This window comes from Choloepus didactylus, chromosome 16 (genome assembly GCF_015220235.1).
Source record: "Choloepus didactylus isolate mChoDid1 chromosome 16, mChoDid1.pri, whole genome shotgun sequence".
Taxonomy (NCBI): domain Eukaryota; kingdom Metazoa; phylum Chordata; class Mammalia; order Pilosa; family Megalonychidae; genus Choloepus; species Choloepus didactylus.
Genome location: NC_051322.1, coordinates 34,801,933 through 34,873,848, shown reverse-complemented (window position 1 = coordinate 34,873,848; position 71,916 = coordinate 34,801,933). Strand labels below are relative to the sequence as shown.

At 44.2% G+C, this 71,916-nt stretch overlaps 1 protein-coding gene, 1 long non-coding RNA gene and 1 pseudogene across 9 annotated transcripts; 2 read left to right on the top strand and 1 right to left on the bottom strand.

The window, feature by feature from the left end:
- Nucleotides 1-4,447: 4,447 nt before the first annotated feature.
- LOC119511103 lies at nucleotides 4,448-8,422 on the top strand. Its single transcript, XR_005212150.1, has 3 exons — nucleotides 4,448-4,499; nucleotides 6,852-6,954; nucleotides 7,558-8,422. It is a non-coding gene; the product is annotated as an uncharacterized LOC119511103 (long non-coding RNA).
- Nucleotides 8,423-24,082: 15,660 nt separating this feature from the next.
- Nucleotides 24,083-53,392, top strand: SLC14A1 (solute carrier family 14 member 1 (Kidd blood group)). Of its 8 annotated transcripts, none has more exons than XM_037805523.1 (12): nucleotides 24,083-24,257; nucleotides 24,960-25,023; nucleotides 25,440-25,672; nucleotides 26,977-27,128; nucleotides 34,161-34,317; nucleotides 34,875-35,064; nucleotides 37,477-37,605; nucleotides 39,225-39,417; nucleotides 41,999-42,146; nucleotides 42,339-42,473; nucleotides 49,493-49,542; nucleotides 51,241-53,392. In XM_037805523.1, exons 4-12 carry the CDS (start codon nucleotides 26,982-26,984, stop codon nucleotides 51,412-51,414), a joined length of 1,323 nt encoding a protein of 440 aa, XP_037661451.1. In that variant the 5' UTR covers nucleotides 24,083-24,257; nucleotides 24,960-25,023; nucleotides 25,440-25,672; nucleotides 26,977-26,981; the 3' UTR covers nucleotides 51,415-53,392. The 8 variants fall into 8 exon arrangements, with proteins under 8 accessions (XP_037661451.1, XP_037661450.1, XP_037661447.1 ...); XM_037805522.1 differs by having other exon boundaries at nucleotides 26,973-27,128; XM_037805519.1 differs by having other exon boundaries at nucleotides 26,578-27,128.
- Nucleotides 31,278-32,352, bottom strand: LOC119511098 (annotated as a pseudogene).
- Nucleotides 53,393-71,916: the final 18,524 nt, after the last annotated feature.

Below are 71,916 nucleotides of genomic sequence, written 5' to 3'. Positions count from 1 at the left end.
GGAAATATTAAACTTCCCCACCTGGGGAATTACCGATATTCTCACAAGCATTGGGGACTACCAGTTGAGTCCTTGATCTTGGGGTTTGCCCTTATGAAGCTTGTTACTGCAAAGGAGAGGCTAAGCCTACTTATAATTACGCTTGACAATTGCCCCCAGAGAACCTCTTTTGTTGGTCAGATGCATACTCTCTCTCTAAACCAACTCGGCAGGTAAACTCACTGTCCTCCACCCTACATGGGACATGACTCCCAGGGTTGTAAATCTTCCTGGCAACATTGGATGTGACACCCAGGGATGAGCCTGGACCTAGCATTGTGTGATTGAGAAAGTCTTCTGGACCAAAAGGGGAAAGAGAAATGAACCAAAATAAAGTTTCAGTGGCTGACAGATTTCAAATGAAGTCAAGAGATCATTCTGGAGGTAACTTTTATGCAATGCATTATATAGATATCCCTTTTTTGTTTTTAGTTTATTAGAATAGCTAGAAGGAAATACCTGAAACTGTCAAACTGCAATCCAGTATCCTCAATTCTTGAAGACATTTATAGCTTATATGATGTGACATTCCCCTTACCCAGTATATGGACAAATGAGTAGTAAAATGGGAACAAAAAGTAAATGAATAATGGGTGGAAGGGTATTGAATATTTTGGGTGTTCTTTTTTTTTACTTTTATTCTTATTTTTATTTTTATTTTTTGAGTAATGAAAATGTTAAAAAATTGATTGTAGTGATGAATGCACAACTGTATGATGATACCGTGAACAACTATTGTACACTTTGGATGATTACATGGTATGTGAATACATTTCAATAAAATTGCATTAAAAAATAATGGAAAATTACAAGTGTTGGAGGGAATGTGAAGAAATAGGAACACTCATTCATTGCTGGTGGCAATGTAAAATGGTGCAGCTGCTGTGGAAGGCAGTATAGCAGTTCTTCAAAAGAGCTAAGTATAGAACTACCACATAACCCAGCAATCCCACTTCTAGCTATATACCTGTGCTGGTTTGAATGTTTATGTATCCCAGAAAAACCATGTTCTTTTAATCCAATCTTGTGGCAGCAGACCTTCTGTGGGTGGTACCCTTTGATTAGATTGTTTCCATGGAGATGTGACTCTGCCCATTCAAGTTGGGTCTTAATCCTTTACTGGAGGGAGCTCAGAGAAGCTAAGATATGCAATTCAGAGTTTGTCCCTAGAAGAAGCTAAGAGAGAAGATAAGACAGAAGCCCAGAGACATTCTGAAGAAAGCCACAAAAACCAGAAGCCAAACCCAAGAGAGGGCCAGCAGAATCCAGCCATATGCCTTCCCATGTGACAGAGGAACCCCAAATGCCATCGACCTTTCTTCAGAGAAGTTATCATCCTGTTGATGCTTTAATTGGGACATTTTCAAGGCCTTAGAACTATAAATTTGTGAACTAATAAACCTCCATTGTAAAAGCCAGTCCATTTTTGGTATATTGCATTCTAGCAGCTTTAGCGAACTGAAACAATACCCAAGAGAAATGAAAGCAGGGAATCAAACTGTTATTTGTACACTGATGTTATAATATTATTCACAGTTGCCAAAGGATGGAAGCAACCCACATGCCCATCAGCCAATGAATGGATAAATAAAATGTGGTATAAACATAAGAATATTATTCAGCCATAAAAGGAATGAAATTCTGATACATGTGACAACACAGATGGACCTTGGAGAAGTCATGATGAGTGAAATAAGCCAGACACAAAAGGACAAATATTTTAAGACCTCATTTATATGAAATAATTAGAATAAGCAAACATAGAGTCAGAATCTAGAATATATGTTACCAATGGATGATGGAGTTAATGCTGAAATTTTACAGGGTTTCTGTTTGGGTTGATCGTGAGGTTTTGATAATGGCTGGTGGTGATGGTAGCACGTCATGAACATAATTGACAGCACTGAATTATGTAGCTGAGTGTGGTTAAAAAGGGGAAATGAATGAGTGTTCCTATTTCTCCATATCCCCTCCAACACTAGAATAGAATTTTTAAAAAGAAAGGACTGTGCAGTAGAAACAGCAAACCCTATTGTAAATGATGGGCTATAATTAATAGTACAATTATGAGACTGTTCTTTCATGAATTGTAACAAATGTACCGCACTGATGCAAGGTGTTAATAATAGGGTGGTATAAGGAAACTCTGCATTTTATGCATGATTCTTCTGTAAACACACAACTTCTCTAAGAAAAGCAAAAAAGACTAAATGAGACCACCTGGAAGGTAAAGCACATTCTTGGGCCTGTGGGCCTGTGGCATTGGGGTTGGAGTGGGGGAGGAGTCTACCCTCGGAGCCCCAATTCCCAGAGGCTCCCTGTAACCAGAAACTCCCAGCAGAGCTTAGGTGCCATCTCATGGGTTTTAAAATGTGGTCATCCAGGGCCTGAATGGCCATATCAGGACCTCTGCTTTGCTTTGAGATGCTAAGGAAAGGTCTGGCTGGTCATAGCTTAGGGGTAAAGGAAGAGGGGAGTGAGCTAGTTTTCCCTCATCCCACCATTTGGACCATTCCTCCTCCTTCCTCTCCCTATCCCACCAGAGTGGAGAACCATCTCCTCAAGGAAAATGAAATCCCTGGAGGCTGCCTGTTCTCTTAGCCCCTCAGAGTGATAATCATGGAGTGTCTGTACAATTCTTCTCTATTTTATTACTTATGTCTTTTCTCTCCAACTAGATTGTAAATCTTGTGCGGTTAAGGATTGTGATAAACACACCCATACATATGCATACACATATGCATAAACACAGCCATACATATGCATACACATATGCATAAACACATCCATATATATGCATACATACACACACATAAGCATATACCCAGGAGAATGTACACATAAATATCCATGTACACAAAATATGCACATATGTGCACATACACATGTACACATGTGTAGATGCACATACATACACACATACACATATACCTACATTTCTATACACATATAGTTGTTTTGTTGTTTGCCTCCTTCTTTCACAGAACTAATTCACTGAGGGGCATATGGTAACCCAAGAAAGAGTCGATTATTTAACTGAACTGCCCTCCCACCCCTACCCTCTCTCTCTACATAGTCCATTGATTCACATTGGCTGTCAGTTATGTTCATGATGTGCTACCATCACCACCATTTGAAACCTGTTGCACACACACAACCACATACACATAACAGACACACAGAATCTCAGGCAGGCCAGCTGGTTGTATTTTGCCTCCAAACTTACTGCATGTAACCTCTTCTCAACTTATGTGAATGGTTCCCAGGGAAAGAACACTTCAGAATGGTACACAAAATCTAATCTCAAACATTTGACCATTTTATAGGCAATGACTTCACACCTCTGCAAACAGTCTTTTGCAAACATCCTTACAGGGCCTCCACAGTTTAGACCCCCAAACCATGTAATATCTCATATAGATGATAGACCAGTGGTTCTCAAATCAGAATCACCTAGGGAGCCTGTTAAAACACAGACTGCTGGGTCCCATCCCGAGTTTCTGAATCAGTAGGTCTAATGGGTGCCTGAGAATATGCATTTCCAACAAGCTCCAGGGTGATGCTGATGGTCCAAGGTCACACTTTGAGAACAATAGTATAGGCTTAGAAATAGGGATTCTGCTTCCAATCATCCCCTCCCACTTCATTGCATATTGTAATGCCCTGATTTGCAGTCTCTTGGGTATATAAAGCACAACCCCCTGGGCCGCAACCCCAAAGATTTTGATTCAGCAGATCTAGGGTGGAGTCAAGAATCCTCTAACAAACCCCCAGGTTATCTGGATGCTGCTGTCTCAAGGTCCACATGTTGAGGTCATTGCATGGTTCTTAATCTTGGCTAGATTCGTGCATCACTTGGGAAGTTCTTAAAGCTACTGATCCCAGGCCTCACCCCAGACCAATGAAATCAACAATGGGATTGGGCACAGGGATATTTTTAAAGCCCCTGAGGGGCCTAATGTACAGTCATGGTTGCAAAAACGGCATTGATTCTGTTTCCTGGGCCCCGAGCCGTCCCCAGTAAGTCACTGTGAAGAAGCCCTCACCCTCCTCGAGAGGTGCAGGGAGAAGCGCTGGGCGCCTGCAGGCAGGAAGGACAGAGGCAGGCGGCACAGGGACTCCTCAGAAGCGAAGTTTGCCTCTTTCTCAGCATTGTCGGGAGGTAGCACTACACCCCAAAGGAGACCAGATAAAGAAAAACAAAAGCCACTAACCAGAAGCCTCCAGCACTGTAGGCCTAGTTGACACACAAGGTTCTGCGTCAGCCAGAAAGCCTGCCGAAGAGCGGCCTGGCCCAGGAAGGAAGCAGGCAGTGTGGCTGTCTGCAGCGTGACCGTCCGCAGCGTCTCTGCTCATGTGGCTCCGTGAGGCGTAGGCTCCCGGGTCTGCGTGCACGGGTGCAGTGGCCCACTGAGAAGCGTGGCTGGAGGTGAGAAGCAGCAGGTGTGCTGTGTAAACAGGTGAGGGCTGGGGTAGAAGGCTGCCCCGGGCACGGGGATGGGAGGGGAAAGGGGTGGGAGGCGGTACCGCTAGCTGCTGCTGCAGGTGGACAGATGGTGCTATTAGAGAGGGAGCTCCATCCAGACTGCAGGAAGCCCTGACAAGGCGGCCATCTGAGGGAAGATGGAAAGGAGGTGGAGAAAAGCAGGACACAGGAGAAATGAGAGAGCACGAGGGCTGGTGGCCCAGATGGAACAACAACAGGAAGAGAGCAAAAAGCAGGCTGCTTTAGGTTGGCAGGGCGAGTCTCCACCCCTCTGCAAGGGGCGTCCTGGGGGTCCAGGGCAGGGCCAGGGGGTGAGTCTCACTCCTTTCCCCAGCACGTGCTTCTTGAGAGTCTGAGCCATGAGGAGCCACTGTAATGTTGGGGAGAGAGTATCCATGAGCCAACATGGCATGGAGGGTCACAGGATGGGTGATGGGAACACTAGGCAGGTGACAGCCCAACCCATCAAAGTCTCAGGGGAGGATGCAGGATGCTGTTTCAGAGTTCCCAGGGGATGCCGATGTGCAACCATGGCTGGAACCCCACACAGTAGAGGGTGTGGAGAGGTGCTTGGTGCCTCTGGGCCCAGGCTGAGGACCCAGTGCCCCTGGAAATTGATAGGCAACAGGGAGAAGATTTTCTAAAGTGATGGGGTAGGAGGAGCCCCAGGCAGCAGCATGTGTGTGTCATCTTCTTCTTCTACTCTCTGTCTCTTGGCCTATTTCCTGATCTCCTCTTTCTGTGCTGTCATCTGAATAGATTCTTCCCTCTTCTGGCTCACAAATTCTCTTTCCAGTTATGTCTGTTCCACTCTTTAACTTGCCCACTTAATTTTTAATATCAACGATTACATACTATTCTGAGTTATACTTTGTTAATTTTTGTATCTAGCTATTCATATTCTTTTCCCAATTAGCTTCATTGAGGTATAATTTATATATAATGACAGAATTTTAAGCATGCAATATGATGTGTTCTGACAAATGTATAGTCATGAAACATTTCTATCACCCCAAAATGTTCCATCATCATCTTTCCAGCCCCCAACACCCAGTGACCTGCTTTCTCTCACTACAATCTTATATTTTCTAGAATTTCTTATAAATAGAATCATAAAGTATGTAGTCTTTGTGTTTGGCTTCTTTTGTTGAACATGTTTTTCATATTCATCCCTACATTACCATACAATCAGCAATCCCACCTTAGGTATATATCCAAGGGAAATGAAGACATATGTCTACACAAAATCTGTTCCTGAAAGTTCATAGCAGCTTTATACATAATAGCTGAGTGCCAGAAACAATCCAAATGTGAATCTATCAGTGAATGGATTATATATATATATATGTATGTGTATATCAGCAAATTTAAAAAGCATGAACTACTGATGTATTGATGTGTGCCTGTTGATTTTTATTCCTTGTTTAAATTTTCAATATCCTCCTTTATTTCTGTGAATAGTTAAGTATATTTATAAACATTCTATATCTGAAAATTCTAATGTCTAAAGCCTTTGGGGGTCTTAAAACTGTTGCTCATTGTTTCTGCTGAATCTCTTTCATGGTGACTTGCTTCCTCAGATATTTTTGTAAATTCATATGTTAAGCTCATTTTGGCTTATTTAGATATAGTAGGAATGCTGAGGATTGGGTTTGAGGATGCAACTCTCCAAAGAGGATGTGATTCCCATGCTGGGAATGCAGTGAGTCCAATACTTTGTAGCCTTAATTTCTCAGTCTAGGGTTTTTCTGGACCATTAGGTAGTGTAAATTCAAACTCCAAACCTATATTACTGTAGAGTTTGGGAATGAATTCTCAAGAGATTTTATTTTTCCACCTCAAGCGATGGCTGAAACAGACAAATTGCCTTATGGCAATCTTTCTTTGCTAGTAGTCAGATATTTTCCTATACCATTCATTCCTTAAGGCTGTGTGTGTGTGTGTGTGTGTGTGTGTGTGTGTGTGTGTGTGTGTGTGTATAGATATATATATATATACAGAGAGAGAGAGAGAGAGAGAGAGAGAGAGAGAGATGGAGAGAGAGAGAAAGAGAGACCTTATTGGGTCTGGTTTAATGCTGTGTTCTCGAGTCCCATCCCTCACCTTGCCTAGACCCAGAGCCTTGTCTCCTGTCCACTGTGTGGCCCTTAGCCCATGGCTCTCGGTTTCTGGGACCAGCCATGTGCCTCTCCAGGTAGGGAGGGCTCCAGCACAAGCTTAACATTCTGATTCCCGCTGTATCTTCATCTCTGGTCCCTCTGATTTTCTTTACTTTCTAATGCGTACGCCTATTCACTTAAAAAGATTTGTTTTTATTTTTTTCCAGCATTTTTGGTATTTTGTGGTGGGAAGATTTTAAACTCTGGTTCACAGCAGCACCAGTGAGGAAGTCCTTTGTCCTTGTCACCACAATGAGACACAAGTTTCAGGTAACCAAGAGACCTGTTTTGGTTTTTTATTTGTTTTTCCTTTCCCTTTATTTCCTGTGTAAGACAATCTGAAGACATACTCCATCACTGCAAGCCCTGCTTCTAGCCCTGGGCAAGGGGAGGGTTTCTGACAAAACCCAACAGCTGAGAACCCACGGGCTGTCCTGACTCCTTGGACTTGAGGTCAGCCTTTGAGATTTGCCCACAGCCCATAGTTGCACTTTGGGCTCAACCAGGTGACCTCTTTGGGAGGAAATCTTCAGATCTCCTTTATAATTCTCCTCAGAAAGAAGTGCTTGCATCTGTGGGGTCATCCCACCATAACATCCTTACCTCGGAGAGGCAACTCTCTCTCCATTCTCTATGGAAACATCAAAAGCAAACCCACTCACAGTTGGGCTGAGAGCAAGAAATTCTGCAAGTATTGCAATTTTCCCTCCCTCGATGCATTTACACTTTGGGAAAGAGCACAGTCTCTTATCTGTGTCTCTTCCTGGGAGAAGGAATAATTGTCACCTGATGAAGAGGAACTTCAGAGCCATTAGTGGCTTTCCAGTGTGAATGACTTTCTTTTTCATGCAGCCTCTTGTTCTTCCTATTTAGGTAGAGTAATTGCAAACCAAGCATTCAGGGGCAGAATTTTGGAGAGCCACCGTTCCAGAAGGAGCCACTGAGAGAGAAGTTGGAGAGCCCTCAGGACCCCAAAATGAGCACCACTGCTAGGCTGGGTGGGAACGGATTTGCTCACACTTTGGGTTCTGTTCCACACATTGCACTTTGATGCATAGATCAGTCACACTTCTTTGGGAGTACAAGATATTAAAACTCCAACTTTCCAATTACCAAATGTGGTAGAGGTATTACCTACTCCATATCCATCCTCTCCTTCTTCCTGACAAATAGAATCTCAATTTGGTTTGGGCAACATTGGATTCAGTTAAACAAAACAAAGCAAGCTTCCATTTCCCAGCCTCCCTTGCATACAAGGATGCCCATGTGACTAAATTCCACAATTGAGAAAAAAGCAGAAGTTCCTGGGTGAGGCTTCTGGGGAAACTGCTCAAAGGCAATGATTCAGGTGATAGGTTCCTTCTCTCCTTCACTTTATTTAACTTCTTGCCTGAACACAGATGTGATGGTTTCTACTCCTGCAGCCATTCTGAGAGCTTGAGGATGAGGCTTACACCCTAAAAGCAGCAGAGAAAAAAAACTAGAAGGGACCTTGAATACCTGACAACCTTGGAAGTTGCCATAGCAGCCCAGAACTGCCTAGTTGTACTGTCTTTTTCTGTGAGAGAAAAATAGACCTCTGCCTTGTTGAAACTCTGGTGTTTCATTTCTCTGTGACTAATGCCAAACCCAATTCCTTACTTATACCATTAAGTGTATGCTAAGTATATGATTAAGTATATGATGTCATATCTAAGAAACCATTGTCTAATTCAACATCATGAAGATTTACACCTATGCCAGGGTAGGAGTTCACCTTCGTTCTTTCACATGCAGAAATCCAATTGTCCCAGCACCATTTGTTGAAAAGACTATTCTTTCCCATTCGTAGGAATTTATTTCAGAACCCAGGAAAATCTTCAGTTGACATTCCTATTGCTCAGGAATGTATTTCCCAAACAGCTGTATCATGGAACACTGGTATACAGGATCCTAAATGTGTAACAAAAATAAAAATAAGAAAAAAGTCACATGGTCCTACAAGACCCAGGCACATTAAGCTAAATAAAGTTAAGCATCTTTCTTTACTGTAGGTTTCTCAAAGACTTGAGTGCCAGTGTGCCCTGTTGAATCTCTCATCCTTACCTTATCACAAAAGGCTTTTCTGTGACTACTTATTAACATCTCTAGGAACACTCTTCCAAGGAACTCAAGCTTCAGATCCACCCTTTTGGGGGACAGGCTTATTAACTGGAAAACTATTGAATTGTTTTGAATTTGCTTTTAGAAAACTTAGGCCACCAGAATGGTTGGAGTTTGTGGGTTTTATAGAGTTGTATCTTTTATCTTTTGCCAAATCAGAGCAGAAATAAGACAGTAACCTGAGAATTCTTCTGGGTTGCTTTGGGCCACTGGATGTAGACCCACATTTTTAGTTTACTGCTGAAGTTTCGAAAATTTAAAGCTAAACATTAAATACCAATTTTTTGAAAGTGTGGTCCAAGAACCACCTGCATCAGAATCACTAGGACCTGGTTAAAATAGAGCCACTGGGACCCCTTCAGACCTAATAATCAGGAACTCTGGGGCTGGAGCCCAGACTCTGCATTCTCAAGCTCCCCAAAGATTTTTAGGCACATCGAAGTTTGAGAACGGCTGTTCATCCCTGGATTAAGAGAGAGAGCCCAGCTGTCCGAGGAGAAACGGGGAGCAGAGGCTGGCAGTTCCCTAGGATCAAATGGCTCTTCCTGCATATCCTTTCCCTTCCTTCCCCATCTCCACTGCCCACCTCTTCGCCCTTCCGCAAGTTAACACACACTGAACTCGGGCACTGTGCTCCCCTTGGCTTGCAACACCTGCAAACTATCACTAGAGGGAGCCAGAGCATCTCTAAATCCCGAGCCTGCGGCTCCCCTTCCTCCTTGCTCTCTGTTTCCATCACAAGCTCTCCACTCAGTGGTCTGGTCCCCCAGTCTCCCTCCTGTCCCCATCTCACTGAGTCTCAAAAAGACATCAGGTCATGGGGAATGGCACAACTGCTCAGAAAAGCACTTAGTGAGACCCAGTTTTTCTAATGCCTCTGAGGCCCACGTTTCTCATCTTAACAAGGAAATAGTAAGGACCTGCTATTATGGTTCTTTCGAGGGTTAAGTTAGATAATAGAGATAAGGCTCTATTATCCTGGCCTTTGTTCTATCATAAGGCAAAAATTGGCATTGCCAGGAAACTGGAAAGCTTGAATTACAAAAGGAAGTGTTTTATCAACTTTATTACTAAAAAATTATTAATAAATCTAAATTCATCCTTGGCTGTCTTTGATCCATATACTCAGAAATCTTTCCAACACCTCTATAATTTTTGGTGCAGACCTTGTAATTTTGCTTGCAGCCCAGTTCACAACAGCCAATGGTGAGCAGAGGAGCACATGTTAGCAGAGGAGCCTCCCTCCAACAAAGCAGCTCAACCTTCCTTCTCTAAGCTATGCTAGTTATTAAAGAAAAATAGACGTAATTCCAAGTTTACCCCTAATTAACTGTGTTATCATTATTCGCATTATGATAATTCATGCTGTGAGAACAATTACTGTAATGGGTACTTTGGTAAGTGGAGATGAAGTAGAGATGGAGGTGGTGGTGGTGGACTCCCCTCCTTAGCACCCTTCAATAATTCCACCTGCCGGAAGGACAAAGCTCAAACTCCTGAACTTGGCAGGAAGTCAAGGCACCCCACGACCCAGCTGCTGCACCTCTCACCAGCCACCCACCTGCCCCCTCACTCATTCACTCCTCTCCTCTCCCACATGAGAATATTTTCTGAGCCTCAAACACAATGCACCTTAATTTTCTTTTGTCTTTGTTCATGCTATTCGTGTCATCTCTTTTTTCCAATACCCACCGGAGACACTCCTATTCAGTCTTCAATACCCACTTCAAATGTTCCCTAGCATCTTCTGTGAAGAGTTCTCTGATTCTCAAGGCAAAGCTGTTTCCTCCCTCTAACTCCCTGTGTGTTTTCTATTCAGCTCAGTTCCAGCCCTTCTGATCTGACTTTCTAACAGGCTGATGGCATGTCCTTGCCCATCAGCAGTGTCCTTTCGATGGACCTCTCAAGGGTCCCTTTAGACTGATCCCTAGAACTCTGGCCTGATGCCCTCGGGTCGATCCAGCAGCCATTCCAGTAACAGATCGCCCACAGTGAGCACTCCTGAACCTTTAGCTGAGCCATGTTCAGGAGAGGAGGTAAACTGGCAAATTGAGGGAAACAGGTAGTGAAGCTTGGAGAACAAGGCCGTGCTGACTACCAAGATGTTCCAGCAGGGCTTAATGGGAGTGAGATGGAGAACAACTCTTACTTGCTGCCGCCCCTCTGTGCTGGTCTCTGTTAGGGACTTCACAGATACACCCCAGTGGTGCCCCTGAGAGGGGCGTTCATTGTAAACAGGAAACTGAGGAGAGGTAACGGGACTTTACCCAAAGAAGTATATCATGATGCTAAGAAGGCCCAGACCAGGATTTCAGTCCCAATCCATCTGGCTCCCAACAGGCACTCGGGACCAGACAGAACAGTATAAGCAAAGTCACTGGGGTAGGAGTGAGGGCAGTTTGTTCCGGAACACTTCCACTCTGGGGAATGGTGAGAGATAAAAGTGGATGGGGGTAGCACCCCACTGAGGAGAGAGGGTCCTGAAAACAGGTTTTAATGGAGGGCTTTAATGGAGGGCTTCCTCCACCTTGATGGTTAAGAGTTCATAGTGAAGAACTTGCTCTGTGTGTGTGTGACAGAGACAGAGAGAAATATCTCTTGAATGTATTACATTGTTTTCTGCATTTCTGCAGAGCCCTTGGTGCTTGGTGTGGGTGTGTTTGGTTATCTCTCCCACCCTGGTATTTTCCATTAGAGGAAAACTCTGTTATTGACACATCACCATGGTCACTACTTGCTACAGGTGTTTGGGTTGGCAATCTGACCTGCTGACCCAATGTGCCCATGGCCGGCAGTCCACGCTCTGTGTCTCAGCACATTCCTCCTTTACCTCCAGAAACACCAGACTCAAGGGAGGTGAAATGGGCAGCACAGGGTCCACTGCCCCTCAGGCTGACCTTCAGGGCCCTTCCGAGTGGCCAGGCCACTGCCCTGCTCCCTGCTCTCGGCAGCTGCAGTGCTTCAGAGGCCTATGCACCTGGAGGTGGAAGGGGCAGGAGGCCATTTCCTCCACTCACCAGCCCACGGCCTTGGACAGTGCACCCCACAACCCTCTGTTTCTTCACCTCTTAAAAGGAAGATGCCACCTGAAGGACTTGGGGAGCGCAAGAGGAGCCTATTGCCAGAAAGTGAGGGGCACTGCCCAGCCGCCTCCCGCTTGCTCACAGGGCCTGATGTGGGTTCACTGACCCCCTATCTCTCCCAGGAAACCCACCCATGCACACATCTTCCTGTCACTTCCTCGTCTACATCCCCAGCCCTGGGCTCTTCCCGGGACCAGAGTCTCACATCTCCAACCGTATCCCGGGCATTTCCACATTCCCTGGGACACCTCAAACTCGATGCCCCAAAAAGCACTCCCAGTCACCTTCACTCCACTGCAGCATCTCTCAGGAAGTCATAGGGTCATTTTTAAGAATTTTATTAAAGCCTAGGTGACCCATATTCAAGTGCAGATATTGTAAGGGAGCAACTTGAATTTTCACAAACTGACTCCCCCTCAGTGCTTGCATCCTGATCAAAAAAACAGTGTCCCCAGCACTCCAGAAGCTCCCTTTGGCCCCATCCAAAGGTGACCATTACCCTGTGTGACTATATCATTGTCGATCCATCCTACCTTCAATAATTGGGTGGTTTCCCAATAGTGCTGCACTAAACTTTGCTGTGCACAACTTTGGGTGTGAACGACCCCATTTCTATTGTGTACATCCTAGGAGGGAATTGCTGGGTCACGGGGCAGCGCAGATAGCCGCTGCAGTAGACGTGGCCAGGCAGCTTTCCAAAGCGCATGTATTGCTCTGCATTTCTACCAGCAGCATATGGGAGTCCCGGTGCCCTCACATCCTCACCGATGCCATTTTTGATTCATCCTTCTATCCTTTTCATAGTCCCAACCTGTCGATCTCTCTTTTTCCTTCCAAATTTTCTCATGTGTGCAGCCCTTTCTCCTGGCTCCCGCCCTGTTGCAGGTGCTGTGCAGTCCCAGCATGTGACCCCAGCTGCCTTCAGCCCCCACCGCGTCCGCCATCCACCTGCACGCTGCTCCCAGGTAACCTCCCTAAATGTTGCTTTCATCATCTCACTGTTCCGTACAGAACCTTAATGGCTCTGATGTCCAATTACTTTAGAGCTACATTCATTTGTCTGGTTTTTATCACCCTCCACTGACCTAGTCAATCAGCAAGCAGAGCCCGTCTTCCCTTCAGGCTTCGGCGCTGCTGTGCAATCCCCACGAGTCATTTCCCAGCGGCGCCTTAATCCCGCTTCCTGTAAGTCTCAGACAGCAGCCCATCTGGTGGGAAAACTGCCTTCTCTGTTGACAGTTCTGGAAGAAACCACCCTGCTGGAGAGGGTTAGCGCTGACAAAGCCTCCCAGAGCCTCTTCCAACACCCTTGTTTTCCAAAAAGCCCCAAGTTGTAAGGAACCTTCAAAAAATCCTAATGACTCAGCAGGTGTTTTTGTGACTTTTTAAAGGTGACAGTGGTCACATCTTATTTGTTGGTAGCCTTTATTTGATCTGGAAGCAGGCAGAGTTAGAATATTAACGGGGCCTTGGGTGGGGGTGGAGGGACTACAACAAAGAGAAATCTCAAGACAGCCTTGCTTTTAAAGCTGTTTCTCAGGGAGAAAAACAGCCTCATCTGCTACAGTTTATAAAAAGCATCCACCACATTTAAGGAGGTTTTCGACCAGCAGAAAGTTTTTGAAACCTCCCGTAATTGCAGAGAATATAGAAATGGGTAGAAAATAGGCAGCAGCATAAATCTCACTTATTTTTTAGGAAGCAAAATAAAACTTCTGTGTGTTTCATATTTACTTGCAGCTTGTTATAGTTATTACCTGAACGTGCACTTGATGCAAGGGACCCCAATGCACTCAAATCTGGGTGTTCCATCTTATGGAACTTGGGGTAGAAATTTGCTATTTTAAATGGTCCAAGAGGTTCATAGTTCTATCTTTCCTTCTGTACTGTAGTGTTGTTCTTATTTATACTTTAGTTGTTGCTGAATCCTTTGGTAGGGGATCAATGCCTGGTTATCATATTGTATCACACGAGGAAGCAAATGTCAGAGTACAAATTCTGGTGCCTTGTGCAAACATAAATGGGCATTGCTCTCCTGGGGACCAAGTGGGGCTCAGGGCCCACAAAACACCACCTCCTCTCCAGTCTGATCACGCAGCTATTCGCAGTCCCACAAACAGGCTGTGCTTCTCTCTGCTTCTACTCAGACCTCTGCATGAACTTCCAATTCCTCTTTTCCTGCCATCACTAAATTTTTCTCAAATGTTAAGGGCCTAACTAGGCCTGCATCTTCAGTAAAGCTTCCTATGGCAACTCTAGGCACCACTGATATTACTCAAATTTTTATAGCCCTATAATCTAGAGTAATTTATAATCTAGTGTAATTTATAAGACCTTAAAACTTGTCAGTTCTTGATCAAACTTGGTAGGCATTCTGTCCCTCCCTTGGAAGCTGTGTGATGGGCTCCTCTTTAGGCTGACAGTGATGCAAATCCCTTCTGTGCTGAGGAAAAAGCAGGTAACCATTGAGTATATATAACCTTGCCTTTGATGCAAATGGTCCTTTGTGTCTTGTTGCTGCACCAGGATGCGAGAACTGTCTTACATCCCATCTGTCCCTGGAGTCCTGAGGACTTACCCAGTTCATAGAAGGATGGGAAACAGGATTGACAAATGGCAGCTCACTGAAGGGAGGCCCTCACAGCATGACCAACAGCCGTAGTCCACACCCAAGCCTTGGGGACCCCAGGCCTCCCTGAGTTTGGGCTAAGCCTGTGTTTGGCAGCCTGGGATTAGGACACTCATGTGTCATCCACAGTGGTCTCCTCCAAGGAGGCTTCCTTCCTGCCCGGCCCACCCTCAGAATGGTTCAGGCACCCCCAGAACTGGTCAACCTGTGCACCTGGAGCTGGGGGCTCAAGCCTCCCCAATTTGGGGGCAATGCTAGAGGCAAGCCAAGAGCCTCTGACCCTGGGGACAGCACTGCAAGGCTGGTGGGCTGCCTGCTTTGTGTCTACAGCAGATTAGCCTGTGGCAGGAGTTGATAGGCAAGGGCCATCCATGTGTGTTCCAGATAGCAGGGGCCTCTCCCCTGCACTGAGCGCCCCAGGCGGGTACTGTACCCCTGCCCCGGGGGCTACATTTGCAGAAAATCTACCCCCACCCACTTGCCACATCAAAGACACATACCCTTATCAGAGTACCGTGCAAAGACTCGTCCTAGCCCTTTAAGTCCCCAGATTCACAGAGACATCCTTTCATTTATTCATCCATATACTCAGCAAATATTGAGGGACTCCTGTGAGCCAGACACTGAGCCAGAAACTGGAGCTACAGCAGCTAACAAGACCAGCCCAGGCCCTGCCCTCAGGAGGCTTGCAATCTAGTGGGCAAATTCAAGGAAGCAAATACTTATGCAATTATGTACTCACAAACACTAATAAATGCTCTGAGAAAGGGGAGATAATCTGGGAGATGTGTCCCAATAACTGTGACCCTAGCCTGCAGTTTCATCCTTCCCTAAACAGTGAGTCTCAATGGGACACTTACCCACCCCTGCCCTGGGGTGAGAGGGACAGCAAATGGGGTGGCAGGGGTAATCTGAAGAATAGATTCAACATGTTTATTGTTGTAATGTAAGCTATAGAAAGTATAATTCTACACAGGGTTTCGGTCAAAGGAGTTGTATGCAGGATAGAAAGAGAGAAAGAGAGAAGGAAAGGGAGAGGGAGGGACAGAAAGAGAGAGAAATGGAGAAAGAGAGAGACAGAGAGAGAAAGGGAGAAAGGGAGAGAGAAAAAAGAAGGGAGAGGGAGAGAAAAGGAATGAGAGGGAGACAGAGAAAGGAGGAGAGAGGGAGGAGGGCAGGGTTTAGACTGAGATAACTCCAGGAATCCTGGCCCAAGAGCAAGGTGGAGAGTCAAGGGATGGGGGCCACCAGGAAAAGGCTTAGGGAAGGTCCCCGAACCCCCAAGGCTTGCTCCTGAATTGCTGGGGGTGTCGGTCCTGTGGGCAGGGAGGATGCAGAGGCCTCTGGAGGAAGCTCTGCCCCTGTGCGGGTGAGCACCACCAGTGATGCTACCCCACGGCAACTGGTGGAGGGGAGGCACCAAGCCTGGGTGAAGCAGTTAGCAGCAGGCAGAGTGCGGGGCCTGAAGGATCGCCTCAATGGAGTCTAACGGAATAGACCTCTGCCTAGAGCGCTGCTTTCGACTGGCTTGGCCCAGCGGGTGCCAGCGTGCTCCATGCTGCCAGCTGGAATGCAGTCAGGACTGTTTGGGCTCACCATGGCGTCTCCAACCAAGACATTGGAATTTGTAAGCTGCTGACACCCCAGGGGCCTGAATTCATCTCTTTTCACCAAGTCTCACGGACAGGGAGGCTTTAGAGTGGTGCTTCCCCAATTTTAATGTGCACACAAATCCCCCAACATCTTAAAATGCAGATTCTGATTCAGAAGGTCTGGGTGGAGCTGAGATTCTGCATTTCTAAACAAGCTCCTGGAGATGTCAATACTGCTGGTCTGCAGGCCATACTTTTAAGTAGCAAAACTTAAGAACATTAAAAGGAGTAGATATAATTAAACCTTCTTTCCTCTGAGTGAGGATGGTCAGATCCACCATATCACTCAAGTAAACATTTGTTGAGCCTAAAACTGAGGTAATAATGGCACTAATGACAAAAAATAAGGAAGTCAGGTAAACAGTTCTCTGTTTTAGAGGAGAATAATAATAAAAGTTATCATTGTTTGAATGCCTGTCACGTGCCATGATCTTTTTTAATCCTTACATTTGGCAAGGTAGGTATTTTTAGTCCCTATTTCAAAATGAAATTAAGGCTCAGAGAGGTGAAGTCATTTTCCCCGGGGTGCTGTAGCTGACTGGAATTCTGATCCCAGTATGATATACTTCCTTGTTTTGGAAGTTGAAGAATTAAGGTTAGATTCAGTCCAGTGGTTCTCAACCTCGCTTGCACGACAGAATCACAATGCACAGCCACACTCAGCCACACCCCAGTCACCTCAGATACCCTAGGAGAGGGACCCATGATTGGCATTTTTTTTAAAGCTCCCCAGGGAATTGCAAAGTGCAGACAGGACTGAGAACCCCTGATTTTGTCTGACTCTTCTACAAGTGAGACAATTGATAGGTTGATGGGGAAAGTGCCAATATCATCAGAGTCAGACCAGTGCCTCTTGAATCCTAGTCCGGGGCTCTTTTTTTCTGATCTATTTCTATTTTATTAAATTCAGGAAATGACGAAACTGATGTACGGTGATAGAAATCAGGACAGAGGCTGCTTAGTGTGAGGAGTATTGATGGAAAGGAAACAGAGGGTTACCTACTAGGAGTCGAGGGCTCATTACAATATACCCAATAAAAAAGAAAATGAGGTAGCAGGATGAAATAGAGTGCAGGTAAAGTAGGATGGAGGAGCTTGTCAAAGGAAAATGCATATAGAGAGAGAAGAGCCAAGAATTAAGCCAATACTACAGGAGATGAGGGGAAGATTCAGAAAGATAGAAAAGTTCATCAAACTGAGATCCTTAAATTAGCAATATCTTCTTCCTCTATGAATCCAACTGTGCTCGGCATATATTAGACAATGGATGGATGAGTGAGTAGATGGAAAAAGCAAGACAGTGTGTGTCCAATGGACTTTCAAGCTTAGAAGCTGAATTGAGTAAAGAAATAGGGAGTCATAATGGGATTTTTTTTTCTTGATTAGAGAAGTTGTGGGTTTACAGAACAATCATGCATGAAATACAGGATTCCCATATACCACCCTATTGTTAACACCGTGCATTGGCATGGAACATTTGTTACAATTGATGAAGACAATTGTACTATTAACTATAGTCCATGGTTTAACTTAGGGTTCACTGTTTGTGTAGGGCAGTTCCATGGATTTTTTTTTTTAATTTTTATTCTGTTACCATATATACAACCTAACACATTGGGATGTGAGGAGAGGGATAATGACAGAGGAAAGGACCTTATCTAGGATGAGTCTACCAATGGAGCAGGGAAGTGAATGGTCACCATTAGGAAACCATGTTTGAGGATTTTACTTTTAGGATTGGAATTGTTTTTTAATAGTAGAATGGAATGCACCAAGTAGAAAAATAAGTGGAGCAATTGGTTTGAGGCAAAAAAGACTTCAAGCTCTTCCAGAGACTTCAGTGTGCTATCTTTTGCCATAATCAAGACAAAACACTCAAGCTGTCCATGGTCTCCTCAGATAGAAATCTCAGACTACAAACCAAGCAAAGCTCTGGGCCTCTTCACCCACCACTTAGGTTGACCTTAGATAACTTTTTTCCTCCCTTCAAGGCTGTAATAGATTTTAATTTAAAAACTTTTAAAATGTTGGCAATAAAAAGCTATTGAGCAATTGATTGTCAGGCTTACACGGCAGTCAAGTCTCTATCTGAGATCCTGTCAACCTCAGATTCTGCAAAATCGTGAGTCAGGAGAAGCCAAAACCCTGATGATGTTAATCTTTAAGAGTCCACACAGAAATATTATTTTTGCTCATGACTTATCAGAATGTTTGTTTAAATTTCTTACTGGCTTTTCCCCTCACTCAATGGCGTTACTCATTGCCAATGTCATGTGTGTCTTTAATTATGGGACAACAGATCCTTGTCTTGGAAGATGACATCTCCTGAGCAGTGTCTCAGGCATTCTGTAAGGAGGAAGGGCTTGTCCCCACGGCCCTCGTGACCTCGGCTGACACTGGGGGGATGGCGGGTCAGTGTCAGGGTGTCACACAGAGAGCTAATGCACAAACTCAGGAATCAACTCTGACTTTGCTGTCATCAGCACACCCTGAACACCACAGGCCATGTGATGTCACTAAATATTAACCTACTATTTAAATATGCCATTCGATCCAGGTGTTGGGAGAAAATAACCTGGGCTGAATGAGAAAAGGCCTACAGGTAGGGAAAACAGATAAAGCAATGGGAAGGCTTCCTTCCCTGTCTACACCCTACTTTTTCCCACATTTCCTTATCTCCAAGGTCCCAAATTGACACATCAGTTGGGAAAAGGCAGCATTGGTCCCAGAACTGGCTTCTTCCATGACAAGAGACAAAGTCAAATGTAGGTATATCTCCAACTCAGGATTAAAACAATGTTGAAAACATCCATCTTTTATTTAAAAGCATGGGCTAGTAATTATTTAGAAAACCTTTTCCTAGCTCTACACCATTTTCTACATCTTAATTTTAAATAAGGAACTGAATAATTTTCATTTAAAAATAGCTATAAAGACAGGACAATAGTACTACAATGCCTAGTTGACTTTTTAAGTTCTATAATATTGCATTTTTTTTTAAAGTGTTTTCCACTGGGTTTAATTTTGGTTTTGAATAAAGCATGGAGTCAGGTTTATTCTTTAACAACTGAACACAGTGTAAGAGATGCCCATAGATTCTGCTCCTTGTCTGCACAGCAGCATCCCCACGCACTAATAAAGGAAGGATTGCTAAGGTTCTGACATGAATCTGTAGTCGGTTACGTCACAGTACCCCAGTTTACCAACTCAAGAGGTTGAGGAAGCAATACGCTCCGGCTTCGAGCTGGTTCATCTGGCGGGTGGTTGCAGTGGAGGCCCCTCTGGCTTTGGGCCCCCACCCCAGCCTTAGCAGATGCCAGCAGGAAGGAGAGACGAGGCAAGGGGCCTAGGAGGAGGTGTGAGTGCTAGGAGACCTTGAATCCCTTGCTTAGCTCTTGGCTATCAACTGGTAAAGGGTGGGGGATGGTAAAAGGAAGTATTTCTGATAACCAAACGGGGTCCAATATCAAACCCCCTTTTGGGACAACTGTGAGGAATCTGGGCTAACTGCCGCCTTCCCGGCACAGGAGAGCAGCGTCCCTTTCGCCCATCCACTCCAGCCCTTGCAGCTTCTTGGCTACATTCGTGCCCACTCTCTCCACGGAGCCCCTTGCTGAACAGGGACCCCCGGCCCCAGCTGGGCGTGGCCTCTGCCCATCCCCCTCAGCCTCTGGTGACTGAGGTCTCTGCCGGGAGCCTGCAACCCTCGGTCAGCCCCAGAAAAGCCCATCGGCAATGGTGGAACCTGACCATCCACCTTCTCTTCCCTGCCCGATGATGGGATAAAGCTCCAATCCTAAATTTGGGCCAGCACCACAATGTGTTTAACAGGAAGGAAACAGTCCAATGAGCTGTGGATTACCCTCAGGAGATGGTCCAGGGAAATGTGGCCATGCCAGCCCCTCACCCTCATTTGCCCCAACATGTCAACCCCTTCCTCAGTCTCACCTAAAGAGACTGAAAAGACTCTCCTCATACCGCTTTCACAATTGCTCCACACGGGGAAATGATTTGTCTTTTAATACTGAAGAAACAAAAACACCAGCAGGACCTTTGCTTGCCAGTTATGGACCCTTTGTGAAAAGGCATCCTCAAGACATTTTAGTTCCATCTGCAGAAATTATTGTAATAAATGTCAAGGATGTTAATGGGATGCCCCATTAGACAACATGCATTTGTGCAGTGCACAACCCGCACACACTTACGCACTGGTCTGGATGCCACGGATCTCATTATGGGTCTTATGCTGGCCTAAGTTTACTTTAAAAGCTGGAACGCAGGTAATCAAGTGTGGGCATCTGATAAAAATTATAGGTAGGGATGGAGATTTCCTCACCCCTCTGCTATGAGCAGGAGAACCAAATTCTCTTTGGGTACTCCCAGCTCTTCCATTTCTTTTGCACCTTAAATGGAGGTGACTTGTTACATGAATGCATTTAGAGCTAAAGCCTCCTGCTGCCACTCACCCCAATTCCCCTGGCAAAGGCAGGTGGTGGAGGGTTGGGTAAGAAGCTCATACTGTTTGCCCGCTGGCCTCTTGGCTCCACACCTAAAGAATGCCTACCACAAAGAGTACCCCGCAAGCTGCGTTCTGGGTCATTGGAGCTCTGGCCCTCATCTGGTGCCTTTTTGTCTGACTGTTTACCAAACCAAAACGATGCAGTTTCAGAACACATTGCCGAGAAACATTCTGTTTCATACTTGCCATCTTTGCTGCTCTCTTTGTGGAGGGTGGGGAATTGGAAGAGAAGAATGAGAATGTTTTCTCAATGTTCTTCCATTTAGAAAAGCCCTGCTCAGGATGCAGAGGAGTTCTCCGTGGAGCTGTCTCTTCCAGAAATCCAGGGTGTGGGCACTGCCTGAGGGCATGCACTTGAGGTGCACTTATTTGTAAAGTTAAATTGCCTATGGATAGATTAATATTAAGCAGCAATCAAAATGCAACAGCATTGTAATAATTCCTGAGTCAAACAGTGCATATTAAGAAATACCTACAAATGCAAGACACTGTAGAGAAAAACATTAAAATCACGTCTCATCCATAGTTTCATTTGCACTCCTTCCCCATTTCTTCACCTAGTCCTTATCTCCTCTTATACGTATTGGATGAACTTGCGTCAATATACTTCTGAAGGAAAGAAGTCTGTTAAGAATAAAGAGAACTATTGGATCCCTGTTTTCTAGTAACTTCAGCCCATGTGGGGCTGTGCGGCATAAAATATTTTTAAAATATTTTTAAGACAACACCAGCCTATTGAGCTGTTGTAGGGCCATGGGGTACAATCACTTTTTATAGACATAATTGTCTTAAGTTCCAAGGAGGGTCTTATGGACAGCAGTCAGCTGGGAAATCCAAACAGAGGAGGAAATAAAGCTGGGTATGAAAGTTCGGGCAAAGGGTGGGTAGGGAGAGAGGAGGGAGAGGACTTTCCAGGGGCAGACTCCATGGAGAGAGCTGAAGAGAAGGGTAAACTCTGTGCTCAGTTGTGATTTGCAGCCAGACTGAGGGGTGGGAGGTGAGTTCACCAAGAGGAGGGAGAGGGAGCAGGATGCCCAGAGAGGGCAGAGGGGGTCAAGGAGGTGGAAGACACTCGAGGAAAGACACAGGAGAGGTGTGGAAAGGAAAAACACGTTAAAGTCTAAACACTCAGCAAATGATACTCCACGAATGACACCAAAGGTACTATAGAAAGAACTGAGAAAAATGTGCAGTTAGAGCTGTTTAAAAATATCCAAGAACACATGTGTACTCTCCTTATTGGATACCCAGCTGTCTCTCTGAACTCCAGCTCCAGGGTTCTTGCCGAAGCCACAGCAACTGAAGGGCAGCAGACCCTATCTGGGAAGGGCCACGGCACCTCAAGGCCATGCAGCACGAGAACTTGGCAAGCCCCAGGTCTGCCACTTCCTGGTTCAAGGTTTTTGCCAAAGGGTCATCTCCATGATCATAATTGCACCCCTTCTGATGTCCGAGTCAGGAAGAAGCTTTCTCCCTGGTTCAAGCTGGGAGAAGGACCCATTCAGGAATCCTCAGGGACAAACCAACCCTGATTGAGAGGAGCAGGCATCAGAATGGTGACACCTCTACCTGTTAGGCAGTGCTTTATGTACATCATCAACCTCATCACAACCCTAAAAACAAAGTAACCTTGCCCCACTTTACTATGAGGAATCTGGAGGTTCAGAGAGGGTGAGTCACATAAAGGTCACACAGATAGGAAGGGACAAAACCAGCATTCAAACTGGTCTGACTCAGAAACCCACATGCTCTGCGCTATCTTGTGCATATCATATTGCAAGGCTGCATTTTGTGACCAACACATAAGTGTGGTTTCACAGGGACCGAGGGGGAGGCCAAGGAGGAAGGGTAAGGGAGGAAGTCGTTCTGTCGAGAAGACCCAAAACTCAATACATGCCGTCAAGCCCTGACCTCAGCCACTGAGGCAGGAGACTGCATGGGTGCCAGGTGGAGGCAGCTCTGCGATGAGTCAGGACTAGTGGTGATGGTTGAGTTAATTGATTAATTAAAGGCAAACAATAAGCAGGGTTAGAAAGACTGGATAGCACTAGAGTGGCTAAAAGTACAAACTTTGATGATAGACTTTGGACACAGTATTTAAGCCCTCTGAGCCTCAGTTTCCTAATCTGCAAAATGGGGATGACAGCATTTCCCTCATAGGATTGTCATGTCATGCGTCCAGCACAGTGCCGGCACACCAAGCAACGCTCCCCCATGCGAGGCAATTATCATCATCGTGATTCTTGCATAAGGAGCTCATCAAAACACGTGTGACTTTCATCCCCTACAAGGCCCTCAGGCTGTCCCTTTGTGACTCAAGTTTTCTCCTTCAGGGTAAACCTAGGAGTTTGTTATCTCCTTATTTTACCAGGAAGAAAATGTTGGAGGGAGATTTGCCTGAACCTCAAAACTCTAATCATGAACCTGGACGCTCAGGTCTCTCTCCCAGGCCCCACAAGTGCACCCCCTATGCCCTGGGGCACCTGGAGGGAGGGAGTCCCAGACCTCAGAGCACTCCTGCAGGACTGGGAGCCCTGCGGTCTGGCGGGTGTCCAGAGGGTGGAGCCAGAGAGTCCCCAGGCCACCTTGCTGAAGGCCGACAAGGACTATCTCGCCTTCCAGGCAGGAAGCAAACTGGGGAAAGAAACATCTGCATGCTTTATGCAGAAAAAAAAGAACACATTTTTTTAAATTCTGTACTCATAGTAGTGCACCTCAGATTTCTGCCATAACAGAACAAGTCACAAAACTGAAATTTAAGAAGAATGGGGAACGAAGAGATTTTTCACTTCAATGTTGGATTCTCCTGCTATAAGAATGTTTGTTTCCTGGCTTTTAAAAGGCAGCAGTTTTTCCTGGGATTCTCACCTGGAAAGAGGGATGTTTCTGGGAAACATCTGTATTTTCATTTTCTCCTCACTGGTAAAAACAGCAGGTTGGTTTACAGAAAACTAACGGTACACATCTCCCCTTCCCCACCTTACCCTCCCTCCGACTCCCCTCAGGACCCTGCTGGATTCTTACACGTGGGGAAAAGCTGTGTCAAGTCGAGGAGAAAACTCTACCCCATGAGCAGTCACTGAGCTCCGGAGGCCACTCTGTAGCACCCTGCCCCACAGTTTCTAATTTAAATGACACTACTTGATCCTTTTTAGTCACAAAGGTCTTTCCAAAAAATATTTCAGGGTGAAGGTAGGGGCTAGAGGAAACAGCATGAAAAAGAAAAAGATGAACTTGAGTAGGAATAGTGCTGGGAAAAGACCTTGGAGCACCGTGGAAACGATGGCAAAGCAGCTGGCGCCGTATCAAGCGCACAGAGAGGCGTCAGGCAAGGGAAGGAGCCCGGGGCCAGGTCCCTGGCATTGCTGTGGAGCTGGTGCCTGAAGTGGGAGGAGAAAACCCTGTCCGTGCCTATGCAGTGGGGTTCCTGTATAAAACTGTTCGTTGCCTCCCTCCCAGCACTATCTCCTCTTAAACACTCTCCCTTTTAATAGAGCCCAACAGGTTTTATCAGCCACTGCCTTCTGTCCCCCGGGGAAGACAGCCACGTAAGTACCCTCCTCATTCCTGTTAATTTCCAACTGTTCATGGTTTGGGGACTAGTCTTACTAGCCCTCTCTAATTTTTGGTCTTTGTTTTTTTTTTTAAATGGGGGAAACAATGTTTCAAATTGTTGAGACTAAGTAGAAACAGTTCCAGCAAAGTCAGCGTTCTGGTAGACTAAAAAGCAATTTACCAAAGCCGTTAAGTTTCTCTCCAGAAGCTTCAGTGCAGTGTCTTTCGCATGATTTCTGAAGCAGAGCAGAAGGAGCACTTTAGCCCAATGTGGAAGGGGGTTTAATATAGCAAGGTGTCCACTTGACCTGCTAAACGACTGCTAAACAACTGTTGAGTTCATCAGTGCTGTACAGGAATTCCAGACTGTGCTCCTGAAATAACTGTGTAAAGTTGGAAATGTGTATCTAGATGACTCAAAAGAAAAAGGTGACTGGGTATGGTCTTCTCCAATTATGATTCTAAGGACCTTCTGCCGGTGCTGTCACGCATAAGGGAATTTGTAGAGAATGCCCATCAGGGAAACCAGGCAATCACAACTGAAGTCTGGAATTGGCCAGCTTCTTTGCAGCTGCCCTTTCTGGAATGTAGGATTCCCATCCCAAGGCTTCTAGGAGCTGTGTGTTCCAAGGAGGGACCTGCTTTAATCAGGAGATGGGAATACCTGACAGTAGTGTCTTTGTTTCTGATTACAGCTTTAAAGAAAACTGAGCACCTCCCACCACTTAACATCAAAAACTACTTAAAATAAAGATTATTGTAAGTATCAAATACATGTCAATACTGAAAATCTCTTTATTATGATGGAGCATGAATGTTTAAATACTTTCTTCTACATCTATGTCTAAAGCTTTGTGTTATTTTTTAAAATATTTGAAGCATAGAAAGTTGAAGACTTTTGGGGTCTCTCCAATTTCTAAAATATACTGACAATAGAATGAATTTTATTTCCTGTAATAAAATAGGGAATGTGAGTTCAATTGAAATCCTGATATTATAAGTGCTTTCTGACTCCTTCTGAAAGACTCATCAGGTGCAACTTCCAGAATATGCACAGGATGTTACTTTCAGCATACACGGGCCTTTCTGGGGGCATGTCTGATGCTGGAGGAGGCTCACTGTGAGGCCCCCAGAAATGTTTGTCAAAAGAGTCAATGCTTCTGGCAAATGCATAGGTGAAATTTGGGGACAGCAGAGCCCACCCCAAGACTGTTTCAAGGAGACCACGAGGACAGGCGGTGTACTGCCTCATCGAGCCCTAACGCCTACAGCACACGCTGGCACACAGAAGCTGTTCCCCGCACTGCTTGTTGACTTGAACAGAATCTTGGGCGGTACTAACATGCCTGAGCCCAGGCTGGAAGACAAAGAAACTCCACTTCCACGAGTCTGACTCTGCCTCCCCTTGGTAAGTGAACTTGGATGGGCCCCACTCTGGGCCTCAGTTTTCTCTTCTATAAAAGGAAGGATTGAACTATGTGGTCTCCAAAATCCCTTCTCTCTCTCAATCGTTTCCAACTTTGGACTCTAAGAAAATACTGATGTTGAGCTCAAGGATGTGGTTTTCCAAGACATGTGTGTGATTTTATTGGGGGGAGGGCAGCTAAGGGGAGGGGGGGGGAGGCAGACCCAGGGTGGGGGAAAGGCAGGCATGGGGGGAGGGTAGGCATCTCCACCAAGTGACTATGATGGTCAGCTTTTGTCCCTTTCCTTTTTTCTCTCATTCCCCTTTCACTCTCTCTCTCTCTTTCTTTTTTTAACACCGTATGAGAGCCCACCATTGGGTTTTTAAATGTTCTTTATCGAACGAAAGTATACATTATCCAACCCCCAGGCACAAACCAGGCAGATAGTTTACATGCATACACATGTGCACACAATTTTTTTTCCATAACATATCAGAAATATTTTCCACAATTGTGGCTTTCTCTAAGTCACATTAGTAGAGTGTTAAGTTTTCAAATTTCAGACCAAGCCAGTAGAAGAAGGTAAAAATAAATAAAATAAAATAAAAGGAGGGAGGGAGGGAAAAAGGAAATACCACACATACAACTTTTCTGGCATTTCTGAAGGAAGAATGATATCCTTAGATATCAAATTTTGAAACAACTGCCAGACTTGTTGACTTCAACTAAGAATTGTTTGTCATAAACAGTTGATTCCCAATATTTAATAATTCTTATTCAGATATAAGAAAAATGCCATTTAGCAGTCTCTCAGACTAGGTTTTTGCCATGCATAAAGTGTGGCTAGTATCTCATTACAGAGAAATAGAGCCTATGCCTTTCCCTCTTCTTCTCACATTTCATAAAGAACCACAAAGGCTGGGCCAACTTGAGTTGGTGTTGGTACCCAAGACGGAGCTCTCGTAGTTTGCCTGAAGCGTTTCTGAACCTGAATCCCATCCTCTTCCTCTGGAGCATGATCTGCTAACCTCCTGCCAGTGGAGAAACACAGCAGAACAAAATCTATGTCTGGTCTCTGAGCAGGATGGTTTGCCACCACTTTTCTCCAGCAAAGTAAAACCAACAGGTACTCGCCGTTCCCCCTGCCATCGGCAAACTCTTGGCTGACGGAGACGTCTGCAAGCCCTGCTAGAGGCTGCATCGCCTCTCCTGCCTCCCTCCATCTTTCATTCACCTGCTCATCCGTGCCAGGGCGCACACCTGTTGATTCACATATTTTTGCCCTTTGTCATGTACGGAGAGAAAGGAAGGATGAATGGACGGTCTTTGACTGGCGGTGCTGGTGACGCCCCTCATGGGCCTCTTTGGACGGACCGTTTTGGAAATAAAGCTGGGGAGGCAGCGCACAGAGGCTTCGCCTGGGGCAGCTCGGCCCTTCCCGACGGGCCGGAAGAACAGGTATGCTGCTTTCGAGCCTCTTCTGCCTCTGGGGAGCCTCGGCACCTGCACTCCAGCTGCTGGGCCTTTTCTGACTCGTGCCTGGGAGCGGGGGCAGCAAGCTCTGCTGAGTGGCGTGGCTGTGGGCTGGTAGGATGCACCGAGTCTGGGAGGTCACATGGCCCTCATCCTGAGGGTTTAGAGTCCACACTGCTGAGTTGTGGAGTGTTGACAGCTGTGGAAGAGTTAAGGAAAAAGCAGTCTAGGGTTAAAACTTACCCTGCTTCTGTTTTATTAGAATTTCTTCCTTTTATTTTATTGCCCACTCCTCTTAGTTGGGATTAAGTGTCCTACTTGTTCAGGATTGAGAAGTTTGAGCATCAGTGGAAGATTCTTGCTCCATATCCTTGTGACATCTTCTAGTTAGGATGTGTAGGTTCTAAAGTTCTCTAAAGAAACGCAAATATTCTAGCACGATAAAATTCTAAGAGATTACTGGTCTCTTGTAACTCGTTCTCATAACTAAAAGATGGAATAAGTGGCCAGAGCCCCAAGGAGCTCCAAGGGTTCTGCAGGGCAGATAAGAGTTCCTGGGGTCTCTGTGACAGCAGCAACCAACTGCAGAAGTCATTAGGAGACCCCTCTCTCTGGGGCATCTAACCCTAAAACCTATCCCAAGATGTGAATATTGGAGACACACATTACAATAAGCCTTCTCTATGTTGGGCTGTGGATTTAGACAAAAGTAGCTTAACTTTTATTTAACTTTTGGTGGTTGAGCCATTCAGGTTCCTAATCACGTCTGACCAGTTATATTATCTGGTTTCGTATCTGTATCTCCAAAATCTCTGAGGTGACGGAGTACTTAAAACCCTCTAAATAAATATATGCTGGAAATTTTGAGAATATGAATTTGTTTATTCTGGAATAGCCTTTAACCTAGTTGTTTCTGTGGTTGATAGGAAATGCCACTTTAATGCTTTCATTCGAAGCTGCCTCTTTAGAACTTGATGCCTTCACTTACAGAAACTCTAGGTGGTTATATCTTCAAGCTTTTTGTCATTGCCTGGGCTGAAGCCTGATGCCTCTCATAATTTGATGGCTTTGAAAGTGGATCACTGTAGCTGAGGAAGGGCCTTACCAAAGCAATATTTTCAGTTATGAGATTGAAAGAGAGAGATATCTGGAAATAAATGATAGCCATAATTTAGACAGATTATGAAATAAAAAGGCAAATTTTCATAATTGCTTACTTATTCAAACAATTTTACATGCTTAACTATGGGATCAGCTGAGCTCCATACGGACTTCATGTTGGTTCCTGACTGCCAACAATTTTCAATTTAAGAATTTCTTAATGCAAACATTCACTGGAAGACTCACAAATGATGACATCTAAACTTTTGCTGAGACAAAACGAATTTGGTTTGAAATACCTCCTATAAATAGCTTATACTTTGTGGAATGATTAATGGTTGACCATTGTTTAAAAAGGAGGATGGTTAGTTGGAAAGCAAAGTATTACAACTGAAGTGCAATTGTTACTCAATCAAAAAAATAGTTACCCACACTTAATTCCCATTTTGGGATTAACAGCTGCCAAAACGAGGGTCAGGATTGAAAGAAACATTGCTTAACTTTATTATCTGATAGTAGCTCTTTGTCAGCTGTGGTAAACGAAATAACGATGAAGCTAAAAGTAGCAGTGAGGAACCTGTGTTCACAGCCTGGCCACAGAGAGAAGATAAGCTGATTTATCTTTGTGGGCTTTGGGGATTTTCTTGGTCATGTCTCACGTAGCTGTGGTCTCAACATTCCCCAGTTGTGCCTTCTGGGTCTGATGGTTTTGGGGTTTCCTACTTCACACTTACCTACCTGTGCTCTGGGCTTTTCCTGCACATTCAACGTGGTTCTGCCAGTGTCCTTCTCCCATACCTACCTCTGGGATTACGCCATTGGAGTTCTTCCTCTGTGCTTGTCATCAGCACTCTGAAACATGCATTCTTTGTCTACAGGGTACTAGATTCCGGTGACGTTGGTGCTTCCCTGTTGCACACCTATCTTAAGAAGTGAATAGTCTCCCAGTAAACCCAAGGCACAGTTATGGCAATAGTATTTTCTTGAGGCACACTAACCATAATTATGCCCTGTACATTCTTGTATCATACGATCCTTATGATTGTTCGATATTCCAGGGCTCTGCCCAATTCCACCATCCTCAGTTTCAATGCTTTTGTGGAACGTCATTCTTGTCTGTTTAAGTACAATTTAAATAACAAATTCCAAAAATGATGTTTTTTACAACAGAATCTCAGATAGCATGTATTGTTAAAATTTTTCAAATATATCAAGATCTATTTCATAATATTTCAGAATAAATATAAATTTTTAATGCACAAATACCTTAATTGGCAAAAACATTTTTGGTTAATGTATTACAAAAATCAATAGGGCTCACTGGTCACCTAAGCATGTCCATTTTCTGATGGTTGTGGCTGAAAAATAATTCCATGGGGACCACTTAAAATGTATAATTTTAGATTGGCATTCCAGATTAAAAGACAGTAAGGCATTTGCTTGAAGGTATTAGCTATGCCTTCTCTTTTCTCTATAGAATTCATAGTATTTAATACAGGCCATGTGTAAATTAGGCACTCAAGAAGCATTTGATATAATACCTGATAAATATGCTACTTCAGAGTATTTTATATCATCCTCAAATTAACTGTATTAAAAATATTACATTATATAACAATGCTTTTTTCCTGTTAAGTAAAAAATTACCAGGACTAAGTAGCTCATCCACTGAAGTGCCACCAGCAAATATTCAAGTCATTAAAAGCACTGGGATACTTTGAACAAACATGTTACATGAGGGAAAAAATTGATGTAATATTTAAGTTCATTAAATGAAATGTTCCATTGACATTGAATTTAAAAATTTAGTAGTGTTTTTTACATATGACATATTGTCCTCCTAACATGTAAGCCATTAAAACATAGCATGTTTCAAATCAATACAGTAGTTAAAGATTCAGATTTTAGTAGTTTTCAATCTTCAAGACCAATAGCTTTAAACTATTTTGATTGGTTTTCTAAATTTTTCACAATATCTTTCAGATAATCTTCTTCTTTTAAAAAATACACATATAATTCTCTTTCCATCTGATGCAGATTATTAGCTGTCCAAATTTTTCTTTTTGCCTTCACATCAGCAAGAGTATCAGTAAAGAGATGATTCAGCTTACTCAGTTGAGATTGAACCTGATGAAACTGCTCTGTTAGCTCCTGATGACTAAGGAAAAGCTGATTTCCTCCTTGATACAAAGCATCACAAAGCATGTCCACACCATCATTCAGTTTGGACAGAATGTTCTTGAAGAGATGCTGCCAACTGGTCTTGTACTAAAGAAACATCCTGTTTCAATTTCTCAGCCCCTTCCTCGAAGTTACCATGGGTTCTAAATAATTCTTTTTTATTCTCTCCTTCAAAAAGTTGATAAAGCCTCTGAGTAGAATAATCCTTGATACCAACAGTATTTCTGCAGTTTATCTGCTGAGTTACTGATGGGTCTCTCTTAGCATTTTTAATTGCTGGGCTAGCACCATATTACTTTCACTAAGTTCTTTAACCAAATTTTCAGGTTGATGATAAAGGTCCCAAGGCTTTCTCAATTCAATTTCATATGATATCTGTACCGGTTTGTATATATTATGTCCCCCAGAAAAAGCCATATTATTGATGCAATCTTGTGGGGGCAGATGTATTAGTGTTGATTAGGTTGGAACATATTGATTGAGTGTTTCCATGGAGATGTGACTCAAACAACTGTGGGCAAGACCTTTGGATAATTTCCATGGAGGTGCTACTCACCCATTCAGGGTGGGTCTGAATTAAATCACTGGAGCCATATAAAAGAGCTGACAAACAGAAGGAACTCAGAGCAGCTTAGAGAGACATTTTGAAGACAGCTGTTGAGAGCTCACGCTAACATTTCGGGGAATGCCATTTTGAAACACAACCTGGGAGCAAGCAGACGCCAGCCACGTGCCTTCCCAGCTAACAGAGGTTTTCGGACACCATCGGCCATCCTCCAGTGAAGGTACCCTTCCCTTGAACACCTCATGGCCTTAAGACTGTAACTTTGTAACCAAATAAACCCCCTTTATGAAAGCCAATCCATTTCTGGCATTTTGCATAACAGCAGCATTAGCAAACTGGAACAATTTCTGTAACAATCAAATGATGCCTTTTACTTGATTAACTGATTTAAAACTAACTCTTGTCTTGGTGTATAACGGTCTTGTTTAGCAATGTGCAGATCAAAGTTTCCCTTTACAACTGGCATGTTCAACAATTGAGCATTCTCTTTTACCACAGCAGGCAAATTTTTGTCTTTTATATGAGTGATTTGTTCAAGTTGTAGAATCTCACATTCAAGCTAGAAGTTTTAGCATCCAAATTTTCTTTGCCAACAGCCTTGTTGGTTAGGCTATGAAGATTCTCCTCTGCCCATCTTATTCTTTGACTTCATACTCAAATTACTTGCTTTCAGTTGAATTAACTGATGTTGCACAGAAATGTAAGCAAACACCAGCCTGGCCATCAGTAGCTGCATCTTCTCAAGGATTTTTTGATTATCACAAATGGATGGTGTTTGTATATCTAATAGTTGAACGTTTTCTTCATTTGAACTTTCCACTACTTCATGCATACCTTGAAAGAACTGATTTTATGGTTATCACTTCTGTGCTTTGCTCTTTTGTCTTAGATATTTTTCCAAGGCAAATTGAGATTAAAAAACAAACAAACAAAACCAGTGGATTTGTCCCTTGCCCTAAATTAGAGTATGTGAAGAACATCATCAATTTTGCAGCCATCAGCCAGAGCCTGAAATTCATTACTGATTTTAGTATTCACACCATTTAGAAATTTTTGATTCTCCTTCAGCTTATTAGTGGCTGCTGATGCTTTACAATTTAACTCAGAGATTTGTGGCTAGCTACTGAAGCCATCAACTGGCATTTATTACACCACTGAAGTTTTAAGTTCTTGAATTTCTGCAGAGTTTGAATTTCATCCTCTAATTTCTCTAGCTCTTTGTCATCCAGGCTAGGTGTCCTCAAATCAGAAGCTTTACAGGTTTTAAGAACTGCATCCAGTGCTGCTTCTAGGATGGGCTTGCCTGATTTTTGAAGCGTGCTAAAAGCTTACAATTCTTTTACAGACAACACATTCCGTTCATTCACAGTCCCACAAAACCACTTGAAAAATGATGCATCTTCAATAGTCTCAAATAACCACTCAAAATCTCCATTAAGGATAAAAATATTGGTTATCCCAAGGCTGATAATGTTTCCACAAATTCATTTCCACAACTTATTTCTTGAACTAATTTTTGTAAGTTATACGGATTTACAATACTGACTTTAGAAAATAAATGTAAATATAAATAAAACTAATTTTATTAATCCATAGAGAAGGGAAAAAGTATTTTTAGAATCTATAATGATTTCTCCTGTGGGGAAAACAAGCAAGTATTGCACCACAAATAAATAAGATGATTGTATTTTTAAAAGAAAGACAGATAAAAATCACGTGATATTTGGGAACTAGCTAACTGAAAGGTGATTGTAGCTGAAATGTTTGATGAAGAGAAGGGAAAACATAATAAACAATTAGAATATTACTCAGTACACTGCAACAGTAATGAATACCTGCTTGACAAGGAAATTTTAATTTTTCCAAAAATAAATTGGTTTAAAATACATTCTGTTTTACAGAGCAGCAATTCAGTTTTTTTGTTTTGTTTTTGTTTTGTTTTTTAAATCCAGTTTTTAATTCAAGTAAATGGATCCAAACAAATCCAAGCCATCATATGGCTAAGCAGCCACTTTTGCTTGCTCATCTTATTTAAGAAAACAGAAATAAATATGACAAATTTTTTGAGGAAAAGAAAGTGGAGAGAGTCCACTTAATATTTACCTCGACTCCATTATCATCCACCTTACACATCGAGATACCATCAACATAGTACAGAGAAAACCAGGTTTCAGGTTCAAAAACTACCCTCAACTTTCTAAGTACCAAGGAACTAAGCAGTTATTAAGAACACACAATCAGAATTTACTGTTTTCAATAAACGCACTAGTGGATCCCCATGCTGACATAACTAAGTGATCATCTGTGACACTAGATTCATCTCAATGGACTCACCATACCCGGAACACACTTGGGACAGAATCTTAGGGAGGGGGATGGTGATTCCTTTATAACACCTACACACATTAATAAACACACATGCACAAAAAGCACCGCAGCAGCATTAAAACAAACTGCGCAAACACCAGAGCATGATCGGCTCGTGCCATTGCCTCCAGCCCTCTGTGGCTGTTTTTTTGTGCAAGTCTGACTTGGAGAGTATGAGTGAGGGGGGTAGAGGGGTCTTATTGGGCCGCCTCTACATACACAAACTGATTTTAAAAATGTCTTTTCTTTCAAACTTTTAAAAACAAAGAACCTCTTCTGTAAAATAAAAATTTGATTTAAAAAAGGCTGCTTGTCTTGCAAAGTACCTATTTGGTCAGCATTAGTGAGCAGGTCACTAATTTTGTAACCTGACTTCTCCCTCCTTCAATTAAGAGCATGAGGATGAAGCCCTTGATTGCAGCTCTTTCTAGATTATTTGATTCCATGTTCAAATAAACTTTCAGTCTTTTCCACTAGACTGAGCTTGTTGAGTGCAGCAATTTTATAGTTGCTCAATAAATGTTTATTGAACTAGAAAGTGAACTTTCTAAAATAAAGAGCAGAGCTCTCTCACTGTAGCATTAGATAACAATGACAAAAGTAAGGTAGGATTTGGGTTCAGGTAACAATCTTCATGATAGTATTTCAAGAGGAAAATGGGATCTTCTTAGTCTCGTGGGACATCGTGGTCCAGGTGAAGAGCCTTTAAACTCACCTTCTCTGGCTGCTGGGCACCAGGCTCAAGGTGGCCCAGTTGGAGTGTCCTGCATCAGGGGTTTTATGAGCTCTGTTCTCTCCTCAAGGAGCCAGAGGACGAGATGGCCATGGAGGACAGCCCCAGTGTTGTTAAAGTGGACCAGGGTGAAAACCAGGCTTCACTGTGTCGAGGGAAAAGGTGCTTCCCCAGGGCACTTGGCTACTTCACAGGCGATATGAAGGAATTTGCCGACTGGCTAAAAGGTATCTGTGCTTCCATCCTTTGGAGAGATGGGAGAAGCGGCTTTGGGGAGAACAGTTTGCTGGTCTTTCTATTTGTGTCTATAGTTACATCCCTCTAGCTTTTATCTATCTCTTTACTCCCCATTTTTCTCCTTTCCACCACCTAGTCTCCTACAAACCTCCAGTATTTTACTGGAGATAGTGTCAGGGCCAGGGAACTGCTCGTATTATAGGAAGGCACCGGGCTCTGCACTGTCATTTCAGTACTTAGTAACTGAAATTTTACTGTTGATTATTCATTCCTTTGGCTTAAGAGTGTGTACATAGATGCTTTCTGGAGCTTAGGTTCTAGTAGGGGCTGTGCAGTTTCAACATAAAGAAACTGGATGCTTCCAGGGAGCTGGGTGCCACTGAGGGGGGACAAAGAGTTCCCCCTCTTTGAGAAAAGCATAAAGGAACATCAAAGAGAAGTTTCACCTTCCTCACAGGTGACTTTACTCACGGTGGGCCTTGGGGCTGGGGAGGAGCATCATTTGCCTTGACCGCTTCCTTCACTCTGCCCATCTCGTTTCTTCCAGACAAACCTGTGGTGCTTCAGTTCATCAACTGGGTTTTCCGGGGCATATCCCAAGTGGTTTTCGTCAACAACCCCATCAGTGGAATCATGATTCTGGCGGGGCTTCTGGTCCAGAACCCCTGGTGGGCTCTCACTGGCTGTGTGGGCACCGTGTTCTCCACGCTGACCGCCCTGCTGCTCGGTCAGGACAGGTGAGTGTGCCCAGCCTGCTTGTCTCCCTCCTGAGATCCCGGGAGGCTCAGCACTGTTGCCGGCAGCAGTGATAAAGCCGCACCCTTCCCAGAGGAAACACCCTTTATTTTATAAAACTCTTTCTGTTTGCTTGAGTCAGAGGTCAGGGAATCATTTATAGTCTTTTGTTCATTGTGCCTGAATAAGCGGCCAGCCTGGATGATGCCAGATTCTCATGGCAGTGCACGGTAACCAGACAGTGCCAGATTTTCTTTAATGATTGATAAAGTTATGTGTCAGCAGCATTTTGTTTATTTGGTCAAGAATTCATATGAGCCCATGAAAAGTCTTAGCGGCTTAACAACCCTATTATCTTGCTTGCATGATTAGTTTAGCAAACTCATTCTTCCTCCAGTGCCAGGGTTAGCTCAGCTTCTACCGAGATGAATGAACATCAGTTCCAAGTCAGGGGGCTCTGATTAAGAAGCTTTGGTGTGTCGTCTGAAATATGGGTCGGGTTAAAAATCACACGTATTTCATAAGTTGATCTATCGTTGAATAACTAATGAGTTGAAAACTCCCACCAGGTAAGTAGATAGCTCTTGACTTACCAATTCCTTTGGGGAGGCTGTTGGTCTTTCAGGTGTCCAGAATCAAGGCATAATCACCAGTGGATGGACATTACCCACTGTGCTCTTGTAACACTTCCTGAAAATTGCCTGGGGGCGATGAGGACTGGGAGGAGAGTCAGCAAAGCTACCCTTTCCCATCAAGTCCAAGGACCCTTATTTGCTCCTATTTCATATCATTAGTTAAACTTTATTCTAATACACACCAAGAAATGTTCTTTCCAGTTTGGAGGTGTAGACTAGAATTGTGCCATATTGCCTATTCCTGCATCATTTTGCTCCAATGAAATTTGATCCCATTTTCCTTATCGGGTATTGCTTAGGAGACAAGTCACATTTACATGTGTTAGTTTTCAAATCTCTTTTTCCTCTCCTCAGTCTTAAAGGACCACATTAAAATGACAATATTCTATTTTAAGTGAATGCACATCTTCCAGTTGCTTTAACTGTGGCATTTCACACAGTGTGCAAGTTGCCTTTAAGTTGCAATGGAGCCAACTCAAGCTTTAAATCTCCAACACTGTTGTTGAGAGGACTGGTCTTTGAACAGCTCTTCAATGTCATCAGACACAGCCCTAATTTCTGGAAGACATTGCCACTATCTAGGTTAAACCAAAACAAAGTACATGTCGGGAAGGATTATTTAAGGGAGGCCAAGTATGTCTGACAGGGATTCCCACCTCATGCTCTTCCCCATTACACTGTTTTCTCCTGTCCCTAGTGAAAAGCAAGCCAAGAAGAAACTCTTCCACCCCACACTATCTCGTGGAAGTGTGCCTCCCTGCTGCCTTCACCTCCCTATCAGGACGCAACTCCCCCTCAGGGCTTGCCTTCGTCCTCACCCACACACTTCCCCATCTTCACACCCCCAGGGCCCCACAGAGATCATCCTCAAGTGCCAAGCTCTTGGGAAGCTGACTTGTGCCCTTCATGGCTGCCAGAGCTTGCCAGCTCCCAGAGCACTGGGGGGCTGCTTGGGGCTGAGTGTCCAGACCTGGCTGGTCAGCCTTGCGGCTTCCTCTACAGCAATCACTCCATTTCTCATCAGGGCTTCTAGCTCTCAATTATGAAATGGGAACCACGTGGGCCACGAGTAGACCCCTACCCATAGGAAAACCTTCAGAAGTGAGGTTCAATGCCGAGAAGCAAAAAGGGACCTAAGAAAGAAATAGATGTTAAATATGCACTAACTTAAAATAGAGTACCTTCGCCATGTAAAAGAAAAGCAATTTGTTTTCCTTTGGAAATGAAAATACATTTCCTTGGAAATGTATGTTTGGAGAAACCAAAATAGAACAACAGGGAGATGGGGTGTGTGCTAAGTTGGAAGATGAGTGTTTATAGGGTCAAAGACACTATGAAAGTGAATTTATATTTTAGGAGTGTTAGATCTCTTGCCAAGAAATTAGACTTAGGAAACAGTTTCATATGCTAAAAGCTCTATTCAAGTCAGAGATCCTTAATGCTTTAAAAGAAATAATAATAACATTTGGAAGGAAAGGCCAAAAGGAAGCCAAACACATTGCCTTGCTAATGGAGGCGGGCATTCTACCTTTTGGTATGATACCTCTGAGGATGGGGTGTGGGGAGGTTGTTATATATACACATTTGTATTTGTCTATGTATATTTTATTTTTTCATGTTGTATTAGTGTTTGTATGATGCTTATATAGACTTTGAAACAAATTTCCAAATATAATCTTGTTTTCTAATGTGAAAATGATCTGGAAGTTATGGTCTCATTTATATGCAAGGCTATTCAAAGTCCACCCAGGAAATGTGCACGTGGTCCTCTTCCCACAGGTCAGCAATAGCAGCGGGGCTCCACGGCTACAATGCCACCCTGCTGGGGATACTCATGGCTGTCTTTTCAGACAAGGGAAACTACTTCTGGTGGCTCTTACTCCCTGTATCTGCCATGTCCATGACTTGGTAAGTTGTACCTGGTTTTCAAAACGTCTTTTAAAAATTTTAGATTAGGGTTACAGCTACAGGAAACAGAAATAACCACTTAAAATGTGTAATTTCCTTACAACCAGCTATTGGCCTTCCATCTGATCCCCCTACCATGTCCACCAAGACCTGCCCTTCCAGGAGAGGTTCTCAACCAGGGCTGCTCCTTGATATCTCCTGAGGAGCACAGAGACACACTCATGCCTGTGGTCCCTGAAGCCTCCCAAGATTCTGGTCTCTGGGGTGTTGCCAGGACACTGGGATTTGTTAAAAATACTCCCTAAGTGATTCTAAGTACAGGCAAAGTTGAGTGTCACACCCTACATCAATGGTTTTCAAACTTGGACTTGTATCGGATCACCTGAAGGGCTTGTTCAACTGCAGTTCGCTGGGCCCCACCCTCCAGAGTCTCTGATTTAGTGGGACTGGGGTGGGGAGTGCCTAGCATTTGTATTTCTAACAAATTCCCAGGTGTTCCTGGTGCTGCTGATCCAGGGACCCCACTTTAAGAACCACTGTGCCTGTGGGAACTCCCCTTACCCTCCTGCCCCCTTCAAAAAACAAAACTTTTATTGACTTCAATTCCTTTTTTAAAAAACCTGAATCCTTCCAACTAGTTCCTATTTGTTGACACAGTCTTAAGTCCTTTTTCTGGAAGCAAACATTCCTTTCTTACCATAGTACATTGAGAATATAAGATAATAGTAGCCACAATAATAAGTACAACCCAGCGTGGACAGTGTGGGAGGGAGGGCACCCACCCTAGCCACACCCACAGGTGTGTGGAGGAGGAGCCCTCTCCTCAGGGGGAGACTTCGCACCTGCTCAAAGAACAGACCCCCTGCAGGCAGCCTGGGCCAGAGGCCCTTGCTCCCCACACCTCCCACTATCCAGGAGCTCAGGTGTTCTGATCTGAAAATGATGGCTGCTTGGTGGGGTCAACAGGTGAGAGCCACATGAGGGGCCCAGGGACCACATGACCCAGTGCCCCCAGCATACAGATAAGGAAACTGAGGGCAGGTGCCTTGCCCAAGGGCCCACCATCAATCAACAGCTCCTGGATTTAAACACCTCCCCCCACGCCCCAGTTGAACCAGTTTAAGGTTTTTCCTCCAACCCATGCCACCCGCACCCTCCCTTGGACGATTGTTTCTCTTTTCCAAAATTAGATAAAACCCATGGAAATGATATGGCCAAATCCAGGTTACCTCAGGTGGGGAGTATGATCAATTAGTGTTACATAGGGGTCTTTAACTGGGTAGATAATATTTTCATGTCTTAAATATTTCAAAAACATTTTTAAAAACTAGATTCATAACTCACTCTGAGCAACCCCAGAGTAAAATTTTTCAAAAGCCAAATAAGCTGAGAGTTGACTTTTTACTTTATATAAGAACTATTCTCTCTATCCCATGACTTAAGAATTATTCTCTCTAGAACAGGATTTATCCCAGGTGTTTTGCTGTGGCACATTTCCCTGCACACAGCACTTTAGGGACATAGGTGTAGATGAGAAAAAGTCTCTCCATCGCACAGAGATTTGGTTTGACTCTCTGGCTTGTCACCTGCCTGTTCTGTTCTGTTTTTTTTTTTTTAAGCCCGGTTTTCTCGAGTGCCCTGAGCTCCATGTTCAGCAATTGGGACCTCCCTGTCTTCACCCTGCCTTTCAACATGGCGTTGTCAATGTACCTCTCTGCCACCGGACATTACAATCCATTTTTTCCAAGCAAACTGGTCACACCTGTAGCTTTTGTTTCCAATGTCACCTGGTATGACCTCAGTGCTCCGGAGGTAAGGGTCACACCCACTCTGACTGGGGTTGTGGAAGACGCTTAAAGTCCTCTTGGTTAATTGTTCATGGGTATTCGACTCTCACAGACACTCAGCTCTAGGTCTACTCAGTTTCTTCCTTTCTTCCTTCATCTTGCCATCTAAAGATAAAACATTTATTCTGTTCCAAGGCTTTGGGGTCTGAGGGATTTTTTAATGACAGCTGGGTTAAAGCTAACTTTCCCCCCATCTTTACCTAGAAACCTTCAGTGCTAACCCGAGAGGGTAGCTCTGCTGGAAGTCGGGCCCTCTATTGGAAACTTGGCGCAGGCCTGGTGGATGTGATAGGGCCAGCCCTCGAGGCAGAAGGCTTCCTGCCTGGGGTCGAGTCTTCCATGATCTGCAGCCACCAATTAAAAAAAAACAGCTGCTTCCTCTTTGCGCCCATTAGAGACCTTCTCTCTCCTGCTTTTTCTTTTGGTGGATCTCATACACCATACATGTACAATCCATTCAGGGTTCTCAGGCTTTGGTAAACATTGGAATCACCTGGGAGGCTTAAAAATGCCACTACAGGTTCCACCTCAGAACTCCCACATCATAATATCTGGGTGTGGGTTCTAAGGACCTATATTAACAAGCCCCCCAAATAATTCTGATGTGGGTCAGAGTTTGAGAACCACCGTACCGTTAGACACCGTGCATCTTTTTTATAGATGTGCATAGGGAGAGCACATAAGAAACTGGGTAGCCCAAATCAAATTCCAACTGTTCCTGTTGGTATTTATTTAATGAATCTGTTTAAGTTTTTTTGATTATTGAGAACAAGAGAACACTTGAAATCAGAAGAAAACTGAAGAAACCTTACGTTTTTAGTATGCACAAGACTGGCTCTCCCACTATCAGGTTGTGAAATACCCTTTGCTGTCCTCTTTGCTGAGTGATCAAAATACATGAGGAGCTCAAGTAGCCTTTTCTTTGGTTTCTTGCCAAGAAAATGAATGGGGGCATTTGGAAAGAACACCAAAGAAAAATCAAAGATTTATTAGAACTACCCATAAAAAGTAATATTATAAAGTCATGTTATATCAATCTAGAACTGCACTGTCTAATTTAGTAGCCACTAGCCCCATGTGACATTTAAATGTAAATTAACTAAATTTAAATAAAATGTAAAATTCAGTTTCTCAGTTGTACTAGCCACATTTCAGGTGCTCAGTAGCCACATATGCACAGATAGAGAACATTCCATCGTCACAGAAAGCTCTATTGGATAGCGCTGATCTGGGGAAGAGGCATGTCCTTCTCTTCCCTCTGAACTACCAGCCCCCGAGAGGCACACTTATTTCGCATCTCACCTTCCTCCCTACCTTCAGGGCTACCTGGGAGATAGTTCTGCAGTCTAGTTCTTCTGTTCTCTAGTTGTAAGATAAAAGCCCTGCAGTTTTTGCCTATTTCAAGTTTCCCGGTCCAGTGGAAGCAGGAAATGTACCGAGGACATGAAGATCCAGCAGAGGCTGAATTCTTAGGGTTAATGCAAACTCCCGGGATGATCCTGTGAGCTGAACAGGGACCAAGCCAGCATTTGGAAACCAAGGCTACATCCAGTCTAATGCTTGAAGGGAGAGGACCCTCATATGAAAGCTGGGACCCCTCTATTAGGGGCATTGCCTCTAGAAGGTCCTTGTCAAAAGATACACATATGACATAGAAAAGGTATTGGGAGCGGGATGGGAACCTGGGGAAGGCATTGTTAAGTAAATGGCCTTGGTCAGAAAGGAACTGTCCTGGCCCTATCAGAGATTTTATTATTATAAAGAATTATCATTTGTTAGTTTGAGTCAAACCCTGTGTTTTCCTGAGAGCTGCCATTCTGTGAGCACACTAGCTGAAATCAGACCTCAGCCAGATAACGAAGTGTGACATTCACATGCATTTTTGGGTTTTGAAGCCTGATTGACCATTAATGTCTGGAATAAGCTAAGGATATCTTGACTTAAATCAATACATGTTCTAGTCAACAGCAGAAGCGTAAATATAGACCTAATCCATGAAGTTGTCAGTAATTGCTTTTGAATTGTGGGCAAAATGACCCAGTTTTGGATCTCTGGCCTCAGCATTAACAACTGAATTGCATGATAGTGATATTTCTATTGAACATAGGGATGCACTGATTTAATGACCTGGGCATTGATAGTTGAAAGCAAAAGGAAGTGTAGGATGCAGTCCCTACCATCCTCACTGAGGCACACGGTAAATCCCAAAGATACCACAAGACCAACACAAGTATCGGAGCAAGCAGTAGAGCCAGTGAGTGCAGGAGTCTCGAGAAGGCAAGCTGAGTGTGCAACAGGGAAGGGCTGCTGTATCTCTGGGGATAAAGGAGATGAATGACTGGGGTTTTTCTGTGGTTAGAGAGAAAGGATTAAAAAAATCAGTACCACTGATCTTGAAAGATACACAAAATCTAAAATTACATTTATGTGTCTGTGGGCGTCCTGTGGGTTTCAGTTTTTTAGTGTTTGTTTAAGTAATCTTTTTTTTTTTTAATGTAACCTTGTTTAGTAACCTTGTTTTTTTTTTTTTTTAATTGCTTCGACAGTTGTTAAAATCTCTGCCAGTGGGTGTTAGTCAGATTTTTGGCTGTGACAACCCGTGGACAGGGGGCATTTTCCTGTGCGCCATTCTCCTCTCCTCCCCCATCATGTGCCTGCACGCTGCCATCGGGTCGCTGGTGGGGATAGCAGCAGGTAAGCATGAGACGCATTATGTAATGTTGAGCACCCCCTTCGTCCTGTGCATTGTCTTGGGTACTTTTTAACACTCCAAACCTTTCTTGAGGTCTCTGCTTCCAAAGGACTCTTGGGGTGCTTTTCCAGGGACCCCTTCAGAACATCCTGCTGTCAGTCCCCAGCTCTGACCCCTCCTGTCTCACCTAACAGGGCTTAGTCTTTCTGCTCCGTTTGAGGACATCTACTCTGGACTTTGGGGTTTTAACAGCTCCCTGGCCTGCATTGCAGTTGGAGGAATGTTCATGGCACTGACTTGGCAAACCCACCTCCTGGCTCTTGCCTGCGGTGAGTAACTCGTGCAAGGGCATGGGTATGGGGTGTGAGGAGGGGTTGTGAGGGAATAGAAGGGGCAATGCTCATGACCGTGGGTCAAGGACAAATTGTAAAAAGGGCAGCGTGAGAACTTATGCTGGGGCTCTAGTTTGGACCACCCTCCTCCTCCAACCCCTGCTATCTAAGTGTGTGACAGGCAGGTGACTTCCCCTCTCTGGGAGTACTGAAGTCTTCTCTGCGTATCTCACTAGTTATTGTGAAGACAAGAGAACCTGTTGAATTGTACTGAACATTCTACAGTATGTATTGGTGGTAGGGTGGGTGGAAACTTGGATTTGTCCTGTGTCCTTCATACTGATTATTTGCATTGGGTGGGATGACATGTGGTCCTTTGCGAGCAGCAGAATCACCTGGAGGGATTGTTAAAACACAGATCCCCAGCCAGGCCACACTTTCTGGTTCAGTGGGATGGAGGTGTGGATGGAGGAAGGAATTTGCATCTCTAAGAAGCTCCCAGGTGGTGCTGACACTGCTGCTCCAGGGACCACACTTTGAGAACAGCTGCAGTAATCCTTTCTAGCCCCCAGTATTCTAGTCAGACCCAGCCCCTGAGATCCCTACTCCATCCCTCTCATTTTCCTGTTAGGTTACTGAGGCCAGAGCAGTTACACCCTGTGCTAAAGGGCATTCAGAAAGTGAAGGGTAAATCCAAACTGAGAACTCACCTTTGCCAACGCCCTCCAGCCGCTTACAGAAGGGGAGGCTGATTCACCTGTAGCCTCTGGCTGTCCCTAAATCACAACTGTAAAAGGATTTGCCAGAATGAAAGGAAGGACACTCCATACAGGACAAAGCAGGGGAAGGGATGGGGGAATAGAAGAATGTGGAGAATTATTTCTAATCTGATGGAGATATTTATCTAGAGTCCTTTTATCACCAGATTAATCACGGGTCAAGCAGGATTTAAAGTGGATTTTAAGTGGATTCCTACATTGGACAGGAGGTGGGATGGGACCAAGGATTTCTAAGGCCTTGTTCCATTTCGATTTTCTGATGCTATAGCAAAGATTTCAAGACTTGGGTTGCTGTGACGTTGCCATTTACATGTCATTTTGTCAAATTACTCATGTGACTCAGCTATTTCATCTGATTACCCTGCTCATTCTCCCATATTTGTTCACAAGCTTAGGGCAAAGAGAAGGCTATGAACAGATTATGTGGCCAACTAACCTCAGCTGAGTTAGAATCTTTTATCCTACAACCTACCAGTTTTATTCTGAGATGGGTTTTGGGTGTCACCACTTGTGCAAACCTTCATTTTTCTATGTTGGCATATAGAAGCAAATATGTATTAAACACTCACGATTCAAACTGACAGTACTAGGAGGAGCTAGATGTCTAGAAGCTTTAGCTCTGATATGGTTCCTGTGTACAGAGAGCATTAGAATGCAGGGCAGAAGCCAGGTAAGTAAGAAAGGGAAACCATGCAATGTTTGGGGCAAAACAAGGAGAAATCTATAGTACAAGATTCTGTGGGGGAACGTTACAGGTCAGAATCATCAAGAAGCATGTCTTGGAGAAAACGGCTTTTCTATAACCCCTAAAAATTGAGAGGAGGAATTCTGTGTGGTAGAGAGGGTGGTATGGGCCAAGGTAGGGACCGCCTGAGCAAATCCTTAAAGAAAAGCAAGGTTTTGTTACAAGAGTTGTTAAATGAGGATTTGAGAGGGATGAAGCCAAACATGTTTGCAGATGTGTTCCCCCAAAGAGGGAATATCTTTGTTCTTTTATTAGAGCAATAGTACAGGCTTATTGTGGGAAAAAAATTTCAATCAATGTGGAAGATACAAAGCAGACAGTGAAAAATACTCCATCCAACTTCCTAGCTATAACATTTCTAAAAACATAAATGGAATCTGTCATGGCCCAAGAGGGTGTTTGTAGCCAAAGGACTAAAGAAAGTACCGGACATGTTCTGAGACATGAGCTTTTATTTTGGGGCTTACCTACAGGGTAGGAAGTCGGTCACGTTGCCCTGAATTCAGGAGCTTCTCTGAATGGATTCAGGAGCTGCTCTGAATAGTGGTGGATTCAGAGCTCAACGTGAAGACACTCTGCACTTTGGGGGAGCTGAACAAGCTGGTTATAAGGGCTCCACATTCCAATGGATATGAGAGCATAAGGCGGGAGCGGGGGGAGGGTCTTGCAACGTAGGGAGGAATTGATTGTAATCAACAGGGAAGAGAGGAGGATTATAGGTTATCTTGTAGATAACAGTATCTCAGGGAGTTTCAGTGAGGAGGTAGTTATAGATTACATTTAGCACTGGAGGCCTGATTTTACAAGAATAGGTCAAACATTAACTGTCCTAGGTCAAGCAAGATGCTCTGTGCAGTCTTCAAGGCACTTGGGGAATGCCCTGGGCCCAGGGCTCCCACAGAATCAGATTACATACCCAGCATCCTGGTATCTGCTTCTCTCAGGTTCAAGCATTGAGTTAATCCTGTTCCACAGTTCATGATACACTGCCCCCTCAGTCTGTGCAAGGCTATTCTCTGGTTTTTCTTTTAGTCCCCTGTATCTCCTGTCACCACTTCCATTATCCTTGACCCAAAACAGCCACTTTAACATGCTAACTATATGCCCCTAGATGTGTGTGTACCCTTAGGGAAAATAAAGTATTTTATATGTGAGGATTCACTACTTTTCATGAAAACTCTTAAATATATAAAAAAGTGATAGTTTAATAAGCAACCAAATCATCATTTGGATTTAATCATTGCTTACATTTTGCCTAATTGCCTTCATTTTTCTTTTGCTCAAGTATTTTAAAGTCAATTAGAAACATCATAACATTTCATCTCCTAAATATCTATACCTTAAAAAATAAGGATTTTTGCCTAAATAACCACAATACCCTTACTACACTGATCTAAATTAAAAACACTTTGTGAATATCATCTAAAAACAGTCTATATTTAAATGTCCCCACCTGCCCAAACATGTCTTTTATACTCTTTGCTCAAACCAGGATTCATTAAAAACTGCCAGTTTCATTTGATGGCTATGTCTTTCAAATCTTTTTAATCTAGAAGAGGTCCCTGCCTCGCCATGACACTGATTTATTAAAGACACAAAGCCACTTATAATATATAAATGTCTTACTTTATGGATTCATCTGATTGATCCCTCTTGATATCATTTGACTTTGACTGCGAGTTAGCTCTAAAGGCTTGATTGAAATTAAGCACTTTTGGCAAGGATCTGCCTAGATAGATAGTGCTGTGTTCCAGAGGGTGTAGAACCTCTGCTGGTGAAGGCAGTGGCGATAGCCAGTTGTAGGTCCTTTATTTAACCAGCCCTCTCTTGCTGGGGAAATTTAAATTGCTTCCAATTAGGAGCTTTTACAAACAATGCTGCAGGGAACACTTTTATAGAAACATCCCTGTGTACTTTGTACAAATACTTCTATAAGATCAGTTTCTAGAAACAGAATTGATGGGTCAAAGGTAATGCCAATTCTAATTTTAATGGATGCCAACATTCATCTGCAAATATGCCATACCCATTTCCACTGCCACCAAGAGTGTGTGAGGGTACCTGTTTCATTCACTCTATCAGTCTGTACCCACTATCAGTCTTTTTCACCTTTGGGCATGAATTTTTTTAATTAAATTCAGTTTTATAGGAATATATTCACATACCATACAATCTTCAATAGTATGCAATCAGCTGTTCACAGTATGATCATATAGTTATACATTCATCACCACAATCTATTTCTGAACATTTTCCTTGCATCAGAAAGAATCAGAATAAGAATAAAAAATAAAAGTAAAAAAGAACACCTAAACCATCCCCCCATCCCACCCTATTTTTCATTTAGTTTTTGTCCCCATTTTTCTACTCATCCATCCATACACTAGATAAAGGGAGTGTGATCCACAAGGTTTTCACAATCACACTGTCACCCCTTGTAATCTACATTATTATACAATTGTCTTCAGGGGTCCAGATTACTGGGTTGGAGTTTGATAGTTTCAAGTATTTACTTCTAACTATTCCAGTACATTAAAACCTAAGAGGTGTTATCTACATAGTGCATAAGAATGTCCACCAGAGTGACCTCTCGACTCCATTTGAATTCTCTCAGCCACTGAAACTATTTAGTCTCATTTTGCATCCCCCTTTTGGTGAAGAAGATATTCTCAATCCCACGATGCCAGGTCCAGACTCATCCCCGGGAGTCATATCCTGTGTTGCCAGGAAGACTTACACCCCTGGGAGTCAGGTCCCATGTAAGGGGGAGGGCAGTGAGATCACCTGCTGAGGTGGCTCAGTTAGAGAGACAGAGAGAGGGCCACATCTGAGCAACAAAGAGGTACTCAGAGGGAGACTCTTAGGCACAATTACATGCAAGTTTAGCCTCTCCTTTGCAGTAACAAGCTTCATAAGAGCAAGTCCATGATAGAGGGCTCAGCACATCAAACTGCCAGTCCCAATGTTTGTGACGACATCAACACCAGTCCAGGTGAGGAAGTCCAACACTTCTGCACCTTCCCCTAGCTCCTCAGGGGAGGGGGCTGTAAACATATTTTTTATTCTCTTGGGCATGAATTTTTGAGACAGACCTTTAACCCCTCTTGCAAAGCAAATAAATTGTAAACTGCTATGGCAGGTTTCAGCATGCCCACATCACCCTGATACTGCCAAACAAAAGACCAACCTTGTCAGCCAAAGAAAATAAATAACAGGCGTTTATTAAAGAGCTGCTCTTTTATTTATTCCCAGTGTGCTTATCAGGAAGAGGACTTAGGAAACTCTGATAGAACCTACCAGTGCTGCCCTCCCTGTACCCTCAACCAGAAACTGCATGATCAGGGGCTTCCTCAAGTTTGTTTTTTTATCAGTGCAAACCGTAAACACATTTTGTATCTCCTTTTAATGGTTGGGTTATTGTAATAGGACTGGTTCTTGGCAGTCTGTTGGAAGGGGCTTTATCCGTGAAGAGCTGAAATCCAGTCCTCCTTTCAGTATTCAAGGGCCTTTTCACTCCCTCGGTCACCCAGAGAGCCATCAGGCTCATCGCCTACAAACTGCAGTGTGCAGGATTTTGCCTCTAATGTAAAGCTTTCCCAGTCCAACTCAGCAAGTCTTAACTGATGAGCATCTACCATTCAATGATCTGACACTGTAACCATGGAGAGAAAAGCAACTTACAACTGGAGATCACTTCAAAACAGCATAACAGTAATAAAGTGTAAAAGTGCCCTAAATGTGCTTTATGAGAGCAATAGGTATTAAAATAAGGGAGATGTCAGTAAGGTCTTAGGGGCTCCAAGGAGGTGTCGTGGAAGATCTGAAGCCCAAGAGACAGGGACAGAGTATCTCCAGGGTTTAGCAGAGGACCAGTAAAAATTGGCCGAATGAGTGAATGAATTTTTTTTTAAATGAATGAAATTGGCAAAACAAAGGAGAGAAACACTTCCACCCAAGCCATCAGTATCCCTCTGTTCAGAGCAGCATCTCAATCCCGTGGGAAAGGGGTGAGTTCACAGCTGCTGTTCATGGAAATACAGGCTCTCCTCTGAGAGTCATCACCTCCCTGTAAGCAGGTCTCCAGTGTGCCATTTTACAGCCCCTGAGACTGGGATTCAGAGGAATTCCGTGACTTGCTATACAACGGAGTGTCAGAACTGGGATTTGAAGCGTGGACTGTTTCCAAAGACCAGCTCTTACTGTGAGATAATTAATATATGAAAGAGTTCACAACTATGGAATAAGAAATACTAGGATAAAAAGCCAAAGTATTGATAAAAGCCGAGAAGTCTATATTAAAGCAAATAAGGCTGACAAGAATCCTCCTGCCACTCCCTGCCCCTCACCCAAAGCAGGTGCTGCGGCTTCTCACGGCACTGAAGACGAGTGGCGAGCGGACCTGACGGTGAGGGCTGGGGGCCCGAGAGGTTGTGTGTGCTTCCCCGAGCCTTCCTGAACTCCCCTCCACCCAAACCAGGGAGTTGATGATTAACTGGTTGAGATCTTTGTTTTTCTTGTTTTGTATTCAAAGTCACACACATGCTCTAAATTATCCACTCTGCCATTTTTGCTCAAAGTAGGTAAAAACATCGTATATTTATTCATTGACCTCTAGACCAACCTTAATGATATTTGGGAAAATGTTACTATCATGGTGAGCAAGCCAGGTTTGTGTCCAGTTTCTACCATGATTTTACGGGGGGGACTGAATTCTGACCATTACAAAAAGAATCCTAGATGCATTGAGATTATACAGAAAGCATGCTATCTTGAGAAAACTCGTAAGTTGTTTTAATTCCACTCTGCTTGGATATAATAACCAGAAAGGTTTTCTGCCATACAGTGCCATTTCCCTTAAGTATTAGCAACAGCAACAACAAAATAGCAACCATGGAAGAATTATTTTTATTGAGTATTTACTGTGTGCGTCACACAGGCATTGCCTCCTTGAATGCTCACGCCAGCCCCTTGTGGGAGACAGTCCTGTCTTCTCCATTTTATAGGTGAGGAAACGGGCTTAGAACAGTAACTTGCCAGATGGTGCCACCCTCCTAAGTGGTGGAGCCAGGATTTGAACCCAGGGCTGAGTTCATATTTGTAACCACAATGCTAGGCTACCTGGTGAAAGGTGAAAGCATACATTCCAGACGATTCAGATTGGAAAAACATCATTCCGGTGATTAAAAGTACAATCTATTGTCACCACCAATAATTAATGCCACTAATCTGTACATTTAAAAATGGTTAAAATGGCAAATTGTATGATATATCTATGTATATATATGTAGATATATATATATATATATATAAACATTTTTTAAAAGAATATATTTTGGTAGAAGAGAAAGTGTATTTCTGTTTGTTGTGGTTTTATGTGGTTGTTTTTTGTGGTTTCCATTGGTAGTCAAAGCTTGAGAGAGTGAAAATAGTTGAAGTTAAAAAAAAAAAAAAAAAGTGCATCTGCCAAGCATCATTCTTCACTTTTTTTGCAGCCCTGTTCACTGCCTACCTGGGAATCAGCATGACACACATGATGGCGGTGGTGAGTTTGCTTTACTCTTTCTGGATCAGCAGCGTGGTTGATTAGCTTTCAGTTATATGGGAAATCCTCCTGAACTCCATCTTCCTGGTGTCCAATGCCAGGGCCCATGACTGTGGTGACCACTACTTTCCCTTCTTCTGGGCCTGTGCATGCTCTCGCACCCTCCAGCATCACAGCAAACTTTAGTTAAAACCACAGTTGCCAGGCTCATTAAAAATACTCGATTGCTTGGATTATAGAAGTGAAACTTAGTTGTGTAACATGTCAAGTTCATAGTCCAACTCTGAGTGTCAGGAAGTTGACTTTAGAGTATGTTTTTATTTAAACAGAAATCCAGGACTTTGTAATATCTGAGAAATCAGGAAAGGGAGAAAAAGGATAATCAGCTAAAGACCCAGATGCGTGCAAAAAAGCAAAACACAACAAAACAAAAACAGTCAATAGCCTCTCAGCCTCCTGACTTTTAAAATTCGCAGTCATCAATAGTACTTATTCAGACCCAGGTCATGGCTGAATTATTTAACAGGCAAAATCATTGTCCATTAATTGCCTCCTGCTATGCCTTCTCCTTCCTTTGCAGCACTGTCCTGTCCTTTGACCTTTACCTTACCCTCCTGAGGGTTCTAGTGTCCCTTGACTGTTCCAGGATCCCTCAGCTCCCACACAGGTCTGAGGCTCCATCCCCTGAACTTTGCCCACCCACTACTGCTTTTGCTAGGGCAGCTTCTGAGAACTCAGTCCATGTGGATGTGGTCATGGCTGCCCATGGGAAAGGGCTGGCCCAGCCTTCTCTATGGCTGCACAGAGATCTTACCTGGGAGGGTCCTCCCAGAGATACAATGTCTTATGGTGGAAAGTCAAAGCCCTATCACAGGCATCACTGGGAGATACATTTAGAGCATTTTAGGGCCTTCACATCCCAACAAAGGTTCATACACATCTGTCCATGGACCAGAACCCAGCAGGCTGCATAGCAGAGTTAGCTGGGAAGATTTTGAAAATTACAGATCTTGGGGACCCCATTCCTTGGCGTTTCTGAAAAGGCTTGGGCATCTGTAATTTTTTAACTTCCCCCAGATAATTCTGATGTTCAGTCAGGTTTGAGGGCCCCCATACTCCATCACATCCCAGGGAGTCCATGCATACTGAGCGCCACACCTGACGAAGGGCACAGTGCATGCTTAGAATCATATAAGCTGTCTTGGATGGCACAGAAGAAGGACCTGCCCTCCAGGAACTTTTAGAGTCTATCTGGGGACAGAATGAAAAGAAGTGAAGAAGTAGAGACCAAGGCCTAGTCTGGGTGGAGGTCAAGGGGATAGAGGTTACCGTGGGCTGGACTAATTGGAGAAGGCCTGGTGGATGTGTTGTGTGGTCAAGGTCCGTTAGCATTTTGCTAAGTGACATCTCTGTATCCCACGTTTGCACATCTGGTGTAGAAAGGATGACTGTATGAAAGAGATGGAAAGAAATACAAGACAGAGAGATCACTGACCACCCTAACGAATGTGTGATCCTGTTCCACCTGCTGAAGTCTTAGACTCGGTCTCCATGGGCCTAAGCAGAGTACAGAGCATGCCCCCAAGGACGACTCCTCCCCCCGGGCTGGGTGAGAGCAGGTGCAGGGTGGGGCTTCGAGCAGGTAAGCTTTCGGAAGCCATCTCAAAAGGAGCACGTGGCTTCTCTCTTCTTCCCCAGGTTGGACTGCCATCTTGTACCTGGCCCTTCTGTTTGGCCACACTGCTGTTCCTCTTGCTGAAGTCGAAAAATCCCAGTATCTACAGGATGCCCCTCAGCAAAACCACTTTTCCTGAAGAAAACCGCATCTTCTACCTTCAAGCTAAGAAAAAGATGTTTGAGAGCCCTTTGTGAAAGCAACACCCATCCAGGGCTACGGTCACCAGTCATTTCTGATTAACTGCTCCCATTGACTTCCAGGGGCTAGAAAACTGTTGTTTTTCACTAGTAACAACTTTCTTACTAACCCCTCAGCCATCTGTTCTTATGCTCATTTTGGACTTTTCTTTTCGACTCTAGGAACATCCCCATGCATGTAAGAGACATGTCCAGGTGATATGTTCTGGCTATGGAATTTCAAGCCCCAATGGGAGGTTGGAGCTAAGACTGTATCATATTTATAAAAAAAATGTTCCAGCAGAAAGAAGAAGTGAGGCTAGAGCCAATTATTGATATTTATTGATATTCTGGATGCTTGGTTGACTAAATGAGGTTAACAGTATTAAAAATTAAGCTCTATAAGCCAGCTAAGCCTTAAGGGAATGAAATTCAGAGTCACAAAATCGAAATCAACACAGAATGCTCAAATAACCAGTTTGGACTTTAAAAAAAAAAGAAAAAAATCAATGCAAGTTACACATTATAGCTGCGATCAGCATCTCAGGGGTGAGGCCAATGGCTGAGATTGTCTCTCAGCTCCTCAGGACAAACACTTCAAAGCTGTCTGTTGTGGACGTGGCATTCCCTTGCTCAGGAGATGGTTCGGTTTTTTTCAAACTGACAGAAGTACAGAAGGGAGAAAGGGAGTTGTCAGCCAAAACTTCCCTGCATTGCCACTATTCTTGGAGACTGCAAACAATTTTTTTAAGTGGGCTTTATTATTTTTTCTTACGAGAATAGAGTTTTTTCCAATGAAATAAAATAAGAACTTCCTGGCTTAACCAGTTCCTAGATACTAAAGAAAAGTTATATATTTACAAAATACTCAACATGGCTATTTTCACTTTAATCTTTAAGTTGATGTTGTCAATGCCACAAATGTATAGAATCAAGTCATCAACCCCCATAGGCCCTTTAAACTCACATTTCAATTCGTTCAAGGATGTCTTACATGTTATAAAGACCAGAGGTTAAGATCAGATTGCTTATGGGTGTTACTTTTAGGACTGTTGAATTTCTTTTTTTGAAAAAACTCATTTTCTGCATGCTTGCAATATTCTGTTCTCAGAAACCAATGGTATTTGAACCACCAAAAACAATACAGGCAAAGAATTCTCCTGGTTTTTTGTTTTTGTTTTTGTTTTTTTAATTTAAAAGTTATCAACACTATAAAAATTTTATTACCAAACATGCTGAAGATGGTGGTGGAAAGTTTATGCTCATTACCTTCCAAGCTTCCACTTTACTTATCCTTTCAAGATTTTTGATTGAAAAAGTGAAATTTTGGAATCCTCAAGTCCCGTCCCGTCCCCCCACCCCCACCCCTTTGGGCTTACAGTGCTCAGTGCAAGATACACAGTTTCTTGAGTGAATACACAGAAAAAGGGAAGTTAACCTACAAATATTTCAGGGGAAAGTTCACCCCTACCTTTTCTCAGGAAAACAAACATTATTCCCATTTTAAAGCCCTGCGACCAAAGACTTTTGAAACCATGAATTTGCAGTGCTCACGAATATATTTATATTCCTGTGGAAAAACTACATAATAGGTGTTTGAACTGAAAACTCCCTTGTTGGGGAATTTGTGAAGTAAGAGTTGGAGGAAACAAATAACACAAGCATAACCAAAGATAACCAGGAGCGAAGAATCTGTGCTGTGGTTGAGAGAACCAGAGGCCTCCAAAATGGCCCAAAACAGATCGGCAGAGCAAGGTCTCCTAGGGCGCTAATTATAGCAGCTTCTCCTGACGCAGACTTGTAAATAGGCGCATTTTAAAGCCTTGTAAATTGTATAACTTAAATGTTATTAATTTTCTGAAGCTGTTTTTTTAAATTAAATATCCTAAACTCAAGTGAGTATTTGATTCGTTTTCTTAGAGAGCATTTATATTTTTTCTATGGCCTCTATAACAAACTTCTGTGTAAGTCACTAATAAACTATACACACAGCTTACGTTGTGTAAATATTTTGTTAATTTTTGTGTAAGTTTTGCTGAAAAGTCATATGTGCCATTTATAGCTATTGTGTATGTTAACAATCCCTTGTACAACTATTGTTGCTTATATTACAATGTGCTGGAGCCCTTATTCTGTTTTCATCTTGGTAATAGCACCAGATGTATACTTCAGAAAACCCTGGTCAGTTTCAGATTTATGAGGCCCCCGGAATGGATTAAGGGGGACTGGGATGGTTACAGATGTTCAGGGAAGGCTCCTAGCACCTTGATATCAGTTTCCTGAGAGCCAGGTTCCAGGCACTCCTGGACAGGCCCTGGGCGTCCTCACCAGGGATGACCTTGAGGCATGAGCATGCCCTCTCTCAAGGTCAGCTCTCAAGGACAAGCCACTTCTCAGAATGTTAGCCCCTGAGGGTGGAACCACGCCAAGCTGTCTCTGCCCCCTGTAGCAACTCTTCTACCTCCTTTTACCCTCCTTCATACGTGAAAGAAAACATGGTAAGAATGGAAATCTACTTTAACAGGTTTCAAGAATGAGTTCCAAAGCAACCCAAACAGATGACAGAAGGTGGGCACAGTGAAGTGCCTCCAATGGGGTGCCTCTGTCAAAACAAAACCTCTCCTACCTATTTTGATGATGTTTACTAGACTTATCATCTGGGGTATATACAGCTCCAAACCACCACACATGCCATTTAGGATTTTTTTTTTTGACTGCAAGTAACAGAGTACCTGACCAAAACAGGGGTTTCAGTCCTAAAAGTGGGAAGTTCCAGATTTGGTGCAGCTGCTCAGCAATGTCATCATGGATGTAACTTCTTTCCATTCTTTCTATCATTCTCAGCACCTTCAGAAGGCGCCAATTTCCTCCTCAGGCTTGTTTCCTTTGGTCACAAAATGGCTGCCCCAGTTGTACGCATCATAACCCAATCATGAAGAAGAGGGGCAACCAAATTTGTTGCCTTTTTGGCAGAACTGGGTCGTATGGCCATTCCTGGCTCCTTTGCATTCCTGGCTGCAAAGGAGTCTGGGAAGACATGCATCTGGCATTGTCAGCTCTAGTGGGTGAGCTCTGCCATACTGGTGCAAAACCTATTGGACAGGCAGCTACCATGTCTACTACAGTGGTGTGTAATAACTGTGCCCCTGCACCACACTGGAGAGAGCCATACAGAAATAGACAACACTGTCTTTTGGAATTCACAAAGGAGTTTGGGACAAAGATCTAGACCAAGAACTTTTACATAGAGATACTTTGTGGAATACTTGCTGAAACACTCCCATAATTGTCTAGGATACAGTTGACATCCCAGCATCTTACAAGTTTGTGTAGCCTCTGACTAACAAGATTCTAAGTAAAGAACCAGTCGGCCAGCAATAATGATCAGATTAAGGGAAGCTTAGAGTCAATTCAGGTTCTAATTAGTCCTCTTGATCTAACGGTTGAAGCTTCTAAACCATTCCTTGTTGGAAGGCCCCACTGGAAATGGTGAAGCTTCAATTCTGTTCCTGCTCAATGAAGCACTGAAAACAAGTATATGACATTTTCTGGATCATGGTTCCAAATAAACAAGGAGAAACCCAGTTTACTGTTTGGGTGGGTCCACTGGATCCTAGCCCATCAAAGCCTCGAATTATATTGCAATGACATGCAAGGTCTTGAAAGGGAAGAAATGAAGCACAGAGGAAACTCTGTGCCAGGAAACCTGACTAAAATTAAGTCCCTCAGCCCACAGGAAACAATGGCAGTAGAGCATGAGTCAGTGATCCATGTACAGGCACATATCTTGCGGCAAAAAGAGCACGCAGGCAAACAATGGGACTGGCCAAGCCAACAAGAAGCCTTTCTAAATTCTGAGCCCCCATGGTGGCCTCTCACTTACAGATCTACACTATCCAATATGGTAGCAACTCATCACATTAGCATCTGAAATGAAGCTAGTTCAAATTGAGATGTATCATAAGTATAAACTACACACTAGATTTCAAACACTTAGGACAAAGAAACAAAAAAAAGATATTATAATATCTCAATTTTTATTTTGGTTGAATGTTGAAAGGACAATACTTTGGATATATTGGGCTAAATAAAATATACTATTAAATTAATTACTTTTTTTTTTTTTTTTACTGTAGCTACTAGAAAATTTAAAGTTGCATTTGTGACTCTTATTTATGGCTCACATTATATTTCTGTTGGACAGCACTGGGCTCTTAATGGTTTACAAAGATTCCATGGCAACTCAAACACCACTGAGCTGTTGGAACTCAAACATCTGGAGAATTCATTCTTCCCTTGGAAAGAATGAATGTGTGATAAGTCTACCCCGTTACATTTTATAGATAGGACTAGATAGTTCTGGAGTCTTTATCTCGAATCCATCAGTTCAAGGATTGTAAATATGAATTTCAGGTAATATTTTACACCCTCTTTGGGGACGCTATAGCCTGTGTATCTGAGGATGTATCAGTTTTTAAAACAGCCATAACTTGGCCTGGAGAGACTGATTTTCTTGTGGGTGAAAGAACTTATTCTGAAGGCAGTAACTGAAGAGGACCCTCAGAAACACTCAGAGCACTGGGGTAAGCAGGCTGCCTCCCAGTGTGCCTACATGAAGCACAACACTCACCTATATGTGCAAGTGCTCATCGGTCACAAGTAATGGAAAAAAGTGAAACACCTGGTTATAAGGCAATAGGGAATGGTGGGGACTGTAGCAAATTGAAGATCACACACACTGCCTAAAAGCATTCACATTTTTTTTTTTTTTTAAAGCACTAAGCAGACTAAACAAAGCACATTTGGAAGTTAGATTTCATCTATGGGCTCCATTTTGCAAGTCCTATTCGCAGGCACCTCTTATAAATACTCTATAATGTTTCTCAGCCAGGGATATTTATCCCAATACACATGAGGACTGTTCTAGTTTGCTAATTCTGCCAGAATGCAAAACACCAGAGATGGATTGGCTTCTATAAAAGGGGGTTTATTTGGTTACACAGTTACAGTCTTAAGGCCATAAAGTGTCCAGCAATTGGGTACCTTCACTGGAGGATGGCCAATGGTGTCCAGAAAACCTCTGTTAGCTGGGAAGGCACATGGCTGGCGTCTGCGCCAAAGTTCTGGTTTCAAAATGGCTTTCTCCCAGGATGTTCTTCTCTAGGCTGCAGTTCCTCAAAAATGTCACCCTTAATTGCACTTGGGATATTTGTCCTCTCTCAGCTTCTCCGGAGTACAAGTCTGCTTTCAATGGCCATCTTCAAACTGTCTCTCATCTGCAGCTCCTGTGCTTTCTTCCAAGTGTCCCTCTTAGTTGTAGCTCCTCTTCAAAATGTCACTCACAGCTGCACTGAGTTCCCTCTGCCTGTCATTTATATGGCTGCACTGATCAAGGCCCACCCTGAATGGGTGGGACCACGCCTCCATGGAAATATCTCATCAGAGTTATCACCTACTATTGGGTCAGGCACATTTCCATGCAAACAATCTAATCCAAACGTTCCAACTTAATCCCCACTAATATGTCTGCCCCACAAGATTGCATCAAAGAATATGGCTTTACATTCAAACTAGCACAAGGACCTTTAAAAAACTTCAATTGTTCCCACCCCATCTTGGATCTCCTGAGTCTGAATCTTCATTGGCTCTATAGATGATTCTAATGGGGTCCCCTCCTTAAAAGTAACTGGAAGTTCAGACACATCAGAAACCCTGGAGGCTGGAGTAACTGAGGATGGCTTCCTGGAGGAGATGTGAATTTGCCCTTGTGCTAACACATTCCCTCCCTGGCTCACCTGGACTTGACTTTGGAAGCTCTTTTGGGTTCCTCATGGGTCCCCTGAACACTACCCTCTACTAGGATCCAAATAAATGATGCTCTTACCCAGGGGCCCTGTAGGCAGTGTGTACAGAGGCAGCCAGGAGCAGAGAGCAGTGGCTGGGGCAGGGGATATATTTTTTATAAATGCCCAAAGCTTACATACGAGTTAGCCCATAATGGCCATAATTTCCCCTTTCTTTCTCACCCCATCCCACAGCCAAGGCAATGGCCCTGACTGACTCTCACCCACCCTCCTGTGCGGCCGTTTGGTTACTCCTGTCCTCCTGAAAGGATGACCTAGAACACCTAAGCAGACCTCACACAGGCAATCCTGAAAAAGGCTGACTTGACATTCCCTGGGCCCTGCCCCCAGCCCCCTCCATGCCCATCATGTGAGGAAGGCCTGTGCTTGACTGTCCCTCTCCTGGGCACCCCCTTCAACTTCTACACCTGCTCCCTTTGTGCCACCTCTGACCTTCACAGCTCCTCGTGCATGACCTTCTCGCCTGCAGCCCTGTCCCTCAAGACCCATCACAGGCTCCTCAAAGGCTTCCGGCCATAGTGCCCATGGGAGCCTGAGGTGCCCCTTCCCTGGCATCCTGGATCTACCACCTCTTCCCCCTTATCCCAGGAGTTTCCAAATTCAGGCCCTCCTGAGCCTCAGGACCCCAGATTATCCTTCCCTGCACCCCACATCTAGGACTGACATGCTGCCGAGTCACCAATACAGCCACAGCACTCCAGTTATTAAAAGATGGCAAACTGCCACTGCCCCAAGCCCCTGCCATCCAGTGCTTCCCTGCCACCCTGGTCCTTATTTGGGGCCTCCAGGAATTTCCCCCACAATCCAGCAACTAAATGGTTAATGCTTCACATGCGGAGATGGGATTGGGGATTGGGGATGAGCAATAGTTCTAACAGCAATACAAGTTGTTAAAGGTGTGGAATGTCACCCTGGCAAATATTTGGTCAGACATACAATGCAGACAGATTGTATTTGCCTAACACCTGTAATTTAATGCAAAGCCTTATTCGTTTCCCAGCCTCAAAGTGGAGCTTAAATACTCAGGACTCAGTGATTGGTGCTCAAGGGGTGCACAGCTGGCAGCAGGAGCGCTGCCGTCCCACACGGAGCAGATCAGGCTGGCACCCCTGTGATATGATCAGAGCACCACCGAGAATGGTCCCCTCAGATGCCTTCACCAGCAGCCCACGGAGAAGCCTACCGCTGCTCGCTCATTCCCTCCAGCTTCCAGTGAAGAGCATTGGAATGTGAGAGCAGTGGTGTATTAAGCTCTTCTCAGGTATTAAAACCCTAGCTGAATTAGTTTATCTGGTGTCTTCCCACCTGAGAGTCAGTAAGAACAAATCCTATAGGAAAAGGATTTGTTTTTATGGGCAACTCCAAAGAAAGCGGTCACATGGAAGCAGGGCAGTGGTCATGCAAAAGGAAAAGGAAGAGCCAGAGGCACTGTCTAGGACACGCAAGAGGCAACCCAAGGACACTGAACGATTTAAGACACATTCCCCCTGAGAACCTCAGCACGCAGGGCGAAGCCATTAGGCGAGGAGCAGAGTCAAGTCCAGAGCGTGCCAGTGCTGGCAACACAGCTGTGGGGTCAGGAAACCTGTGAGGGTTAAGCAGCAGCCCCCTTCCTCCATGCTTTTCAGAATGTGGCCACTTCCTCTTCTTGTAATCTTGAAATCCCAGCTTCCCGCTCTAAGGGCCATTTGTTGTTTGTCTTCCCAACTTGCTTCCCACCTTTCTCTGGTAACAGTACCTCCCTTTCCCTAAGGAATCTGCTCCTTCCCTTTCCTTGTGGTTCCCTGGGGTTGCCAGCCTCAAATCCTATCTCTAGGATGCAGGGGAGTCAAGCAACTCAGACCTGGCCACTCACGGTACTCCAATCCCCTAGTGGCAGGGTTAGGCCAAGCGGTGGCCCCCGGACCCAAACGGAGCACTGCAGGATTTGAAATCTGAGCAAACATCCCACGACAGAAGGAAATTGGAGCTGGTTCTGACAATTGTGCTTTGGAGAAAGACTACAAGATACCCAGAATTACCCTGGCTTCTTTCTTTCCAATAAACTCAATTGCTACTTAAGTCACAATTTGTTTCTGTTGCTTACAACCAATAACCAACACTGATGCAGAATACTGCAAGTGACATACCTAAAACATGGAATAGGCTGAGTCAAGACAGACTGGGGAGCTGGGGGGAGATTCCCACTCCCCCTCCCGGACTAGGAAATCTGACAGTCCTTGCTAAATGGTTGAACTATTAATTCATGGATCCTAGTGAGCCAACCGTATCCCCACAGCTAAAGCTTTACAAGATGCTTGGTAGGCAAAGGGCAGGCTGTTGGAGTGCTCTGGCTGTGGTTTTTGGCTTACCTGAAAGCAGGATGTGCGGACACGTGGAGACTATCACTTTCTGCCTTCAACCAACACGCCAAGACTGCTAGGGGTTGAAGAATGGTGCTACCTACCTGTGCCAGTTATTAAGCTGTTGTCTCCCAGCTTCAAATCCACCCCGTCTACCCTGCTCTGTGATGCTGGGGCTGCAACTCTGCAAACCACACTTCCTCTTTGCCTTCTGGCTCCCAGTAGACTCTGCTAGTTGGGTGAACTCAACAGAGAATGAAGGCAGGATGAGGAGGGAGGACTGTGCCCATTTCAGCAGCAGTTTCAGCTTCTTCCCACCCTCCCATAACCTCAAAGAGTCAAGCACCAGCTGGGGTATCTTTCCTTGGCTGAATTATGTCCCTGAACTAAAATTAACGCCCTGACCAGGAAGCAGCTACCGGGGAGGATGAAGGGAAATGGGGAAGCCTGACTCCCCCAGGTCCTTCCTGAATACCTTCTACTATAAATTCACTCCTTCCCACAAGAGGTTAATAGTTCCTGCCATGATTAAGTGTCACCCACCAGGGTGCAGCCTGGGGACACAGGGGTACTTGCCTTCCACCTGAGCAAGGAGGGCCCTGTTCTGATCTCCCATGCTTTAGAATGTCCCACTTGACCCTCCTGTCAAACATCCTGCCCAGACAGCCCAGAGCCTGCTCCCTGGGACCATGCGGGTCCCTCCCCTGAGTTGTCCTTCTGAGTGGGCCCTGCACTGCCAGGGGGTGGACAGAGCTTGGGTGTGCAGGCCAGGCTGGCCATGTGCATGCATGAGGCCCTGCTGTACAGAACGGAGCTGAGTGGGAAGAGAAGGTAAGGTAAAGCAGGGGCCCCTTTTTGTACTCTTGCTCCAGATCCCACAAAAGTTAAGGGAAGGCCTGGCAGGAAGCAAATCTTCTCTGTTCCCTGAATCTAAGGCAAAGGCCAGAACAAAGCCATTAGGTTGAGGTTGAAGGGGATGAGCTAAGAGATGGAACCACAAGGCTGGGGCTCAGACTCAAACATCCTGACTCACCAGTCAATGGAGCTCCCCAAATGGAATCAGAGAGGATTCCATGAAGCTGCACTGGCAGAAGAACCCCAGGCTGTGCAGGCAGCAGCTTCTGATTGGGCAATCTCACGGAAAACCTCAGGCCCTACAGCCCATGCCAAGAAGGAGTGGGCTGCCAGGCAGGGCAGACTCAACAGCAAAATCCTCCCAGAGCACCTCTAGCGCGGCCAACGTGAAGCCTCCATGGGCGGCCCCAGCAAGCAGAGTGTAGGGACGCCACCCCAGCAGACCGTCACCCATGGCCGGGGCAGCGACTCAACACACCAGTCCTGTCCTCTGGGCCAATGGCTGCCATCTCCTGTTCCCTTTCCCCTTTTTAAAATGGAAGTTGTTACTGCTATCCTGTTTTCCCCCAACCCAGTTTTATGTTAGGGATGTGGGCGTAGCACATTTATTTGTCAGTGAGGTCACGAGGAGCACATCCAGATCTGATGGGGAAGAATGAGTGGTGCTCAATGGACTTTTGATTGTCTTCCAGGGGGAAGGAGGTAAGAGCAATGTGGTGTTATTTTAAGCAGAAGTATTTTTAAATCATATATGTGGGAAGAAGAGTGCGTGTGAGCTGGGCAGCAAAGGGGCTATTGCCATTGTCCAGTCTCTGCCACCTCATGTGCCCCGCCCCCCACCCTTCTGGTAACAGATCTGGCGGCCCTGACTGCACAGGAGGACCCCTGAGCTGGGAAGGAAAAATCACCACCCTTTACAACCTGCTCAGAGCGGCTGATTCAGGGTGGTCACTTGACAGAAGCTGCCAATCTCAATTCTTCTAGTTGGAGCTGGTGGGAAAGAACATCTTTCTTTTTTGGTGGCACAGCTCCTGGGATGTGTTGTCAGTGGTCATATTCCCTGCTGTGTGGAGAAAGTTCACCAGTAGTAGAAGAGAACAAGGCAACAGGTTAAGATAAGCACAGACTAAAGCAGAAAGAGAAGGAGGGAGGGAGGGAGGGAGGGAGGGAGGAGGTAGGAGGTATTCTAGCAGCCTCAAGTCCCTGAGGTGCCTTGGACCCTGTGAGCCTTCTCCCCTTTTCTGCCTTGGCTAATACAGATTGGAGGATGGTCCCTTTCAACTAAAAGTCCCAACAAACCAACCAACCCTCGGCCCTTTACAATGCTATTTCCTCCTGTTTTATATATCCTTGACAACCAAATTTTATTGAGCTTGCTTTATTAATAGTTTGTATTTCAAAAATATAGATATAATGGAATTGATTAGAATTAAGTATGCCCACAGTAACTTAAACTCAAAATAACAGTTGGCTTAAATCAGAGGGATATTTGTATCACCTATATGGAAAAGTCCAGAGTTAGGCTGTCCATGCTGATATGGTTGGTGGACACGTGCCACCAAATACTCAGGCACTCAAGCTCCTTCTACTATTCCTAAGAGCACTTCCTGGTCCAAGATGGCTGTTCTAGATCAGTGGTTCTCAATCGGGGGCAATTTTGCCCCCCCCCCAGGGGACAATTGGCAATGTCTGGAAACTTCTGTGATCATCACAAATGAGATGAGGGTGCTGCTAAACGTCCTACATGGAAACGGCAGCCCCCACCACAAAGACTTATCTGGCCCAAAATGCCAATAGTGCTGAGGGTGAGAAACTGTTCTAGATCTAGCCATCACATCTGTGGTCCAAAAATCAGGATAGAGGCAAGCACAAAGAAGAAAGGGGCAAAAGGCCAGTTGTCTTTCAAAGAAAATTTCTAGAAGTTGCCACTCACTTTCACTTACATTCCATTTGCAAGAAGTTAATCACATAGAGCTGCAAGAGAGGCTAGGAAATGTAGTCCTTATTTCTCAGCAGCCTCGTACTTGGTGAAAAATCAGGAGCCAAGTATTGGTCTTTGACACAGTAATTATCTTTGACATGATGTTTAAAATTACATCTTGCTTTGCTCTCCTTGCTGCCTTTCCCAAGCCTGAACCCCAGCAAAATACCATCCTCTTCCCTGCCAAGTAGTGGGTTCATCCCTCACCCCCACTTTTGAGAATCACTGAGTTAGGAAGAAAGACTGTCCCCCTTAGACCATTAACTCAAAACCAATGGAGATTCTTCTTGCTTTACTGATGTCACACAACACATATTTATTGAGAACCTGCAGTGTGCCATGCACAGAGTGAAGGCGCCTCGATCCCACCCATGGGACCAACTCAGACACAGGCATGAGGCCAAGCAGGCAGGGCCAAGGCAAACCTGGGGTCACCTGTAACAAAGACCTCCACGGAAAGCTGAGGTCCCACAGGACAATGCATGTGGAGGAAAAGGCAGTACAGTCAGCCATTGCCGACACTAATTCTGGACCCAACACCAATTCATGTGATCTTGGGCCAGGCATGTCACCTCCATTTTCTCCTTTTCAAGTGAAAGGCTTCGATGCATCAGAGGTTTCCCAGGCTGGTGCTGAGCTGGCTACATGAATCACCCAGAAAGTGGGTTTAAGATGTAGATTCTTGCCCTCCCCGCCCTCCCCGCAAGATTCTGATTAAGGAAGCTTTAGTGGGGGTTGAGAATTTGTATTTTTTTTTTTTTAATGTTCATGTGTTCTCATGTCCAACAGCTATGAGAATTACTGGACTAGCAGTGATCCCTCTCAGTTCTAACAGTCCAAGTTCTTGGAAACAAGAAACAAATCCACATTTGTGTGGCGTGCAAAAGTCCCTGCTGCATTTCAGGGAACACTACACATCCAGATATAAAATTAGGGCTGGCAGGGCCATGACAATAAGGAGACCTCATTTCTCCCAAAAAGCATTACTAACACTAGTGCTTCAAGGCTGGGAAGTCTTGTTCTATTTCTTGTATAAAGAAGAATACAACTATCTAACAATTGTAATAACATTATAATTGGCACACACCCAAAAAAAGAAGATGAATTTTCTTAAGAAAATCTTAACATTTTAAGACTTAAGAATAAGATGCACAACTGAGTTGGCATTTTAGTTCTCAGACGAATAGTCTTTTTGGGTTTCATAGAAGTACAGTATGGGCCAGATTAGAGAAACAACATGGAATCTGAAACCTCAGGTAGGTTCCATGGAACCCTCATTCGTTCATTCATTTATTCAATAAATATTCATTCAACAAATATTCATTCATTCAACAAATATTTAGTGAGCAACTACCATGTCTCAGGCACCATGGTGGGCCCAGGAATAAAATGATGAATATGACCTTGCCCCTTCCCTACCAAGTTTGGTCTAGAGGAGACATAGGTAAGTAAACAGGCAGTTACGATGCACTGAGATAGGGCATCAGGGAAGACCTCAGGAAAATCCTAAGATGTCTGAGATGCCCAGATACCACCATGTAACAAATTTTCCTTCGCATGGGAAGCCCACAGAATTAATTAATGTAATATGCTGTTGTTATTTAACAAGGGCAACCAAGGAAGGTGGGTCCCTCCAAGAGTGAGACTGCAGATTTGCAACAAGAAAGATGAACATGAAAAACTTCATCAGATTTCTTGTTCAAAACATTTTGGTTTGAAAACATGCTTGCCTGCTTTTTATGTTTCTATAAAAATTATGTAATGTTGTCCCTTCGTATACCAAATTCTATAGGGAAAAAAAAAAGTCCTGTTTCTATGTCACTATGGACCCATAATTTCTGCCAGATATAGAGAGAAAGTAAAAGAAATCAGAACCCCCTCCCTGAATTTCTAGGACACTTGTCTTCAGAGACCCTTTCTGTATCTTCCCCCATCACCAAGCAAGCCATACAAGCTCTTCGGCCCAGGACAGCTCAGTTCATTGAAGAATCGTACCTACAAAGGCTGGGAAGCAGTGCACCTACTATCCTGAGTGGTATATACATTACAATTGGCAGAAAATAATGAGAAAATGAAACCCTTTTACAGGTCTCTGCCTCTTCAGATCCTACAATTATATCTCCTTGCCATCAAAGCAATCAAAATACAATGTGGTCCCAGTTTAGCAGCTCCAAGTTTGACAGACCTAAAACAGAGATAATTAAAGAGTACAACGTGAGTACTGATCTGGGCAAGGCCGACAAAGGAGACAACAGCAAAGCTGAGTCCTGAAGGATTAACAGACCAGATATTCATCACAAAAGTGTTGGAGGAGTTGGAGGATTCTGATCAGGAGAACCAACCCATCAACCCACACCAGGGCCTGGGAGTAAGATACACAGTGAAATGCATTAACTGGAAGCAGTTTACTGCGTCTGGAGCCCAGCAGGGAGCGGTGAGAGGTGGGCTGCAAAGGTGAGCAAGGCCAGAGCAGGAGTGCCTTGTACTGAGCACAAGAGAAGGAGCCTGGGCTTTGTCTCCAGGGCAGTGGTGAATTCCTGGAAGGTTCTGGGCTGGGGAACAACTCTAGACACAAGTACAGAATGGCCTGAAGCACAGTGGTACTCTAACCAGGATGACTAGTTAGAAGACGGCACATTTAATCCAGGTAAGAGGTGATGGGGGTCTGGCCCAAGCAAATGGCATTGAAGTGGATAAAAGTAAGAGATTCTAAGCCACATTGGGAGATGAAATGAGGACAGTGATTGATTTGACGTGGTCGATGAGACAAAGGGAGGAGTCAAGAGTGACTGTCTTGAGCAACTGAGGTGGTAACGATATGCTCTGAAAGGTGAAACAGAAGAGCAAGTTGCAAGGGCTGGGGAGAGGGCATCTGAGTAGAAGTTCCTAAGAGGCAGTTGGCTCTAGAGGGCTGGGTCTCAGGGAGTGATTTTGGAAGATGGTAATTCAACCACAAGTCAGTAAGATGACCCAGAGAGAGGATGGGCAGTGAGAAGAGGATCACCATGGAACCCCAGAGAATATCAGCCTTTTAGCAGCAACAGAAGAGAAAGGGCATAAGAAAGGCTGAGAAGGACCGGCCAGAGGAGTAGAAGGAAAACCAGAAGAGTGAGCACCATAGGAGTCAAAGAAGAACAGATTTCAAGAAAGGTGTGCCAATCGTGGCATCTGCTCCTGAGACACTGTCCATTAGATTCCACAACAGGGAGGTCCCTGGTGACTTTTGGAGGCAGAACTTGGCTTGGAAGGAACAGAAGCCAGAGACCCACAGATTTAGGAGGGAACGAGAAGTAGGAAGTAGAAGCAGGGAATGCAGAAAACCTTTGGTAAAGCTAATCTGTGAAGAGTTAAAAAGAAGGCAATAGTCAGAGCCGGATGGGAGATGGGAGGGCGACTATGTTAAAGATGGTAGACAGAGATCACTTAAATGACTTAGAGTGATTGAGCATTCATATAGTGCTCTCATTTGAACCTCATAATAGCCCTCTGAGGAAGTTTTCCCATTCTACAGATGTGGAAACTGACACTTGAAGAGGCTGACTCTAGAGATGTAGGGGAGCACGGAGCAAACCCTTGGTGGGGTTTGGAAGGGGAGCCATTCTCCCTTCCCCACGTTCCTGCTGCCACCCCATCAATTTAGAGGTGGGAGGCAGGGAGTTGTCGAGAGGAAGAAGGAAAAGAGGATTGGGAAGGAAAACTAACACTTCCTGAGTCTCCACTAGGCACAGGAACTGTTAGGCCTTTAGTCAAGTCCCACCAACCCTCCAAGGGAAGTCATGTTATAAATTTTCATTGTATGTAGGAGGACCCCAAGGTTCAGAACGGTCCCACCATCGCCAGGTCATAAGAGCCAACAAGCGACAGCATCTGGATTTGAACTTGTGTCTGCAGACACTGAGGTGCCTGTTCTTGCCACTTCCCCTCAGGCTCCTGGCCCCTCTCCTCCCTGGCTGCAGCCCTGCCCCCACACCCCAACCCCCACATTCCACTCCCCTCTGCCCACTCGAGCCCCCCCAGGGCCCCATGACCCCGCACCAGGGCCGGCAGCCCCACAGCCACGAGAGATGATGGAAGGGAAGCCAAAGGACACCACACCCAGTCCTCCATTTACTCAACAGTAAGTAACTTACAAGATCATTTTTAAATTAAAAATAAACATGTAGACATTCGAACAGAACACAAAAATCCCATAAATTTCTGAGATAAAACATGAGACTTCCACGAAATGCCTAAATTGCCATTGCCGCTTTGGACTCCAATCAACAACTGTCTACAATATTTTGGTGGAAAAGAATGAAAAGTAAGTGGCAAACAGGATAAAGAGCTTAGGATTGAATTTCAGAACTTCCACAGTGTCCCACTCATGTTCCAGACTTAGCTAACCCCACTGCCCTCCCAAGAACCTTACTTGATACCCACACACCCCTCCAGCTATCCCTCCTCATCCCCCTTGGCTTCCCTTGCAGCCTGGAACGTCCTCCTTCTGCTCATTTATTTGAAACATGCTCCCCTCCTATGAAATCCTCAAGGATCCCCGCCTTCTCCCCCTGCACCAAGCTCCTGTCTGAGGCTGGCACTTGTCCCAGCTCCTGGGCACTGTTCCATCCTGCAGTTGGTATGGAGGTTTGTCTCACTGAGCTGCTTGAGGAGAACAGAGCCTGGGGTCTGCTATCTCTTTGTAAACAATGGACTGTAGTTAATAGTACAATTATAAAAATGTTCTTTCATGAATTGTAACAAAAGTACCACATTAATGCAAGGTTGTACATGGGAATTCTATTTTATGCATGATTTCCCTGTAAACCTACAACTTCTCTAATAAAAACAATTTATCAGACTATTTAAAAAAACAGCAGAGAGAAAACTTCCACATGGATTAAATAGTTACATATAAAATAAATAAATATGACCGAGACACCCCAGCACTCGCCAGTCCTTGTCCTCTTTCTGAGCACAAAGGAGGACATTTCCTGGCCTCTGTCCCAGGTCAGCTGAGGCCCCGGAACTGGTCCTAGCCACTGGAATACAGGAGGAAATAACGGAGGACACAGAAATCCTCTGAATAATCGCCCCTCTCTCCCTCCCTGCTCTGCAGTATCTGTGGAGGCTGTAAGTTGAAGATGGCGTCATCACAAGATGGAAGGGATCTGGGTCCCTGAGTCACGCTCAGAGACGAGCCACCCCGGGGGCTGCCTGTAACACGTCTGAATGTCACTGAGAAGGGAGCCTGGTTACAAGTGCTGAGCCGCTGGGACTTGGGAGATGCTAGTTACCTCCCTTACTGCTAATTAAGAGACACCATAAAAATCTTCTCAAGTGGGAGACGATATACACACAGTAAAAAAAGGGAAGGCATCTTAACCAAGATTGAGAACTTAGACGCTATCTATAAAAGAAAAGATAGGCATTTTGACCTTTAATAATTAAAAAGCAAACAAGAGCCCTATGTACAGTTAGAGACCCAGGAAACAAACAGTAAAGCCAATGCCCAGGAAGGAGAGACACTGCACATTGCCCTGCAGGGAGATCCAGTCCCCGGTTCCCACAGCCTGGACTTGGTAATTGGGACAGAGGAATCGAATCTTGGAAAGTCTCTGGCTGCATTAGAATTACCTGTCCTTCAGGACACAGCCTGACAAACACCCCTCAGCCACCTGGTGGCCTCATCCCAGAGACAGGTTATCCTGATGGTTAAGGCCAAACCTCAACTGAAACCAAAACCCAGGACCCCTGCCAACTGGTGCCCAGCCCTGATTCCCAAACCCTGCTAGAAAGCCAGGCCTCAGCCCTCGGCCTCAACTCCTCTCCCCCTTTCTTCAAAGCCACGTAGAGTGGCAAGAGCACAGATTTTGGGAAACGGACAACTTGGATTTCCACCTCCCTCTTAACACCTGGGTGACTTTGGGCAAGTCCCTTGTCCTCTCTGAGCCTCTGCTTCTTCACCTATAAAATGAGGCTGTCCCTGCCCCCCAAGGCTGCTGGGAGGGCTACAGTAAACATAAAAATATCCAGAATGTAGTCGGCAGTTAATAAACACTTGTTGATAACCCTTGCTATTGCTAATATTGTCATTATTTTTATAATGGGATCAGGAACTGGCCCTGAGGCTGTGTAACTTTCCTCACAATCAAAGCAACATAAAGGTTTTTTCCGGTCTGTAGTAAGAACTACAGAGCTGGTGGGAATGTAAAGCGGTGCAAATGTTGGGAAAGTAATGAGGTGGAATATACCAACTGACTTAAGAATAGACCTTAAGCTGATAATGGGGCAAAGGAATGGAAGTCTGGATTAAGCAAAACCTGTCTTTCCAGTTATCCCACTCCTGGGAACCTGCCTTAAAGAATCAAGATGTTCATTTCAGACTCACTTATAACACCTTAAAAACGGATGCAACTTGGAGAACTTAAGATGGCAGCTAGGAGAGAACAGGGCAAAAAAACACCTTCGTGAAAAATACTAGATAAAAGCCAGAAAGTGACCCAGAACACCAGTTCCAGTGATGCACCAGCTGGACAAGGTCTCCTGAATCCACAGGGACCATGCATTTGGTGAAACTGGGAGTCTGCATTCTGAAACAAGTGAGTAAGCTGCTGAATATCCAGCAGCCACGCTGCAGTGTGGGGAACCAGCGGGTTGGCGTTTGGAGGCAGACTAGTTCTTTTTTAAAAAAACCCAACAGCATCTGCAGATATGGCAGCGAGAACCGCACAGTGAAGCGTGGCAGGAATGGGCTGTGTGAATGCCTCAATACCTGGCGTGGAAGATAGCCTTTCGCGCACCCACTGCTAATTGTCTCAGAGCGAGGAAGGCAGAGGTGAACCAAAAGGGGAAAAAACCATGCCCCTTGCAGCCATCTTCCTGGCAGGCTGGGAATGCTCCTGCCCGGCGCCGGGGCCACAGCCCAGAGCCATGCCAAGAAACCCAGTGTGACGAGTTGTTTCCAGCAGCACACACATGTGCCAGTGTCGGTGTGGACAATAGCCTTTTGCACACCCACAGCTAACTGTCCCAGAGCTGGGAAGGCAGAGCTGTGCAAAAAGGGAGAAATTGGCACACCCCACACAGCCATCCTTTCAGCAGTCTGGGAACGCCCCTACACAGCCCGGCAGCCCAGAACTTCCCTTGAGGGACGGCGCGCACTTGTGACATACCACAACCTTCCCTCAGCAGAGGCCCTAGAAGGGCAAGGCTTGGAAGAGGGACCCACTTGGAAATCCCAGGGACCATATGCCATTACCAAGGACTTGTGGGTCAGCGGCAGAGACAATCTGTGGTGAGACTGAAACTGAAATGAAGCTTTAGACTCTTGCAGCAGCCTTAAATCTCCAGGAACACCTGGGAGGGTTCATTATTAAAGCTGCCCTCCCTCCCTAACCACTCAGACACACGCCCCACATTCAGGGCAGACAGCACCAACAACACACCCAAACTTGGTGCACCAATTGGACACCACAAGAATCAGACCCCCACATACCACAAAGACAAAGTTGGGGAGAACTGACTTGAGGGGAATAGGTGACTCACGGATGCTATCTGCTGGTTAGTTAGAGAAAGTGTATGCTACCATGCTGTAGATCTGACAAATTAGAGATTTGTCTTTGAGTAATCCTACATATCCTAAAAGAACCCTATCAAGTTAAGCAAATGCCAAGAGGCCAAAAACAACATAAAATTTTAAAGCATGTTATAAAATCAGATGATATGGATAACCCAAACCCAAATACCCAAATCAAAAGATCAGAGGAGACACAGTACTTGGAGCAATTAATCAAAGAACTAAAGACAAACAATGAGATCATGGCACAGGATATAAAGGACATGAAGAAGAGCATGGCACAGGATATAAAGGACATGAAAAAGATCCTAGGAGAGCATAAAAAAGAAATTTCAAGAGTAAATTAAAAAATAGATGATCTTATGAAAATAAAAGAAACTGTTGACCAAATTAAAAAGATTCTGGATACTCATAGTACAAGACTAGTGGAAGCTAAACAACAAATCAGTGACCTCAAGAACCACAAAATGGAAAATGCAAGAACAAAAGAAAGAATGAGGGAAAAATAAAAAAAATCCAAATGGACCTCAGGGATATGATAGATTAAAAAAACGTCCAAATATAAGGACTCATTGGTGTCCCAGAAGGGGAAGAGAAGGGTAATGGTCTAGAACATGTATTCAAAGAGATTGTTGGGGAAAACTTCCCAAACCTTCTACACAATATAAATACGCAAAGCATAAATGCCCAGTGAACTCCAAATAGAATAAATCCAAATAAACCCACTCCAAGACATATTCTGATCAGACTGTCAAATACTGAAGAGAAGGAGCAAGTTCTGAAAGCAGCAAGAGAAAAGCAATTCACCACATACAAAGGAAACAACATAAGACTAAGTAGTGACTACTCAGTGGCCACCATGGAGGTGAGAAGGCAGTGGCATGACATACTTAAAATTCTGAGAGAGAAAAATTTCCAACCAAGAAGACTTTATCCAGCAAAGCTCTCCTTGAAATTTGAGGGAGAGCTTAAATTTTTCACAGACAAACAAATGCTGAGAGATTTTGCTAATAAAATTCCTGCCCTACTTCAGACACTAAAGGAAGCCCCACCGACAGAGAAACAAAGAAAGGAGAAAGAGAGATGGAGAAAGGTTCAGTAATAAAGAGATTCAATATTGGTTCAATAAAGGACATTAAGAGAGAGGGGGGAAAATATATCTGATAAACATAAACCAAAGGATAGGATGGCTGATTCAAGAAATGCCTTCACAGTAATAACATTGAATGTAAATGGATTAAACTCCCCAATTAAAAGGTATAGTTTGGCAGAATGGATCAAAAAATATGAACCATCAATACGCTGAACACAAGAGACTCATGTTAGACACAGCGACAAAAAGAAATTGAAAGTGAAAGGATGGAAAAAATATTTCATGCAAGCTACAGCCAAAAGAAAGCAGGAGTAGCATTATTAATCTCAGATAAAATAGACTTTAAATGCAAGGATGTTAGGAGAGACAAAGAAGGCCACTACATACTAATAAAAGGGGCAATTCAACAAGAAGAAATAACAATCATAAATGTTTATGCACCCAATCATGGTGCCACAAAATACATGAGACAAACACTGCAAAACTAAAGGATGCAATGGATGGTTCCACAATAATTGTGGGAGACTTCAACACATCACTCTCTCCTATAGATAGATCAACCAGACAAAAAACCAATATGGAAACTGAAAACCTAAACAATCTGATAAATGAATTGGATTTAACAGACATATATAGAACATCACATCCCAAATCACCAGGATACACATTCTTCTCTAGTGATCATGGAACTTTCTCCAGAAAAGACCATATGCTGGGACATAAAACAAGCCTCAATAAATTTAAAAAATTGAAATTATTCAAAGCACATTCTCTGACCACAATGGAATACAATTAGAAGTCAATCACCATCAGAGACTTAGAAAATTCAC

Bases quoted from the DNA above. Each gene is read 5' to 3' on its own strand.
- SLC14A1 (XM_037805519.1), top strand. From the start codon at position 26,961: ATGTACGGAGAGAAAGGAAGGATGAATGGACGGTCTTTGACTGGCGGT. The intron at 35,065-37,476 runs GTGAGTGTGCCC...CTCTTCCCACAG, and splicing joins CTGCTGCTCGGTCAGGACAG to GTCAGCAATAGCAGCGGGGC. The intron at 42,474-49,492 runs GTGAGTAACTCG...CTTTTTTTGCAG, and splicing joins CCTCCTGGCTCTTGCCTGCG to CCCTGTTCACTGCCTACCTG.